The sequence below is a fragment of the Lolium perenne genome, chromosome 5 (assembly GCF_019359855.2).
Source record: "Lolium perenne isolate Kyuss_39 chromosome 5, Kyuss_2.0, whole genome shotgun sequence".
Taxonomy (NCBI): Eukaryota; Viridiplantae; Streptophyta; class Magnoliopsida; order Poales; family Poaceae; genus Lolium; species Lolium perenne.
The window spans coordinates 153804282-153876370 of NC_067248.2; the positions used below are offsets into that span (position 1 = coordinate 153804282).

Genomic DNA, 72089 nt, shown 5'->3' on the forward strand with positions numbered 1-72089 from the left:
ATTGTCAGAAATGAAACTAGGAAACAACCAAATTTGGTCGGCGGAAAAATTAAAAGCACCGGATTCGTGGGATTTTGCAGGAACTCGTGAATTAAATGCGCGATATTAACGAGGGAACTAAATCCGCGGGATTAAAATGATTGGAAATAGAATTAACGGCGAACAAATTAAATGCACAATTATAAACAGAAGGAAACTAAATGCGCGGGATTAACGCGACCAGAAGTACTAACCGCGTGGAATAAAGGATGGAATTAAATGCGCAGAATTTACGCACGGAATTAAATTCGCGGATTTTATGGGAAAACAACAAAAAATGCGGAAAGGGAAGCGGGCGCTCTAGCCGTGCATGGTCGAACACGGTAAGGCCTTGTTCGGCAGAGAGGGTTTGAAGAGTTTCGCTGTGTCTAATCCCGGCCCGATTTAAATCCACTCAAAGCCACGATCGGCCCATTCGGCAGGATGGTTTTGGACGGGATCAACCCAGCGAACCCTCCCGATACACGACCGGGTAGACCTGGAACTGAAACGCTTGTCCCCCCTCGCGTTTCTGGCCGTTGGCCTGCGAAGTGGATTGGGTGAAGGGGGTGATTTCACCAAAAATCGGTGGATTAATACACAGAAAAACTCATTAAACCTCTTGTGCCGAACAAGCCCTAAAGGGATCTGGATATACAACGTGCTTATGAAAATCTTAGGACCGAAGCCCAAAAAGGCTTTAGAGGAGCAAATGTCCGCCGCCTAATGGCCAGAACCGACGCTAGCCGAAACCCTAATGGCTATAGAGGAGCAAAAAATTCGCTGATCGGTCTCCGTGGCCGCTCGTCTAAAAGTTTGCTCATCCACCTTCGCCTCTGCCCGTCCCATGGCAGCGCCGCCGCGGGCTGTTCCTTGACCAGTCCTGCGACAATAGCTAGCCGGCGCCGACTCCACGTAGGCTCCCTGGCCCTCCTACCATCTCCGCGTAGCCGCCAACATCCTATATGGACTGAATCTGGCGGCGCAACATCGACGAGAAACTAGATTCACGTGGTCGCTCACCTCCGGTATGGCTTCTTCGTCCTCGCGCCGCTGCAAGTCGTTGAATTTAGGGTTAAATGACCTTGTGCGGCGTCGGCAGCAGCAACCGCACCAACACCGGCTCTGGCAGCGCCATCACCTCCGGTGCTGGCTGTAGCCCTTGCCCCTTCCCCAGCTCCAGCACCAACACCGGACATGAAGAAGATGATCCTTGGATCCCAGATCCACGAAGGTATGCTTTTCAACCCCTTGTTGTTTGGGAAATTTGGTGAATTTCTGCAGATGAACAAGATGTTTGTTCGTTTAAATTCATAGCAAGAAGAAGAGACAAGGAAAATGGACTGAGGATGAGGACAACGATTTATACTTCACATGGCATGATCAAACACGCATTGGAGATAACCAACTGTTCAAGCAATTTTGTGAAGTGATCCACGTCAACTTCAATCAAAGAACAAGTGGAAATGGTCGATCCTTGCCATCGATAACGAGTAGCTGGTCGGCTGTAGTCATACGCTACAATACGAGGAGGTTTGAGGATGATGATGACTAGTGATGTCAATTTGTGCGAATTTAAATGCATTATGAATCATCTGATGTTATGTTGTCATGTATGAATGTGCTCAAATTTGCAAATTATGTTGAAAAAAAAGTTTGATCCTGTAAGTTTTTGGGGTTCAGTTCTACGGCGCAAAATTTAGAGGAGAAAATATAGGAAGTTAAGTTTTAGGGAGGCTTTTACTCCTCTAAGTTTTTTACTTCGGTTAGGGATGCTCTTACAATCGTGCAACACAAAGCCAACTGAAGACAAAACAAGAAAGAACAACTTCAGACGGCCTAGTCTACAACCCGTTGACAAGAGCAAAACCAGAAGACAACAAGGTCTTCTCCATCTGGACACATGCCTAGAACCAAACTCCACCATCTTCGCCTCCTAAAGGGACCGCATGTACCTTTCCTTGGCTTGGAGGACGCCGTACTATCGGGAGGCAAAGGAGTTCCCCCTAGAACACGGGGTAGTACAGAGTACGAGGCTGCCAGGGAAAAGTCTAACCGAAATGCCCAGGGAGCTTCACAAACAACCAACACCACGAAAGGTTCAATCACAACAACGAACCAAAGCTACATGAAGAAGATGCACCGAAGGGAAATGACGGAGTTGCCATGAACACCTCCAGACTGCCAAATGCCGGACCACCACCCATGTAGTCCCCCAAGATGTGGCCTACACGAAGGGCAACAACGTCGCACCGCCATCACCATCCGAAAGGAGGGATAGTGAGGAGAGGTACCTAGATGAGGCCTTAAAGAAGAAGTTCGGTGCTCACGAAATCATCATCATCGTGGCCAACACCGCTGACCAAGAGTTTCCCCAGTACCAACACCCACACCATACCAGCCTAACCAGCGCCAAGAGACAAGCTCTAGACATGGCAGAAGAGGAAAAAGGGCAAGGAGGAGCTTAAACTTCAGATTTGGCACCAGGACCGGCGGCTCGGCCCCGCACCAAGACCTCTGACCTCCATCTCCACGTCCGTTTTCCTACTTTGGCTTCTAATTATTGGAATCAATATGCCATTCAAATGAGTTACCATATATAAGTAATCAGCAAACTAAAGATAAGAGTATATCGACATTCGACATTGAAGTTTGAATGAAGTCTAGCTTAAGATGGGATTAAATGTGAAATATTCTAGCTTAGAAGGAATTCCCAATAACGCTAGATACCGAGTGAATCTACTTTTTTTTATTTTAACAAATGCAAAAGCTTAGCCCTATCTATTAACTAAGAAGAATGCGCCGACTTAATTCGAGAGAAAACGGGCTAAACTGATACAAACAGGGCCAAACCCACCGAGACACCAAAACTGTTAGGAATAGTGTTAGCGTTACATCTAGGCTAAATAGGAAGTTAGCTTTCTTATCAGCTATTAGCAGTTAGATTGACTGCGTTGTGCAAACGCTATTTCTCTTGAAGAGGCGTCTTGCCTGTTCTAACATGCATGTTATAACCGACCTATGTTTATATCTGTTGGGGACATATAAATATCCAACTCCTTGATCAATACAATGACTTGATTCTCTCAATTTTTAGTTGTAAACAACGTTATCAACACTTTTCTCTGCCAAGAGCATGATAGCCACACACAAAAATTCTACTTTGGAGAACAAGGATCAGAGTAGAAGAACTCGGAGATGGAGTATGATTTTTCGCTCACCGTCGAAGAAAGATAAGAGCATCTCCAACAGGCGCACTAAATTTCGGCACGCTAAACGTCGCTTCCACCGCGCTGTAAACATATAGTGCGCGCTGCGCTAAAATTTGCCCCGTCGGATGCACTATTTTGCAGCGCGTGCTCGGGCGCTATAAACGTCGCTTCCACGGACGTTGTATTATGCAGCGTGCAGCGCGGCGCAAACTATTATTTTGATCATTTTTTCTTCCAAATAGATCAAACAAAACACGAATAATTAACTGGAAATACGAAATATATTTAGAAACTTCGACAGTACAACAACATTTATTTAGAAACTAGCCTAAACTACTCGGAGTCCCAGTCGAAATCCGACGAGCGGGTGGTGTCGGACACCGGAGTGGATGTCCACTCGAAGGAGGAGGAGGAGGAGGAGAGGACGATCGTCGATGTGCAGACGCCATTTTTCTTCTCCTCCGCCTTCCTCGCGGCCTTCTCCGCCCTATCCGCTTTCCTCGCCGCCAACTTCGCCCGACGCTCGTCGCGGTCCGCCTTCTTGTTCTTCGCTGCCACCGCCTTCTGCTCCTCCTTCTGCGCGTAGAAGGCCTCCATCGCGGCGACGTCCTCCGGAAACTGCCGCGCCCACTCGAGGCGGAGGCGCTCGTCGTGACGGCCGGAGACGGCGGCGCGAGCGCTTCCGCCTGCTCCCACATCCACACGTCGTGGAAGTTCATGGTGGGGCGGGAGGGGCCGAGGCGCCAGGCGACCGCGTCGTAGGCGCGCGCTGCCTCGTGCGCCGTCTCGAACGTGCCGAGCATTGCCGGAGCGGATCTCCGAGTAGAAGGTGTCGTTGGGCCGCGCGCAGACGCCGCTGTAGCCAGAGGAGGAGCGATGGCGGGGCGGCATCGCGTCGGCAGAGGCGGAGCGGCGGCGCGGGCGCGACGTGGGAGGTGGAGCGATGTGGAGGCGGTGGAGCGACACGCGGGGCGAAGTGAATGTTCCGGGCGGTTGGCGTGCACGCGCGTGGCAGTCGACGCGGCAACTTTCGCGCGCGGGATGGCGCAAAAGTGCGGGCGCCGCAAACTTTTTAGCGCGCGCTGGCTGGAGGTTCGCGCGGGCTCCCTCGCGCGCCAATTCGGCGATTTATTTAGCGCGCGCCTTTTTCCGCGCCTGTTGGAGATGCTCTAAGGAAAAGATGCTTTACCGCATCAAATTCAGTTTGCAATCGGCAACATCGCTGGTGGCCTCGCCGTCCCCACCGCGACGTTCTTGTCAGCCCGTCGTCGGCACTCGGTAGGGCACCAGGACGAGCGACGGCGGCCAATACGGACCGCATCCTCTTGGTGCGGCGCTGCGCACAACCGGCCTCCGCTTCTCTTCCCAGCGCTGCACCTCTCGAGCCCGTCACGGAGACCAGTGCTCCTTCGCCGTAAAGTGACGACGGCGGGCACTTCGCTCCCGCGGAAAGACCGCTTCAGGTGGACACGACGCAGGGGCAGCACGCCCAGCGGTGCTCCTCCTAGCGTGGCTGCCAAGTTACGCCGGCACTCGAGCCCGCGGCTCCCGACAAAACGGCCACGCGAACTAGTTTATATATTTCGATAAGAAAACCTAAATTACTTAGTACACCGGCGGTCGCTAACTAGTTTGAACAAAAATGCGGCCAAATTGGCCTCTGCGCCGTGATACGTCTCAAACGTATCTATATGTTTTGATGCTCCATGCTTGTTTTACATCAATTCATATATATTTTGTTTACATTTTGTTGCACTTTTACATGATTTCCGGCACTAACCTATTAACAAGATGCCACAGTGTCAGTTCCTGTTTTCTGCTGTTTTTATATTCTAGAAAAGTTGTACAAGAAATATTCTCGAAATTAGACGAAACAAAAGCTGAAGTCAATATTTTACCGAAACGAAGACGAAGTACGAAGGGGGGTCGAAGAGGTGCAGCAGGTCCGCCAGACCCACCCTAGGCGTGGCCTGGACCTGGCCCGCGCCTAGGAGTGGTCTGGGCCCACCAGGCGCCCCACCGACCTAAATCCTCTGCCTATTTATACATCTTCTCGGGAAAATCCTGGAGACCCGAGCCTCCATTCACGAAAAGTTCCATCGTGACCGCCATCGCAGAACCCATTTCGGGGGTCCTGAAGCTCTTCCCGGCACCCTGCTAGAGGGGAAAATCATCGTCGGAGGCATCTACATTGTAACACCCCAATTTTCAAAATAAAGAAAAAAATGAATTCCCTTTTTTCCAAAAATGAGAACCAACAAAAACTTTTCTTAAATAGAGTGCTACGCTTAGTGCTCATACATATTACTTGTGCTTTTGACCTGATGAGTGTTGCTACGCTTATGTGATAAACCCTAAAACCCTAAACCCTCTCAGAAATCTTTTGGATCTTCTCTTTTTGAGAAACCTAAAACAAAGGAAAAGTCATATGTGGGCTTCTAGCCATAATATATAACTCTTGAACCCTACCTCTTCTGTTTTTGCTAAATGGTGGTGAACCATTGCAAAACTTATTAAACCCTAAACCACATCCCTCTTGTCATCAATCCTTGAGAAATAAAATAAGAAGGAAACTTCTTATTTAAGAAAGAGGCATATATGCCTATGGCTATTTTGGGTAAAACCTTACCCTAGGCCTTTCTACTTTCTCTAGAGGTTTGGAAAACCTTCTTAAACCTTATCTAGTACTTTTCCAACACAATCCAAAGTGGAACAAAAGAGTTTGAAAAGAAAGTAATAATGCCATAGAGGCATATGAGAGCAAAATATCAAATTTGTGAAATTGAGGATCTTGACCCTAAGACTTCTAGTAAATGGTTGGATCACTCCTATATACCTTTTCAACTCTCCACAACCTCAATTGGGTCAAGCCTAGTCAAATTAAAAATCAAATGCCACATATGCATAGAAGCATATGTGACACATAGCCATTCTCACAAATTCTTGTCCTATGCACTCCTACCCTAACCAAATGGTATGAGACCCTCTCTGAACCCCATCTAAACCTAACTTGACCCTCAACCTTGCCCAAGCAAAGCAAGGGGAGCACTTGACAAGAATAAGAAAAATTGACATGTCCCCTCTCATGTGTTTTGGCCAATTTTACAAATCTTTGAGCTAGACCCTTTGGAATGGTTTCAATGGTTTGAAGATGTTTCTAAACTAATAAGAATCACATTAGAGTCAAGACAAGCCCAATCGAATGGAGAGAAATCCAATAGTGGGATAATTCCATTTTTTCCTCACATACACATAGGGCCACTTTATCAAACCTTGACCTAGGCACCAACCTTGTCTCAAAATGGTTGGAACCTTTCACCTAACTCAATCTAACACCAAACAAACCTCACTCGTGTCAAATTGAAGCAAAAAGGAATAAAAGAATAAAAGCTAGAATTTCACAAAAACCTCACATAGGGCTTATGCCATTTTTATAAATTTTGACCTTAGACCATTTTGGCCTTCACCATTAGTTGTATAATGTTACTAAACATTTATCACAACTATTGGAATCCAAGAAAACACAATTCAAATGTTTTTCAAACTCAATTGGGGATCACATGTGATAATGGTCAAATCTGCCATTTATATTCTGGTCCCTACTTTGAGCCTCTCTATTTCAAGTTTTTCAAACTAAACTTTCCCAACTCTTTGCATGTCATCCAAGAGCACATCAAGGTGAACTCTTTTTGTAAAGACCCCCTGGCCAAAATCATCTTTGATCAATAACTAGGTTCATCCAAAGTTGAGACTTTTTATTATGGGGAACAATCTCACTTTGTCACTTTTTGCCATTCTTTGAATTTCTAAATTCCACCACCACCTCTCTTTGCCTCTGGTCATGTAGAACCAAACCAAACCCATCCTTTTCAAAGTTGTCAACCTTTTGAGCTAAATCAAATTTGGGCAAAATTGTGAAATTTCAAATATGGAACAATACCCCACTATTTGAAATAGTGTTCTCCCCAACCCTAACCTGCTCCTAACTACTCTACCCTGTCCCCTTGTCCCCTCTTTGCCTCACCACCTACAGGAACCCTAAGGAGACAAGCCACTAGCATGCTTGTGCATGGCCATGCCAATGGCATGCCGGCCATGCCGAGCACCCCCTCTCCTCCTTCCTCCATTCATCTGGCCCTGGCATCCCTTAGCACCACCTCACCCCTCTACAACGCCTAGCACCGGCCACGTCGACGGAGACGCCGTGAACTCGCCGGAAGACGCGCGCCCAAAACCTCCCTGGATGCCGCTCGCGTCGCGCGTGCATGCCCGTGGACACGCTCTGGACACGCGCCGCCTCGCTAGCTCAAGCCTCCCCCGGACCCCCTGGCTACGCGTTGAGCATCACCGCCGCACCCTGAACCCGCCTGACACGGTCCCGTGTCCTCGCGCCGCCTGTCGCCGTCGACACTCTCGCCAATCTCCCGTGGACGCCGCCACAGACCTGGACGCAATGAGCGCCAACCAGACCGTCCCCCACCTAGCTAGCAAGCGCCCTAGCACCGCCTCGACCTCACCTGGCGACCGCCTACCTCGCCGACCCGATTCCCTCGCCGGAGACGCCGCGATGATGTCGCCCTGCCGCACACCCCACGGCCACCTCGAGCCCTATAAATACACCGTATCCCGCGCCTCCGTCTCCACACCAACCTTGCTCCTCTCCATCCTCTCGATCCCCTCGCATCCTCTCCACTTCGAATTAGCAACCACCGCCGCCCAATTGCACGCCGGAGACCCGCAAGCCGACGCAGAAGCCGCCGTCGATTGACGCCTCCCCGAGCAACGCCACCGGTACCAGCGCACTCCTCGTCATCGACAACGCCGTCCTGCATCATCGCCGACCGTCGCCGGAGCCCCAGCTCGCCGTCGACCCCCTACCACCGCCGTGCCAGCGCCGCCCTCGCGTCGACGACGATGACGATCCACCGCCGCACGATCTCCCTCTAATCCTACGGCCCGTACCATCCCGTACCGATTCGGGTGAGTAAACCCACTGACGAGTGGGGCCTGTTGTCAGCTGGCCCGCTGCGCGCTGGACGCACTGCTGGGCTGGCCCAACTCTGCCCCCTGGCGTTTTCAAATCTTTGGGCCCGTTTAATTTCCCGCCGGCCCTGTTATCCAAATCCAGTTTAATTTGCAAATAAATATGAATACTGCCTCCACTTTGAAATTCCATAGTTTCAAATTAGCTAAACCAAATTTAGTGAATTTTATACCGTTAGAAAGCTAGTGAAATTATCTATCAAATGCCACTGGGCCCATCTCAAATTTGTTTGTAGAATTAATGTAGTAAAATAAACAAGGCAGGGACTTTTCTGCCTTAGAATAATTCTTAAAAATCAACCAAAATAGATATTGAGTCAATTTCAACTCCTTTAGCTCATTTTGGACTTGCACTAATTGTTCATGCAAGAAAATGGTGTGGTCACTTTGCATGATCATGCCCTAGTTTAAGTAGTGGATAATATGGCTAGTTTAACTAGTTGATATTGTCCAAAACTATTAAGTAAGTCTTAGGAAGTTCTATACTTCATTTAAATCTTGTCTCAAATGAATTCATGTGATGTTTGGATCCCTGGCCAAACTCACCTATATGAATTTCTTAGAGATTTAAATCCTATGTAGTATTATTAAATGGTATGAGGTACTCTACCTCATTTAACCCTATTTCTCAAATAATGATAATGAATGGTTGACTTGAGTCAACATGATTTCAGGTATAATTGTTTGAGAAATTAAACCTTAAGAAGTTTTCAATGAGAGAAAAGTATTTCTCAAGAACCATATGGACTTTATCTTTTACACATGTAAGGAGAGGAAATTACTTTTCCTCAAGCAACCCAACCAATGCACCCTAATTAGAGCTTTGGTGTGAATAGAATAATTGGTGTAAATACAAGAATAACCAATGAATTGTTGAGGATGTGAAACCATCTCAATGGTAGTTGTTAACCTAGTTACAACTATGTGTTAAATCATATGAGAGGTTTTCCTCTCATTTAAATCTTGTTCTCAAGTATTTCAATATGAGGTATGGACCATGGTCTATATAATCTCATGTTGAGTAGTTGGTGACATTAAATCACCACTTGGTTAGTATTGAATTGTATGAGGTATGGAACCTCATTTAAATCTTTTTCCTAAATGATGAGTATGACGAGGTTGGCTTTTGTCAACCTAGGTCATATTCTGTTCATGAGAGGAAATTATTTTTCTTAAATAAGAGGAACACATCCACCCACTTAATAGTAGTTTGTGATGCTAGTTAAGTTGTGTGAAGCTTGTGTGTGCTTAGTTTAATATGTAAATTTGGTATGATGATTGTATACTCCGTATTCGTATTTTAGACGCTAGTACCAAGGAATATCCAGAAGAGGAGGACTTCTACAAAGAGAAAGGAGAAGAGAACTTGGACCCTCACTTCAACCAAGGCAAGCCCAAAATACTATGCAAGCTAGACTATTGCAAGTTATAATGTTGCAAGCTAACACTGATAGGAACTATCCTTTTGCAAGCTAATATTCTTGCAAAGTGCAAAGCCCCTTGGGGCAAGGCACCATGAATCTTACCTTTTCTTACATAAGCCGATCCCAATTTTATACATTACAAGTTTTTACTTGTTTTCGAAATGAGTTGCTTTTATAGTTAACTTTGGTCAAAGTACAAGTTGGTTACTAGAGTAGTAAGGTTAGTCTCCCCCAAACATAGCAAGATAATACTCGTGCAAAATGCAAAGCTCACTATGAGCAAGGCTTTACCTTATTTATTTTATGCGTATGATCCTAACTTCCAGCTTTACCTTAATAGCTTTATTTACTTTTGTTTTATCCAAGTACCTTTTGATTTATGGTTCACTTGGTTAGTATTGGATTAGTACCAGAGTATCAAAGTTAGCCTAGAAGCAAAACAAAATATTTAGCACCCCTCAGGCATAGGTGCTAGTGCTGATCTTAAAAAGGGACTACTCCATTTGCGGAATAGTGGGATTTGAAATGACTTGAAAAACCTTGGAATGATGAGTCATTCTATTGAGAGATTTTTGAAGGTGAATATGACTGGTGAAGGACTTGGTGAATTTTATCAAAGAAAAAAAACACTGATGGTTGGGTTCGGATGCGATACCATTCCAATTTTACCTGTACCCCCACAATACCTGAATCTGGGTAGGGCTTAACTGGAAGTTTGTGTGTCTTAGTATGGGTTCCCTCTAAACAAGCGTCATCGGGGTTATGCCGAAAGCTGCCTCTACCACAAAAGAAACGATACGATATGATGCGAAATGAGGTGAATGTCCGGCCCAAGCCCTGTGCAGTTCCCAGGCTGACTGTCTGTCTTCACTGGGAGGCCAAGCTCATGGGGAGAGATGCCTATACTAGGGTATGTAAATGAAAGGTTATGATTGGTAGTTCGCGTACTGCGTACGATAAATCAGGGCCAGTTACCCCTGACGAGCTATTGCAATTGTTGTGGCACAAGTGTACCACCTCTGCAGAGTTAAACCTATTCGAATAGCCGCGTCCTCGGTTATGGACAGTTGGAAAGGCCATACTGTTCCGTCATCAGAACTTTTCGCAAAAACTATAGATGGTGAATGGTGACTTGTGAATTTGAATTTGAAAAGTGATTCTGACTTGGAATCACAACAGAGTTGTGGGAATGACACTAATGTTCCCACTTGAGCTATTTAGCACCAGAAGAGTTGTTTACAAAAATGTTTGTAAAACAAAATTAGCTTTACGCAAAATAGACTAGAGCTTAGCAGCCCTTACTAGAAATGTTAGCCCTTACATTAGTATTAGTTTGCGAGTACTTTAAAGTACTCACGGCTGTGTCCCTGGCTATTCAAATGGCCAGATTATGAAGCAGAACAGCAGTATGAAGCGGACGACCAGCAGGACGCCCACGACAACTAGGGAATCTTCTGACGTCAGACGTTGGCCTGTGGACTAACGAGTCCCTTCTACGTTACGCTTCCGCTATGAACCATGAACTGTGTGTGTGTTGATCAATAGATCAACTCTTGGTGTAATATTGGATCATGTGATCTCTACTTGTAAGACGACTATGGTATGTAATGGATGATGACTTATGATATTCAACTGTTATGTCTCGCAACAACAATATTTCTGGGATTGCGATGTATGACATGACAGGCACCTGGACTTAAAAATCCGGGTGTTTACATACATCGTCATGCCCGACTCCGAAGTGATGCGTGAGTAGTTCATCCCTAGACTATGGGTCCATAGCAGTAGCTAGATGATTGTCTTCTCCACTTTATGCTTCATGTATCGATCTTGTGAGCTACCCTACATAATCAAGATCATCTTTATGTAATCCTATATGTTTGGTTTGCTGGGATCCAATGAATATTGAATACTATGTTGAGATTGATTATATATTCATGTCATATGTTATTTGTGATCTTGCATGCTCTTTGTTGCTAGTAGAAACTCTGGCCAAGTGGATACTTGTGACTCCAAGAGGGGATATTTATGCTCGATAGTAGGTTCATGCCTCTAGTTTTCTCGGAGAATGAATTTATAACTTCTAAGATTGTAGATGTGCTGTTGCTATTTGGGAGAAAATAATAATGTTTTATTCAACGGTAATTCTATTGTTTACTTTGCACACATTACTTAATGCGATAGTCTGTTGCTTGCAACTTTATACTGGAAGGGGTGTGGACGCTAACCTGAAGGTGAATTATTATTCATAGACGCAGTTGGATTACGTCTATATATATTATGTTGTAATGCCCAATACCAAATCTTATAGTAATCATCTTGTCATGTATGGTCCATATTCTGTCAATTCTCCAACAGTAATTTGTTCACCCAACATGATATTTCTTTATGGAGAGACACCTCTATTGAACTGTGGACCCCGGTCCTATTTCCTTTACTGACAAATTCAACCGCAATCATGTTCTGTTTACTTTCTGCAAACATCTCCTTCCATTTGATACGTCTAATTCTTTGCGTTCAGCAAACCGGTCAGATTGACAACCTCATTGTAAGTTGGGGCAAAGTACTTTGGTTGTGTTGTGTGCAGGTTCCACGTTGTTGCTGACGCCGGTAGTGCGCCCTCCCACTAGTCAGCCATCATCACCTTTAGAAGTCACTCATTTCTCCTACTGGTCGATTAAACCTTGGTTTTGTACTGAGGAAAAACTTGTTGCTGTGCTCATCACACCTTCCTCTTGGGGTTCCCCAACAGCGTGTCTGCGTACGACGAGCACACACCATAACGCGGCGGTGCCGGTGGTGACGGAGCGTCGAGGCAGACGACGTCATCGACGCGGGTGAGGAGGTTCACTCCTCGTTGTCAAGCTCGACCATCTCAAGCTTGACGCGGCGGACGCGCTCCTCGTGACGAGCCGCCTCGTACTCGTGAACTTGGCGGACGGTGTCCGCCTCCTCCCGGCGCCAGCGAGCTCGTGCCTCCGCCTCCGTGATGGCGGCCACCTGCGCGATGACAGCGTCCTCCTCGTCGGAGCCGTGGATGTAGTCGCCCGTGGAGAATGTCGGCTCCCGCGCGGGGACGAGCTCCTCCTCATCGGAGCTGTCATAGACGGGGGGCCGCGGTGGGCGACTCGAGCCGCCTAACGACGATCCCTCGCCAGCTTTCCCTAGGGGCGTGAGCCCCCAGTTCGTCCACCGGCGGGCCGTGCGCCCTCCGACCGATTCCACATTCGGTGTTCCGCGTTGGTGCGGAACACAGGGGGCCGCAGTGGATAGTCCCCGCCGCCTAAACCCTAATCCGGCGCCGCGGCCTGCAGAGCCACCACAGAAGGTCATCGCGCCGCGGAGCAGGGGGGAGTGGTGGCTGCTGCGAGCTGGATTGCTCGCCGAAGCAGAAGCAGGCGGCGACGGAGGGAGTGGAAGCGGCGGAGTGGAGCAGGGTTTGGAAACCGAACTCCCCTCCGCGGCCCCTTTTAATACGGAGCGACCGCCGAGTTTCTCGGACCCCCGAACTTGTTTTACGGGCCATGACGCGAATTCGGGCTCCGTTCTCGCCCAGTTTCGGTCTCAACCCGTATTTACGCTTGAATTTTTCGGTTTCGGCCAGTTTTACTGTTACTGTTAGAGATGCTCTTAAGTGCGTACGAATTTAGTTCTTAGCTAGGTGCTAGCTATTAAATCTTTTTTAATTATATATTCTTCCGATGTGAACAGCACAAACCACCCCCACCTAACCTAATCAAGTGTATTATGATACCTCATCCCACAGGGCTAGCCGCCCTTTGTCCCATCATCAACTACTGACTAATAGCAACGGACATTTTCAACCGTATGAGATGAAGTGTTGTGCTCCTACCAGTCAACCTTTGTCATCAGAAGAACGAGGGAATCCAACAACATGGAAAGACATCGGCGATGTTTTGATCCCATATTTTGGCACCTTCTTCTAAAAAAAAGACGCCTATCAGGATATACAATTAGTAACACTAATAATACTTGATTAGTAGCTAACCACGCTCATCAGTATGTATGATCAGTAGCTGGCCGGCCCTGTCGTTCTTGTATAAATACTGATCATACATTGGTGCTTATTTAGCAGCTAACCACAAATACATCGATCTTCAGTTAAGGAAAGAAAAAAGAGGGACAAGCCGCGTGCGATGCAGGCTTCGCTCGCCCATGTTTCCCTGCTCCGGCCGGCAGCGGAGCAATGGCGACAACCTACCATGTGCCTACAGCATGCTGGAGCTGGAGGTCGACGACATGGTAATTCTCCTAACTCATAAGACGTCTGTTACGAAATTTTCATCTTAATGTAATGAGTAAACTGGAAAATAGTTGAGCACGAGCTACCGGCCTGTCATGCATGAGATAAAAATTGGCAAACATTATATGTGCAAATCTATGTAGAATTGGGGTATCTTTACAAATTACAACAAGGCACAATAGTTGGTGTTTTCGTTAAAAAGTCTAAAAAAGGGGATATTTGTAACTCCAGCCCTAATAGGCGTGTGTGCGTTTGTGCAATTTACTCTATATGACACATAGGAAAAGACCCGCTGCTACCCGCATGGGTAGCTAAGCACCCATGTGTCATATGGCCATATGTTATACATAGCTACCCATGAGTTATATGGTCATATGTTATACGGCGATTCAAGGGGTATGAACCTATCTTAGCTTGTTTTTCTAGTAGAATATGTGTTTCTGGTGTAAAATAGTGGTTTCACAATTTTAATTTGAACTGTGAGTTGACTTTGACAAAAAAAATTATGAAACCACTTACTAGAATCTGTGTTCTAATGATAACGCAAGATGCAATTGGTTCATATGCCTATGCTTCAATTGAGTGGTAACAATATCATGCGACAAGTATTTCTTGTCTTTGTCTTCTGTTTGTGCCAAAAAAAAAATTCTTTATTCTCTGTTGCGACACATAGCCCGTCACCAGCTTTTGTTCCTTTTTAATTGCCGTAGTGATTGCGGAATCGTTGACCTATATATAGAGCATGCATATAAAGGAAGACATTTCTTTGTTTAATCAAAGACCACATCCACATGTTACATCACTCAATGTTTCTGGACTTATATAGGGTGTATCATGAGGGTATCAAACGTAGAGGCACCGGAAGCATCACTCAAACAACTAGGGGAGATACAAGTTCAGAAGGTGCGTATAAAACAACCTCTGTCAAGTTTGCCTGCGGTTGTGTAGAAATTTTACTTTAATTTTTTTATTATGGTCTTTTTAGCAAGTTGCACGAGAAATAATGGTTACAAGTACTAATGTATCTATGAACATCGATAATATAAATATTCAGCACAACATCTACCAAAATGATGAGAATAAGGAGACGCCACAAATCAATGACATCCGAGCCATGCTCAGATCAATAGGGGATGGTGAGATCAACATTTCAGCATATGATACTGCATGGGTCGCTCTTGTAAAGAAGATGGACGGAGACCACGGCCCGCAGTTTCCCTCGAGCATCAACTGGATCATTCAAAATCAACTACCTGATGGTTCATGGGGCGACCAAGCCTTCTTTTTAGTCCACGACCGTATGATCAACACCTTGGCTTGTGTTATCGCACTTAAGTCATGGAACATCCACAAGGACAAGTGGGAAAAAGGTACATGCCACTGTATATACTTGTTTTTTTTCTGGTTTTCGATTAATATTTTTGAAGTTTATCCTAAGGGAATCAACTTTATTAATTGTAGGTTTGTCTTTTATTCGAGAAAATTTGTGGAGGCTAGAGGACAATGAGTTAGATGATTGGATGTTAGGTGGCTTTGAGATAACCTTCCCCCAACTGCTAGACATGGCGATTGACTTAGGCCTCGATGTGCCTTGTGATGACCCTGCACTTCAAGCTATATTTGCCAAGAGAGACCTAAAGCTCGCCAGGTGTATAAACATACAACTATAATTAATAGGACCAATTTGATGCTACAATTAACTTTATCTAGAAACAAATGGCTTACTAGTCCACTTCCAAGAATTATATCAAGTTTGTGCATCCTTCGATCAATGTAGAGTTGCAGACACACTGAGACATACAAAATATAACTCTGACTAACTTACATATTTGCAGGTTCCCTAAAGATCTATTGCACGATGAACCCACAACTTTGCTTTTCAGCATCGAGGGAATGAAAGGCCTAGACTGGAAGAGGCTACTTAAGCTACAGTGTCCCGATGGATCAATTATGTCATGTCCTGCACCCACTGCTTATGCTCTTATGAAAACTGGTGACAAGAAATGCCTCGAGTTTCTTGACGGAGTCATTAACAAGTTCAAAGGGGGAGGTAAAGGAGTGTTGACCTGGTTTTGTTTGTTTGTATCAAGTTGGAGGCAAGATCTTGGATCTTTGCCGGGAGTTTAGGCCTTTTTTTTGTTGAGGGTGCGTTGTAGCCTTTGGGATTAAGACCACTCTAACCTTCTTATTAACTGAATTAAGGAAAATATTTTGCCTTCCTTTCAAAAAATACATAATATTATGAAGCCGTTAACTATATCCAGCAGAACATATTGCATTTCAATATATCTAATGGAGTTCTCAATTAGTCTCCAACAGAAGCCAGTACCCACAGCGACAAAGTTTCTCTGGCATCCTACTTATGTTGATTCATCATTGCTCTTTCAGTACCTTGTATCTATCCCGTTGATTTGTACGAGCACTTATGGGTAGTGGATCGGTTGATGCGGCTGGGAATATCAAGGTACTTTACAAGTGAAATCACTGAATGCTTGGAATATGTATTCAGGTATGTTAATGACAATTTTGTAACTGTAGTCAAACAAAATATTTCAACATCATTGTCATATTTTTTGTACTCTCAAGCTTTTAACAGACACTGGAGCGACGAAGGATTGTGTTTTACGAGGGATAATTCAGTTAGTGATATTGACGACACTGCCATGGGGTTCCGTCTTCTCCGGCTACACGGTTACCATGTCTCTTCACGTGAGTTTTTCTGACAGCAAGTGTTTTTTCTCCTTTAGCTAAGAAGCAGAAATTCAAAGTTTCACCCGGTGCAAAAGTGCTGTTATAATTATCAAACAAATTTGGAAACATTTAAACATATTTATGTCCACATTTGCAGTCACATAGATGCTAAAACATAAACTATGTAAAATAATTCTCTGATTTTTAAGACAGTACTCTAGTGATTGTCCGGGGTGCAAATTCACCATGGAGCAAAACACCATCCCTGCCTTTTGTGACGGCAACATGCATATGCAGGCGTGTTCAAGCATTTCGAGAAGGATGGAAAGTTCTACTGCTTTGCAGGGGAGGCGAACCAGTCTGTGACGGCTATGTTCAGCCTTTACCGTGCTTCCCAAGTTGCCTTCCCAGGCGAGAATGATCTCCAATGGTCGGAGACCTATAGCCGTGAATTCCTTGTCAACAGGCGAGCCTCCAACAACTTAAAAGACAAATGGCTGATTCCCAAAGACTTGCCGGGCGAGGTATTAAATCTTCTTGTGCATGGAGAGGGCACATACATACATAGCCCAAATTGATGTGTATTAATATTTGGGGATCCCACTGAAAATGGGTGTAAAAGTAGTGTGGCCCGTTATACTTAGTTCAACTTTGAGCTAAATACTAGTGGCGGGCCGCTATCCATTCAAAGCAGCACCTTAATATTTGTGTGTTAACACAAGCAGATTGGGTATGTACTGGACTTGCCCTGGAGAGCTAGTTTGCCACGTATCGAGACAAGGATGTATCTGGAGCAATATGGCGGCAGCGGTGATGTGTGGATCGCAAAGGTCCTCTACAGGCAAGTGTTCCAATTAAAGCTACCATGGTATTTTTAGAGCATGGTATTCAACTACTAAATTTTGCCCTAATCGACAATCAAGACTTCCATACTAGTAGCATAAATATAGCACCCCAATAGTCTAGGAAAACTAATTGATTCACATGATAATTAAAAACACACATAAATAATTTGATGATTACAATGGCAGATTCTCTTTAATCTTAAGGAATTATAAATTATAAAATTGAAACAAAAGTTTGTACACCATAATTTTAGTACACATAATACCTTGTCACTTTTGTGCTATAGGCAAGGATATGCAGTTAGTTTTCTTAACGGACCAGCTAGAGTCCTATCTATGTACATTATATGCCAAAAATCTAGATTTGACTGGGCAAATTTTTATTTACAAAACATGTTTTTTTTTTACTTTTATAGTGCGGACATGCTCATATATGATGTGTATGTCCGTGACAGGTTTGTAGGTGACAATTTTAACGTTTTAAATCTCAACCAGTAAAATTAAGAAGGATGAAGCATATATTTTAAGCGTATGTGGATAAACGTGATGGCTCTTTTTTATATCCGTACATTGCTTTTAGTATATAATAGATAGATAGATATATTTTCTTACCGGAAAAAAATGGTGCAGGATGTTTCTGATCAGTAACGACCTGTTACTTGAGGCAGCTAAAGCTGATTTCGGCAGTTTCCAGAGACTCTGCCGACTTGAGTTGCATGGCCTACAAGAGTGATAATCTCCTCCCCTCTGGCTTATTCTTGTCATCGTTAACTTGACTCCAAATTTCCTAACATACAAGTGCATGAATACAGGTGGTGCAATCAGAAAAACCTTGCTGTTTCTCCGAAGAGTGTGCTCCAAGCTTACTTCCTTGCTGCAGCCAGCATCTTCGAGCCGGATCGAGCAACAGAGCGCCTAGGATGGGCTCGCACGGCCGTGCTCGCTGATGCCGTCTCCTCTCACTTGCGAGGTAGCGCCTCCGCCGACAGCACCAGGGAAGGCTTCATTGCTAAACTAACTGGTGACCGTCGCAACAACACACAAAGGTTCGTCGTTTGCCGCATCCCTAATTTTTATGCAGGTTTCCCTACAAGCGCACATTTATTTATATTTAATTAGAGAAAAGAATTGAAAATATTTATGCAGGGGAGCCAAGGATGCAACAAAGAGCAGCCTACTGAATGCCCTTCATGAGCACATCAGCCTCCTTGCGTTTGACGATGCTTCTGCCAACAACCTTTGTGAAACAGTACGTTTTTCGATCAAAGGAATTTTATTATACTAACTTAATAGTATGCATCAAATCGATACGCCAAACAGGGTTATACCCTGTCCCTGCATAGTAAAGAGGTACACAGCCTCAGTAAAAAAATATAAATGTTTGGACAAGCAGAGTGACATCTAAGATATAGATTGGAACTGCATCTGGGTACATCTGACACTGGATAATGTGTTTCTTCCCTGCTGAAGTGGAGGCAGTGGCTCATGGCGTGGACTAGCAAGGACTGTGAAGGGAATGCAGCGCTACTGATTGTTCGCACAGTCGAGATGTGCTCCGGAAGGTATCCTTATCTGGAAGAACCAGACCTTTCTCGGCTTGAGCATCTCACATCTTCAATCTGCCGGAAAATTGGCAAACATAGCGCTCAGGTACATTGTGTACATACATATTGTCCCTGTGATCGATCTAGCTAGCTATATATTTACCAGAAGAGAATATTCAGTAATTAATCAATCAGCAGGATGGAGAGAGTATATTGGAGGATTCCAGCCATCAGGTAGATCTGGAGATGAGAGAACTGGTCCAATGCGTTCTTCAGAGCGGCGGCGGCACTGTCAGCCAACTCGTTAGGCAGACGTTTCTCCATGTGGTAAAGAGCTTCTACTACGTCGCCCATTGCTCTCCTGAAACAATTGATAGCCACATCTCCAGGGTCATATTCGAAGATGTCATTTAGGAACCAAATGTCCCGCTACAGTTCTTTTCTTGTGAATCAAACACATGTATCTGGGGTGTTTCCTGAAGAAAAAGCCGTCAAAGATAAGAGAAACAAAGGTGGATCAAGTAAGTGTAGGAACAAGAAGAGTGGTGCTACAAGGAAGGCATCCACGGTTGCTTGAGGGATGACTTTCAATGTCTTTGATGGCCATCTTGGTCGTGCTTGTGTCGTTGCCTTTGCCCATGTGTTTTCTCCCATTTCCACCGATCTATGGGGGCACGTGTGATACGAGCTTTGTGTTGAAAGTGTGTGTTGTGTCTGTGGCCCGTGTGTCCTCATGTGTTGGGTAGCCCTCTTGTCTCATGAGGTTGGACTTGGCTGCCTTTCGTAGTCAAGTTTGTAATGGTTTTTGTCAAGATTTTAGTAAAAAAACTATGAAGGTGTATTTACATATTATAGAACAAAGACCAAGCGGCCAAGTTTACAACATCTTTCAAAATTGTTTCGTTGCCACAAGGGGGGCAACTCCCCAAGAACGCACCCGGACTACTCGCCTACGCCCACCACTCCAGTATCGGCGGAGGAAAGACGAACACCTCATGCTTGATGACAACTTGCGGCGAGGGTGGGGCGTTCAAGACCACGTTATTCTGATGCCAGCAAAGGCACCGCAAGACCAGTGTGACTCCTATCTAGTTTTCCGTAAATTAAATGAACACTCTTTTCTTAGTTAATGGATGAGGCAAAAAAGTCTCTGTTTAAAGAAAACACATGGATCATGCTCTGCTATAATCCTTGACTTCTTGTGCAGCCACAACTAGGCCACATGAGCTGCCGCGCGGTACTGGGGGATGGCCGGTGTATCAAAACTGAAAACTCACAACAAACCCTAGTAATCTTTTATGAGTGTCTACTTGTCATCTTTTTATTAACATCATTTCATTAGTTTGAGATGAACTACATTGTATGTGACATGCATGACACCCAGGCGGATGCAGGAGGGGGGCGAACGGTACGGTGGCCATCCCCCCTCCCCCTAAACAGCTGGGACTAATAGAAGTATTAGTATAGACTCCGTCCATATATATTAGCAGAATAAAGCGGCGTAATCCTGCCATAGGTAGCTGACCTCTCACGGGCCAAGCTCAAACTATTAACCAAGAACCAAGGCCGAAGTGGCGCGTATGTATTGAAGCATAGGCTTGACAGAAGATCCATCCATCCATCCACGTGAGCATCATGCATAAGCCACTTCAGACTTGCTGTTTGACTAGGTTTCTCCGCACGATCTCATCTAATCTTATTTTCCGCGTGCCGTAGGCCAAGAGCTCTAAGCCCTTCAGCCCGCGGTCGACCTCCACCGAGGAGAGGCATCGGGGCGACCACCACCCGAGCCTCTGGCTCTGGCGTCCCGTGCAGATAGAGTGCCGCCCTTCCTCTACCATGTCTTACCGCCCTGTGGGTCTTCCCCTCTCCAAGTTCCCCTCTCTCTGCTCTTTTTTTTTTTGCGAGGAAATTAAAGGCTTTATTCACCCATCACCAGCACAATCAGCCTGGATACTGGTAACCAGAAAACTAGGCGGAGAGTACATCCAGCAACTCGTCACCTCCAAAGTGCAAGCATGCTTAGCACAAAGGTGGGCAGGAGTATTCGCTGACCTCATTACATGTGATACATCAAAAGATAAAAACGAAGAAACTAGACCTTCAATCTCTTGTATAATAGGCGCTATGACAGCGCGAGAACCCGTACGCGATTCCCAGAAGTCGACGACCTCCTTGCAGTCCGTCTCCATCAGCACTCGCGTAAAACCTCGGAGCTTTGCGAAGATGACACCATCCCTCAATGCCAATGCCTCGGCGATCAAGGGGTTAGTTACACCCGGATACGGTTTACTCCATGCTCCGATGATGCTCTTTTCTCCTCCCTCTTTGTCTCACCTCTCTCAGTATTGGTGTTCTTTTGTGTATTTGGTAAGGTGGGGACGCGTGTACGTCCACGTGGTTGACGATTTTTTTCTGTGGGGGTTTGAGGAGGTTTAGGAAAAGATTTGGGGAAGGATTTGCGGCTGCGTGTGGAACTGTGGATTCGCCGTGTTCTTCAGGGTTGCGCCACCGCGGGTGTTTTTTTTTTTTTTTTTGCTCTTCTTCCTCTACTGGATGTGATTTGTTTGGATTCCTTTGGTTGATGGGCGTGATCTACTGTATTTTGCTGTTCGTTGTCGGGTGTTTGTGCTGCTGCTGACGTCTGCTGTTATCGGTGGATTTCCTTGGTTATGTGCTTGTATTTGTTCGATTTCAACATCTTCTGGAGTTGGAACTGCAGCGCCGCGCTCTCAACCTGGATCGATTTGGCAGTAGGTTCTTCCAGATCAGGTCGTGACTCGTGAGCCTCTCCAAGGCTTCTTGTTCATGGCGTTACCTGCTGCAGCCGCCCACATTGTAACCTTGGACAATAAAAGTTCATGCATTCTATTGTCCAGTGAATTATTTGCACACCACAAAACTAAGCTTCGTCTAATCTCATTTTGGTGGCATGTGTATGATTGTCAGCATTTTATTCTGTGTAAGATTTTGTAGGGAACTGAACGATTTAAGTTTTGTGATTCATGTGTAAAAGCTTTAGGTTTTATTACATTCTAATTCAGATACACTTGGCATATATCTAAGTAACCTGATTTGCGCATCTCAAAAACGATATCTTATTTGCATAATACTTCGGCAATAAAAATGACTGATCTGGTATGTTATATTCAGCAATACCGAAGTATCCTTATCTAAGTATTAGAAAAATGGCATGATAAATTTCAGAAATAAAATGACTCATGTGGTATGGTATATTCAGCAATAGAAATGTATTGATATCGCAGTTTCAAAGGAAACAAATCTTTACTTGCACTTGTAGGTATGCCATTCGAAGAGGATGAAATAAACAAATACCAGTTCAAGCTCCAATTTAGTCAGTTATGGTCAGCTTTTGATGTTCCCACCAGAAAGATCTCTTCGCTGTGTGGTATCCCGGCATCACTCCGTGCGCAATCCTGTGCATAGCTCCGACAAGTGAGTACTCATTCAGTTTCTCCTGAAAAATATCATTTGCTGTCAACCGGATTATGCTACATGTTTGACACTGAATCTGGCCAAATCTTTTGGTTGCCACCACAGTTTGTAGGGCAGGAAGTTATAAGGTCTGCATTTACAGTTAGATGAGGAATGGGTAATTATTTGAGTAGATTGTGGGGCAAATGATAGGTTCTGAAATGAAGTGACGAGAACTAAATCTAAGTGTGGCTTTAGGAATTAACAAGTCTTTAATCTTAGTAACCTTATATGGAACACCATAATAGGTGCCCCAATTCAAGGACCGTAGCATTATTAATACATAATTAATCGAGGATTAGCAAAGGAAGTCGTGCTCAAATCTGTCATTTATGAAGACATTAGTTTCTTGTGGTTCAGTATAAACTAGATAAGAGCACACACTTAATCGAGGATTTAGAACCACTGAAAAGCTATATGAACACCGAGAATCTGTCATTTATGAAGACATAAGTTTGATTTGGTTCCCACTTTGTTGGATGCTTTTTCTAATTAACCTGAAAGCAGTTATCCAAGAGAAAACTGCAGACTTAAATATTTCATGTTCATCATTCCATTCATCTCAGCAGCCTCGCGAACTCCTTCCATGTTAATTAGTATTCAGGCAATCACTTATCATGCGTTGCCTCCAACCGATGTTGAACCACAAGGAGTTCTCTTAGCAATCAAGTCTTGATGCAACCCAGATCAAGACTTTCTATGATTCTCTCTGATAATATTTCTGTTGTACAAGGTATCAACTCTGAAGATATGATGATTCTGTCAATTGGGTGGCATATCAGACCCGCAATATTTTTGCTCATAAAAGGTTACATCATCGTAGTTACCTTGAAGTATATTAGTAGAGAACAAAACCAACAAGCTGATTACCTAGCTGGATAAGCTTTAAAGAAAAATACCCCATTTATTGTGATGCTTATTATCCCTCTTTTTATGTGCTTTGCAGTAGGCTATTTGACATCTCAATACAAGAGGTAAGTATGTTTGCCTGCACTAATACTCTTGTTTATTTAATAGTCAAACGCAACCCTCTAATTTCTAAACTTGGATTAGGTGCATTATTTGGCACTAATGCATCTTGATGATCTTGCGTACTCATTAAGTATGAAGAATGTCCTGAAAACCCCTCATAGCTTTACTAGGTTTGTATTATACAAAATTAAAACTCGGTCGAAGTGTTCTAAACTAAATCTTAAAAGCTTAAAAGTTTCATTGAATCCACTTATTACTACTGAAAATAGATCCATGCTTTCAGTCAAATGAACCTGAAAGCATGGATCTATTTTCAGTGGTAATAAGTGGATTCAATGAAAGCATGGATCTATTTTCAGTGGTAGTTTAGTTCATGTATGTACTGCAAGGAATCAATATTAAATCAGAAACTCTAAAACAATGTTACTGATTAGTATTTATTTATGTAGACTCGCTGGAAGAAACAACCGGACAATCATTTGAAGTTTACATTCGCGAGTGGTGCTTTTCGCCATGGCCGTTCTATAAATGAAGTTGTCTCAAGATCCTTGGTTGTTTCTACTATTACCTTGAGTTTTTATTTTGATGGTATCTCTGTACGTATTGATAAGTCACAATTTCTTTTCCATATAAGTTTAGCAAAGTCGTGAAGTATTAGTTATCTTTTGTCATGCCTTATAACAGGGCATGATAGCTGAATAACAGAGGTAGCTGTATCAGCCAAATTCACAGGTCTTGAAATCGGGAAGTAATTAAACTACGGTATGAAATTTAGAAGGTCTTGAAATTTGAGAGTATAAATTATGGTAGCAAGAACGGCGCGGCAGGACGCGCGAGGTCCATCTAGTATGTATTCATGATCGAGCATCACCGTCGTCTCCCCCGCCAGGACACGCGACTTGATCGTCGGCGATTAGCGAAGCTGTGAAGGCATGCCTCTCGCGTCGTCTATGTGCCACCCAATTCCTAAACTGACCGCTCAAAGGTATTATAGTATATATACGTATTGCAGCTGCTACTTGCTAGTTTTTATTATCGAATCTAATAGTTGCTACTTGCTAGTTTGATTCGATAGTAGCATGTATTAGATTGGTGTACTGGTTATAATTATGTAATAGTAGAATTTTTACGAATTAGTAATTATTTTAAGCCCTTTGGTCCATCCCCCAATTTTACGGCTAGAAATACAAATTTAACCGAGGAGGCAGAGGTTTTATGGAAACCCAAGGTACATAATGAATTCACTCCCAATATGAAACTTTGAACAAAAGACCGAGTCATCCGTCAAAATTCCAGGCCAAGGTAGAGTCGAAAACAAGGCATATATTTTAAATTGTATCTCTTCTATGTGTTGGATAATTAGGCATAATTTTCATGATTAATTACAGAATATTAAACATGACGACAGCAACTACTAACATGCGAAACTCGAACATATTTCAACACTATGGTCAACATCTTCTTCGTTCTCCTATGCTCAAATCCTGGATCCTCCCCTGAACACACCTGTGCAGGGTGCATAACTGCATACCAAGTGAGATTCGGTTTCGAGTTACTGCAGGGTGAAGAAAAATAAAAATCCAAGGCATGCGTGGTGTTAATGATGAATTTAATGGATGTCCGCCATATACGGATCAAGTGACGGGAGGGCAGTGACAAAGAAAACTTTCTTAGTTATGAGATGATCATTCTCCAAACCAAATGAAGATGATCAACAGACATCACACATGCCTCTTGGAAACAAGTGACAGGCAATCGCACCCAGCAAGATTTGTACTAGCTACAGCTCTTGCAGAAAAGGATATGCTTCTATTCCTTTGCTTTGCAGAAATGGATCGTGCCTAAAAGCTACACTCACTTCTATCTTGCGTTCCATTGCATGCATAATTTGCGTATGCATGTGCCTTTATCGCGACCGTGCCATGTCTCACGGAAGATGGCACCAAACAGCTAACTATATATCCAACTGTTTAGTTCCTGGTGTGAGTGTTGCAAGCTAGCACAAAACTGCGTCCTCATCCAACAATCCAACAGGATCCTTCCAGGAGCATCGATCCTGTTTTAGATCAAAAGGATCCCGCCATGTTCCATTCATTCTCACAATGAAGCAATAAAGTTGAGGTTCTTATGTTCCTGCCAGCAGGCTAACTAGCCAAACTGACCAAGTTAAACTCATATCAAGAGGAACGTTTTGGAACTTCCATCACCAGAAAGACACTGAACCTTCGGGTGTCCACGGAGCTGTCACCAGCAGGATCCTTCTCTTTTTCAGCGCCAACTGAGCCGGGAAGTTCTTGTCGCGTTTTCTGCTAAGAGTTTCAGGTATTTGTCCATCATCTTGATGTTCTTCTTGGGATATAAGATCCTCAACTTTTTTTTAACACATCAAACATTTGCCGCCACATAACCCGCAACCAGTCTCATTTTTTTTTTGTTATAAAAATATCCTAATCACCTTTTACTTACTTGAATTCTTTAGTTATAGCCAGTTCATGAAAAAATTTATACTATTTCTTTTTATCAAGGTGCCCGACCAAAATGTAAGGTCCCGTTTGGTAGGCTAGCTGGGCGGATTTCTTGCATGACTGCACCAGCGAGATGGGAGTGTCTGCTCGTTGAGAACGGACCATGGGCCAGAAAACGTCACTCGTTTGGCTGCCTGTGCCAGCAGAAACGAATGGCTCAGTCTATTTGATTTCATACGAGCCCAGCTTTAGCCTCACCACTTATCTCTATGATGACCTTACCTCTCACCTCCTCACCTATCATAAAGCTTGACGCCGCTGTCACGAAGCCTGGCACCACGCCGGTGCGCGGGCAGACCACCATGCCACTCTCGCCGACGATGGCCACGGCGGCGTGCCTAAGACTGGGCTGAATATGATAGGAAGAAGCTTTCGGTGTAGCACAACAAGAACGTCGCCACCATGACACCGCCACTTCCTACACCTACACGGTTACCATCATGGATTACTGCCTATCACATACCATAACCATCACCACCATGACACCGCCGGTCACGCCCGTCACAGGCATCACCACGTCGACGAACAACATCATGACACCGCCGGTAACGCCCGTCAGAAGCATTACAATGTCGCCGACGATGTCACCGAACACCACCATGACACCGCCTGTCACGCCGGTCACAGGCATCACCACGTCACCGAACACGAAGACGAACACCACCATGACACCGCCGTTCATGCCCGTCACAAGCATCACTATGTCGCCGAGCACGAAGCTGAATACTACCATAACAACGTCGGTCACGCCGGTCATAAGCATCACCACGTCGCCGACCACGAAGACGAACATCACCATGCCGCCACCACCATGGATAATCACCTCTCACTTCTCACATATCATCACCACATCGCCGTCCGTGAAAACGGAAAGCGAGAAGTTGAGCAAAAGTACACCAAACCTTACTCACACATACGTACAGATTACAGTATACTTGTGAGTCTTTTATCATGTACACCGAAACAAAAATCTGTCAACATTAAAATTATGCGGAATGGTGAGGTGAACCTACTCCTGAAAGGAAATCATAAACGGTTGAGCGTGTGCGACGAATTTGAAAAAAATCGCTTAAAAATTTATACATGAAATTCACGATTTGCGACTGACGAAACTCGAAACCGATTGTGGGAATTGATTCATATCATCGGCACGCATCTTTTTTTATGTACAACTTATTTTGATTCGGAGTGTGATTGCGTTGATTTGAGAAGAGTGTATGTGGAGTAGTGAGTAACCGAGTCCACATTCACAAGTTGCATCGATCTAACGCAGGAGGAAAAAGAACGGGCCTGTTCCTGGAGAAACTGCTGATTCGGGCGTTTCTTCGGATGCAGGCAAAACACTGCTTTAAGAACCGTGCAATGCAACAACACGACGGCCTGCGGACAACCAGCCTATGCAAAAAAGGCCCTCACAGCCTACCAAACGCGGCCTAAGTCATTAACTTAATACCCAGTTTCCAAGTCAACCACATCAAAACTGTTGTGAACATATTCTTAACATAAATCTTCCCATTGCTAACCCAATACTTGGCAATCGGTTCATAGTCATGGAGATCAGTACAGCCAACAATTATATTATCTTAATCACATCACACTAAAGAAAGTAAATGCTTGCAATATTCATTTTCGCTACACAGCAGACAAGATGTGTAAGATATACCTTGTTTTTTAAAAATGTATCAGCAATATGTTGCCTTTTATACAGATTATCCCTTGTCAAGATTTTATTTTGTGAGACTAGCCATAAAAATACTTCGGTCCTAGATAGTATTTTGAGTTTCCAAACCGAAGATACATAAACAAAGGCATAACCAAATCTTAAACTGCATATAAGGATTAAGTGCTATCAAGGTTGGAAAAAGCTCTACAACGTACATGGCAGTCTCTACAGCATGTGGAGCACCCCGAGCTGTTTACGGAGGTGTGTACACAATTAGAGGTTAGGACGAAGGAAACCCAACATGGATGACATCGTAATCTAAGGATTGGCCCCACATCACCAGTGGCGTGTAGTTATCTTTGTTGCATCTTGCCAATCCTTCGTAGTTTGAGATTTATGTGGCTATGTGCATCGTTATTATGCAGAGGCCGGGTGTAAGACTTAAATCTTTTAGGTAATAAAACATCAATACTGAAAAAAGTTTGAAAAAAAAACTCTAGGCGTAAGCGAGATTGGTGGCGCTCGCCTAGTCTCTAGGCGACACTTAAGCGCTCTAAGCGTGTTTAGGCGGGCATATAGTTTTTAGCATAAATGGTGTATATGATTTATTACATGTGAATACATATTAATTTCGGGAATGTAAATGACTAAATTACTAGCAACTACCATTAGAATATGCTCCACTTGGCTCGTCAGTGAAATATGACATTAGTTTTTATTGGGGAAAATAATTTCTTGGTTGTTCTGCCTAGAGTTCCGATTATGTCTTAGGCGATGCGTTTGTCCGTCCTGCAATACCTAAGCATTCTTAAGCGTCGCCTAGCCCTCGTGTTTTTATCACTGAGTGCTATACAACCCAGAACAATGCAACTTCCACACCATTGTTCCAGACTTTCCCATTGAAGCATTAATCTACTCTCCATACCCGTTTATAGGGGTATTGCACATTTCGAGAAAAAACTTTGACTACTAATTTATTTAACAACATATAAGATATATATCATATAAATTATACTATTGGAAACTTCTTTGGAATACGAATTCAATGGTATAATTTTTGTGAGATATATATATATATAGGTCTGCTATTCTCGAACCGGTTCGAGAATAACTATTCTCGAACCCTTTCTGAACTTCCCGGTGTTTTCCTAGTGAACTTCTCGACGGAATACAAGAATTGCATGTTCGTGCGGACAGTATTTGCATGATGATTTTCAAACCGCTTATCGGATTGATGCGTATAATATACCGTTGGATTCGCACGGAAATTTCACAACTTTTTCGTGTTCATTGTTTTCCCAAATTCTATATTGATTAAAACTAATTTGAAATATACAAAATAACGTTTTCACGGATTTCCCTATTTTTGTACAGTTTTGGGGTTCCAGTTTTCAAACCGTTTATCGGAATGATGCGTATGATATACCGTTGGAAAGGTACTGACTAGGCGCACCTTTTTTATGAAGAACACTTTTCTAAATTCTTTATAGTTTAAGAGCAGATTTGAAAATACGTGATTACGTTTTTCGAACTTCTCGGTTTTTCGAACTGTCTTTTGGGGCTTATTTCCGAACCACTTATCGGAATATTTCAAATGATATTGCGTTGAAAAGATATTGATTATGCGAATCTTTTTCATGTTGAATGTTTTTCCAAATTCTAAATAGTTTTAGTTTAATTTCAGAAATACATAAAAGTAAAGATAACGCCGACACAAGAACATTTCGAAATTGGCTCATCTAGATTGATTAGTTGTGGCATTGCGATATGTTGGAGTATTAGTATAATTATATTAGTGCTAATTGTACATTGAGTTGGTCGATTTGCGCAATCGGTAGTTGTACGGACGATTTCTATGTGTATGATTTCCGTCCAGAAAAACAGAGTGCATGAGGTGCTCGAATATAGAAGTGAACTTCCTTTATATCTGTTAGTGAACTTCCAATCGCGGTATAAAAGTTTCTGTCATGTAATAAAATTATACTTCACAGGGACGATGTATGTCTGCATGTACAATTTCCACGTCCTACGCATGCGCTGCCTTCCAAATACACGCGAGCGAACTTTGCCTGGACCAAAAGTGAACTTCGTGATGACACCATTTTTCTCTATTTTTTCAAGTATAACGTGAACTTCCAAAAAACAAATTCCAAAAATTATGAACTTCCTAGTACATATGAGTGAATTTCGCTACATTAGCAAGTGAACTTTCAATGAACAAACAATGGACACAAGTTTCTCAACTATTCCGGTCATTGCATGGGTTTCATCCGGGCTTGTTTGATTGGCTCGGTGGGGGCACTTAGTCCTGTTAGTTGCATTGAAGTATTGTAACCCACATGTACCAAATTTAACCTGGCTCATACATTAACTTCTACTCGGTAAAACTAGAATCGTAGCTAGTACATGGCTTTGGCAGTAGAGCGCCCCCAAGTGAAGAGATCATACAACTACCAAAGTGAACTTTTATACCGAAATAAAAATACTAAACCCACGATGGACAAATAAAGTCGAACTTCACATTTTCATTTTCATGTGCATTTTTTATCTTCTAATTTAACTCAAACAGTATAATAAACATAGCGAACTGCTCCAAAATTAAAACTGAACTTTCTCTGTTTAAAAATTCAACATATAAATGAAGAATGAACTCCTGGGTTAGAAAAAAATAAATTTCCATTTTTGTTATCTATACAGAGCAAAAAAGGAAAATATAAATGAAAGGGAAAAACTTGCCAAACAACCCACACCAGTTCTCCTGAACCGCAATTTCATGCCCCATGTCTACTAGATACAATACTCATTCAATATCCACTTGCATATATGATCAAACAATGATGCATGTGCCTACGCCCTGCATATGCATATGATTTCTTGTCTTGTTGACCTGGACTGATCATGCCTCCCTCCCTGCATTGACCATTTGACCTGATCAACCGACCTCTCTGTCGACTCTACATTGTATCACCTGGGAATCAATCTGGCAATAGTATTACTTCAGAGATTAGCATGGTTAATAATAGCAGTAAGAAGCTACAGCATCTCCGCCACATGCACAGCAAGTATAGGAAAAATGAAAGAAGTTATTGGAGGCCGCTTACCAGATTGTACTCATGTCCTATCGGTCCTGTAGCATACTTCAACATGATAAAAGCATACCACTCAAAATGAAGTTCAAAATTTCTTGGACTTCATATGTATGCGTGAACCTCCTAATTGCTGCAGAGTACTAATGTGAACTTTGAACTCTTAGTGAACTTCACGTTAGATGGGGAAATTTTACATTCCCCGAACATAGAAAATCTCTACAATGTCCAAGTTTTAAAATCAGCAAATCCAAAGTACATGTTTCATTCCCTGAACACTACAGGGAATACATTTTTTCCTGGGTTTCGATGGAAAAAATACAAAAAAGGAACAAGCACAGTATGGTTCAATGACTTCAGCTAAAGAAACTAAAATTTCAAAAACCATCTGTCTATGAACTTCACATAAGATGGGCTATCTGAACTTCAATGCTACCTTAACTGAACTTCACATCACGTTTTCTCTCTGAACCTCTCAGCTCTCTGTTGGACATGGGAAAGGGGTGTCACAAGTTCACAGAAAAAGAGTTTCAGCTTTCACGAGCAGTTGTTCAACACGTAACGCGAAAAAACGTGCCCCTGCTACTGAGATGGTGAGCGCTTGCAACATATTTGAAAACGCAGCTACATCGGTGGCAGGCAAGTACTTGTGTCTCCAAGGCTGCGGCACATGCCTCCGTCAACAGGCAATGGCTGGAGCTCACGCCTTATAGAAGGCGCACGTGCGCACGTCCTGAAGGTGGTTCATAGGGTGTACGGTCCTGTCTGGGGCACAGTAGCTAAGAGCATCTCAAGGGCGTCAGCAGCAGAGCGAAGCAGCGCACAACTACTCGCTAGAACCTGAGAAAAAGAAAAAGATCAGATCAACGCACCATGTTTGGATTAAGAAAAAATCACTTGACCAACTTAGTTAAGTACGAAGTAAAAGAAGAATTCTTACACTACCAAAGCGCTAGAATAATTGAGGGGGGAAATAGCAATTGTGTAACATCATCTTGCGGAAATTCCGCCAGCAAGATTGTTTTAGCTCATGTTGCTTATTAGAATTTTGTTCCAAATGGTTGTCAGCTAAACTTCCACATAAAACAAGGTTGAGAATAAGAAATGATGAACTCTTAGATAGAAAAAGGGAAGAACTGAACTTCCTGCACTAACGGAGTGAACTTCTGTTTTATTATACAATAACCTACAGAAATATGATAATTGCAGTGCCTGCAATGACAAGCATGTACTCCTAAATGATAATACCTTGCCTCTATCTACGATCTAGTCTTTATTAATTATAGAACTAGCACTCCTAGATGCACCTCGTGTAGTTCATAGTCCACACAAACAGCAGCGCAAGAGTTACATACTCACCAAATTTAAATGAACTTCTACGTATAAAGCTGAATTCCTGGCGTGTTTTAAGTGAACTCCTGACCATGGGCGGAGCCAGCCAGCTGCCGAAGCCCGGGCAAAGCTAGTAGGAGCGACGGAGGCCAGCGTTTTGCCAGTGTAAAAGAAATGAAAACTGGTGAGAAATTACACCGCCAAAATCAAGCGAATCAACTGCCAAAAATAAATAAGCGTCTGCCAGTATTTTTACTCTATTTTTTTTACAGGAATGTGAACTCTTCCTGGGACTAATCAAACTGCTAAAAAATCACAAGTGAACTCACTTCTCTCCATGTCTATTAAATAGAAGTTCACTGGTGATCAAACCGTTTTTCAATCAAAACTGAATTTACTATATAGAATGAAATCCCCGTGAATACCAAACAAACTACCAAACAAATGCTACAGGAAATTAGCTAATGCATCATCCGTTTCCTGATATTTCAAACTTTCTTTTTTGTCAGGAATCATGACATGTCAACTGCCACTCTACTTAAAAAAAAATATCCAGAATTAGCGTTTACTGTCTTTTAAAAATTGTAGGTTGCAACAGTTTGGTTTAAAAATTGTGCTAGCCAAATACTGCAAGTGTGATGTTTAAAAATTTTGTTAGTGAATGACCAGATGTTCATCAAGTGAACTTCAGATGTTCATCATCTAAACTTCACTATGTATCGATGTTTCCACAATATATGTCTAACACCGTGTGATTCTGATATTTGAACAGTGTTCTGCCCGTTTATACGCACCTGCACTTCCAGGAAGGGGGTAGGACTCGGGCGTACGCAGGGGCGGCGCGCGAGCTCTGAGCATGGTGGACTCCCGATGGGGGTGCTGTGAACTTCCCGGATGAAATCACCTGAGGTAAAACAGGAATAATTTGAGTGCTCAACTGCTCATGCCCTGTGAAAGTGATTTTTTCATACATAAGTAATAATAGATGAATTGGCACACACACATGACATCCTATAGCTTGTGAATACTGAATATCAGGACAGCTAGTAGAATAAAGATAGTTCATCCATGCACACTACCAGATGACAAATTGCAGCGAGACAACCGCATTTTTCATCATACATAAAAGAATTTCGTGCAAATACCAAGTGAGCTTCTGAAAGAAGTTGAGGTGAACTTCCAAACTATTTTGTGCCAAAAAAAAGGACTTCAGATATTTACAAATAGAACTTCCCCAGTCTGCTACAACTGCACGCATAAAACCAACTCCCGCAAAATAAAAAAGTGAACATGCCATTTTACACAAAGTGAACTGGGGGCCTATGTTGACACTCCTAATTTACAAAGCCAACTTTTTGTAAATTAGGAGTGTCGCCATAGATAGGTATATTCCTATGGAAATTATTCTAGAAATTTATGAAGTGGACTTTGGCTTTTCAGTAAACAAGCCGATTAGCTTTATTCGCAGTAAATCGAACTTCTTTTGCAATTTGAATCGGATTGTTTCGACCAAAATACGTGTACTAAAAAGAACTAGTATCCTAGCTGCAGCTTGCAGTTCACAATCGACATAAACAGCAGTCGGCAGTTTCAGACTCAAGAAAATGAAATGAACTTCTAGAATGACGAATCAAACGCCTGGCATGTTCGGAGTGAAGTCGAAGCGAACAAACATTTTAACACCCCGGATGCACGAAGCGAACTTCCCTGACACAGAGTAATGTACTGCTAGCAAATACTGATAAATGTGCACTTCCCTAGGCGCACGTTTTCCATTCTATGTATTTTTATAATACAACTCCTAACAAAAATACACGCAATCTGTAAGAAAAGAACTTGTGGACATGGACACTACTGGACTCATTGACGCGCTTCCGTAAAAGAAAAATCGAACTTACATGAATGAATAATGTGAACTCCCTGTCCATGTCCATCGGTCGCCTCGATGCCACAACATCGGTGAAGTTCAGACCCCGCGTCGAAGAGGTTAAGCGCAGGGGCTGTGCCGCGTGAAAATGTGAACTTCCACACAAAAAAGACACGGCGAACTTCTGGAAAAAAAGGAAGCAAACTTCACAAATAGATCAAATGACCTTCTTGACTTAAACATATAGATCAAGTATATTTTACACATCTGTTTGGCTTCTAATGTCGCCTGAAGGTTGCTCTCAAGCTCTATCTCCACCTGATCAATGTTAGATAGGTGCATGTACAGCTTGCACTGAACCAGCATCAACACTTCAGTCAAGCGGCACTTGAACACTAACCCAGGAGGAAACGCATGACTGATTTTTTCAATAAAAGGTGAACTACGATGCTTTGAAGTTTTGAACCATGCAATCTTTTCTATTTTTCTTAATGATTTTTTTTGTTGTGTGTTTTGAACTCTCTGATAAATCAAAGTGAACTTTCACGAATTGGAGAAGTGAGCTACACGTATTCGCAAAAGTGAACTCCACAGATTAAAAATGTGAATTAACATCGGGCTATCTAATGAATCTAACTTCGAGCAAATATAGAAGTGAACCTTCCTCCCTGACAAAGTAAATTCTGTTCTTTTCTAGCAACATGCATCTACACATACATACATGACATAAACATTCTTTCATACAAAGTAACTACTGGAGCTTTTAAGAGTGAACTACTAGAGCTAGCCATGTATGCATCATCCATACAGATGCATTTTTCCTTACTAGTACATCCATATCGACATGCAAAAAAGGGCAGGCAAACCAATATTCAAGCCAATAGGTCCATGAGCACCCGACGGTTGTATTGCTTACCAGTTCAGATTAACAACATTTCAGCAAGAGCACCCGGCGGCTGTACTGCTTTGCATCCCGTCAAATGAATATGCACTAATAATACTCAGATGGTTGGGCAGTTCAGTTCCGAGCAGTCCCGGCTGGCACCACAAACTCCCACCACCATTGACACCTTGGACAAAAACTAGCAGGCCAACGCACGTGAACTGCCCGGCACTGCACGGCGGACTACCACACCCTGAATATTTTATCAGTTATGGAACTAAAAGATACCAAGGACATTGTCTAAAACAGCAAGAAAAACAACGACATACCATGATAAACTAATTTCACGGTAAAGTCACATCAAATATTTATGATCATTGGTGTATAAAAACATATCGTGTTACCAATGGAATGCATACATAGTTGTACAAATAAAGATTACCATAAAATTACCTAGTGTTGCACACTATGGTGGAGGGAGTCAACTCTGGCGGCGCCCGGAAGTCCACGCCGGTGAGCGCTGGAGCCCAGAACGGGAGGCGTTGCTGCCATCTGCCGCCTGAATAGGACAAGGCTATGTTAACTGAACTAAATAGGGTCAAGATACGTGACAAGAATACTACAGCTACACTTCTCTGTAATTAGTATTTAGCACTGTAGTGACAAGAGTAGATCAGAAAATGTGTAGGTTTTAACTACCTCTTCCAGAAATCGAAATGCGCTATTTGCTTCTTCTAGTATTCAACCGGACGAGCACCATCTATTCAATGTTAAGAATTAATGAACTTCTAGATGGGGAAAAGTGAACGTTCCTAACTATAATGTATAATCCCTGTTGTAACACACTGAACTTTTTGTTGAAAAAAAAGCATACCCGTTATTTATTGTACTGAACTTCTTGGATAATAATATTGATTCACAAGCAGCACACTTTGTATTAAAAATAGTGAACTGATAATATTAATAGAAGTGAACTTTTTTATCGCATACAAAGTTAACCGCCCAAAGAACTCTAGCGATCTTGCAAGAGTACATTTTTCTACCAAGAAAATAGTGAACTTAGCACTAGTACAAACTGAACTTTAATAACAATAAATTTGGAAACTTCATATGTTGAATGACAAGCAATAAAGTGAATCACGGAACTGGTATTTGGTCCACTAGCCAAAATCATCTACGACTACGAGCATCACCGTCCGGAGTTAGGAGAAGCAATGAGGTAAGGGCCTGGTTGCGAGGTCATTGACGTGGCCAAGTACCAAGAGCAATGGTTGCATCTTTGCGCCTATATCTGACCTTCACATTTTCCAATTTGTGAACTTCAAAATTCAGTTAACAAAGAAAATCAAAATTTGTGAACCTAGAAAGAATATCTAAACTGAATTAGCATGAGATGTGAACTTCACCAATTAGTAAGCGGGGCCGTATTTAAAGGCGCGAGGGGGGCCAAGCTACTGGAGTCCGGAGCAGCGATGAGGAACATCACTGGGGCGAGGAGTCCCAGGGCGGGCTCTGGTGGACTCCCGTGATGGCCATGGCATCCTGCCGCTCAACGGTCCTGGGGCGACTCCGGTCGAGATGAAGTGGAGGAGCAGGGTGACATCGTGCGAGTTGCACGGCAGGGAAAGGGAGGGCGGTGCGGCAGCTGCATGGGATGGGATTTTGAGGCTCAATCTGGCGGTCTGGCGGTCTACCCTCACGACCGCGTCAAAATCGACGGGCGAAACACCGGCGAGATCGCACTGCTGAGCGTATAATCCTGAGATACCAGAAGAGGATCTCGTACCTGGCTCGATCCGGCGACGAATTCCGACGGGGAGCTCGCTGGATTTGGGGGAAGAGCCGCGAGAGAGGAAGAGGAGACTTGGCTCGGCTGTCTTGGCTCCCACTTCGCTCCGCCCAGGAGATGGCCGGCGCGCGAGCTGGGAGGAGGGGCGCCGCCGGGCTGGTAGTTTCACGGGAGGCGGCGCCTGGGTGGTGTGGAGCTCCCGGCGCCGGTGGAGGTGGGATTCGAGCGCGGGGATGGGCGCCTCGGTTTTGCCGGGTGCGGGTGGTGGGGATCTACGGCCGGGGAAGGAGGCTGGCGGTGGGATGAGGCTGCCGTCGAGGAAGAAGGTGGGCGGGATTTGGGCCGGCCACCGGGGAAGAAGGTGGGGCGGGATTTGGGCCGGTGGCCGGGAAGAAGGAGGGCCGGATTTGGGGCCGGGCGGCGCGATGGAACTAGGGGAGGTTCACGGGAAGTGCACATTGGGTTGGTTCTCTCGGGCCGAACAATACGTTACAGTCGGTTCGGGTCGGTTAGGAAAAAGGGTTCGAGAATAGCTATTCTAGAACCCCTCTTAAGAGGGGTTCGAGAATAGTTGGGCTCTCTCTCTCTCTCTCTCTCTATATATATATATATATATATATATATATATATATATATATATATCTATATATATATCATATTTTGCTGATCAAATTTATAGTAAAACATATTTCTCAAAATGCATAATACCACCAGTAGTTCACCATACATATGCACGCATTAACTTCAGAAACAAGATGATAACAGCAGAGCCGTTGCATGGAGCCACACAACTAAATTTGGTGTTGTTACCGTGACGATCAACTCGAGTGTGGCATTTTGGAGGCCGAGCTATATGTAGCTCTTTATTTTTTAGGACAAAAAATTTGTATTTCAAAGTTTCAAAAAATTCTAAAACAAAACCTTAGAGGTATAGGAATTCCGGTCTATTGCCAATATTTATTGCTACAACTATGTTTCGTTGCAATAGATCGCAATATTACCACGAATATTTCGTTTTTGGCGATGGCCTCCGCATATTTCCACAATTGAGTTTTGTCGCGGTAATTAGGCGTTTTGTTGCAATAGAGGGCTCTTATTGCAACGAAACGCGATGTCGTTGCCATAAGTTGGCGCTATTGCAACCATTACGGGTTGCTATGGGACCTCGTCATTTTGTTGCAATAGAGACTAGGCAACGCCACGAAAACAGAATTCGTGGAAATATACAAGAATATTGCAACATTTTCCCCTTGTTGCGTTAGGCATTCATATTGTTGCAAAATATTTGTCTCCTATTGCAACAAAATACGTATTTGACGTAAAAGCGATCATCTTTTTTTTGCCTCAAACCCATTGTGTTGCAATAGTTTTGCATATTGCGAAAAATTATGGAGCCATGGTAATATCTAGAAGATATTGTATCAATCATGTTTTTTTCATTTTTACTATATTTTTTCTAATTAAATAGGGTGGCCTAGTTTTAAAAATCAGACGGGTTATATTTTACAGAAACAATAAGTTGACTGATTCCTTACATTATGAGCGCCAAAATTTACATGTCAACTTGAAGATTCAAACCTTGCAGCTAGCACTTTAGCATCATGCACGGACAATGTACTGTAAGAGGAAAGATTAGAGACCAGGCCTTCGTCATTCCGCAGCGGCGACGGTGACTTGGTGCTTGGTCGATCCGCCATCGGCGACGGCCAGTTCGCGATTCCTCGGTCTGCTTGCGGGCGTTGCGTGGTGGCGCTTGCTCGATCTGCCAGGGGAGGAGGCATGTCGGCGCTTCCTCGACCCGCCAGCGGCGATGTCTTCGCGCTTCCTCGATCCGCTTACGGAGGCGGCGTGGTGGTGCTTGCTCGATCCTCCGTGAAGCCGACAGTGGCGACGGCGTCTTGGCGGGTCTTCGATCTGCCAGCGGAGCCGGCAATACAACCATTCCCGGACCAACGAGCGGCCACGGTGTGCTTGGCAACCTTCTTCTTCTTCTCTGATTTCTTCCAAAATGCGGCAGCGGCGAGGTGTTATTGCATACAAGCTACTAGCTAGAAGGACCTGTCACCCTCTGTTGCGTCCTTTTTTTGTTAGCCTTTTCTTTCATTTGGTCATCAACTAAATAAGTTGTAGAAAAAAAGCATAGAGCAAGGACAGAGAAAATAGCTACACCACCAGCTATTTGAGGAGCTCATCGACGTGCAAATGGCGCATCAAAAACCACATGGAAACCATCCACCGATGATGCTGCTACCACGGACACAACAAAATAGAAACCCCGTCAAACATCAAGAGGTGCACACACCAAGCAAACCAGTTATGAAGAACCCATGAAATAGCTAAACCACGGCAACATAGATATCCCTAAGAAGTATCCATCTAGGCAAACAAACAGCTCACTTGAGCAGACACGCATCAAACAGGATAAAATCAGGTTGGACACTGCAACTCAGCACAAACACAGCCCGACAAAAATACCGAAGACTACCAATTAATAACAACATTACCATGATGCTACAATGGTGTAAAATCTCAATACATGATTTGTATTCTAGGCTACACGAAATTGACAAAATATGACAAATTTAATAGTCTTGAATGTTCACTATTTACTATAAATTTATTAAGATTTATAATTTTTGTGTAGCCTAGAATATGTAGTAGTTTGTATTGATATTTTACACCATTGTAGTATACATTTTTGGCTATCCCCAGAATTTCGATTTGATTTTTTAAAATTTAAAATATGAATTCTGAGTGTTTGCAAATAAAGAGCTACGTCTAGCTTGGCCTCCATTTTATGTTTTCCCGATCAGGTACACTTCCTCAGCCGTCACCTCTGCTTTTACCTTCGACAGGGTTTAATTAGCCATCACCTTCGCTCGCTCGCTCTGGCTCTGCTTGCGAAGTACTCCAACTATTGCATTTTGCAAGTGCAACCTCCATGCCGACTCGATCTTGCTCAACTGTCTTGAGCTCCAAACGGATTTTCACACCTATAAAAAGGCAAGCTATCAATTATTACTGACAAGAAAAGAGTGGCATAATGGATTCTTATATAAATAAAATTTTCCGCCTGCTTCACATATAGCACTATGATTATTTCACTTTACCTTCCACCAAATACATAATGTAGACCGATGTCGCATTTTGTTTGCACATTCCGAAGAGCTGGTGAGAAGTCATTGGTCAAATCTAGCTAGACTACATGCATGATTAGTTTCCTGGCCTACTGGTTTGTTATAGAAATCAACCGAGGAGTTGCAGAGTCTACCTCTTGTGCTTTTTGTTCCTTTTCAGGTATGGTTCTTAGAAAATATTTGCTGACCTAAGAAGGCTACATATTGTGTGATAAATTAACTAGCTAGGAAATGGAGACAGCTCAACTGAAACTAAAAGTATACTATATTGCTCTCGTGATGCAGCAACTAGGAAGATCAATGCACCATTTCTCTGAGGAGACATGATCCACGTACGTAGTGCGCTTTGCATCTTGCCAAATGTGATTCACTTTCTCATGTCCTAGATAGTTAATTAACCTGCATTGTACGCCAAAAGGAGTACTTTGTAAGCAAACTAATTGATCACTCGTATATGAGGACTTTTCTTCAGGCATATGCAGAAACAGCGGTGTCTCCATCGACTAAGAATCTACTCCAACGACGACCCGACTGCATTCACAAGCCACATGCGCACCGACTCGATCTTGCTCCAGCCGTCATCGGCTCAAAATAGATTTCCCATAGCTCCTATTTTTTGAGGAAAACAACAGGACGCCTATAGTTGCGCATTTGTCATATTACTCCATTTAGTGCAATTTTTACAAAAATATCCTATCTAGGATTCTTTAAACACAGTTTTACCCCAGTTTAGCATTTTGTTTGTTTTTGTTAGATAGGACCGGCGTGTTTCATCGATGTGGTGCGACAAAATGCGTAAATCTCGGAGGCCATCATCTACGACAATGTCTAGACTTCTCTTATTCAATTGTTCCATTCCTCGTCCCCGTACTGATATTTTTGAAAGTTCGGAATCACCTCACACCTTGCAAAATGAATAGCACCTGAAATCGAGGGTCCAAACATTCTAAAATAGGGGGCAATTAGTGTCAGAAATGCATAACTACAGGGTGAAATTAAGGTGAAATTCACTCTGTATTGATTGCAAACAATGGTTACATCGTTTATAAGTTTACCAAGAATAAAATCAGAGGATTCATCGACCCAATTACAGAAAACTTTACTAATAAAACAAGCCCTGGCTAATTCATGAGCAGCCTCATTCGCTTCTCTCGGAAAATATTGCAATTTCCCATAGCTCCTAATTGAAATTTTACATGTCCCCGATACGTACAAACTAGTACCGAGGACAAAATGAAAAGAGTGACATAATAAATACCATAAATAAAATTCTCTCAGGTGCATTGCACACATAACCATTCACTTTACCTACCAACAAATGCCAGATTTTATTTCTGAAACAGCGGCGAAAATTTTGGCTCTTTCCATTAATTAAGTATGTTAACGGTCACCCAAGAAGGTGAAACTCCTCAAAAGAAAACCTATCAGGAAATAATACAAACCGGCCGAAACCCTTTGGATCCTGCAATTACCCAAAGACAGATCTCCTCGTTGATTTTGGCAACAATGGTGTTGAGCATGGCGGAAGTGTTCTAGAACACTCCATTTCTTTCATTCCATCCAAACCGTGAGCATGCCGAGAGACATCACCGCTTTCTTCCTACGACACCTCATCCCAGGATTCCATATTCTGTCGATGCTTGGCGCATTCTCCACATGGAGCTTGGATAGCTCAATCCAAGTCTTCATCTCATTCCAAATCTATATATGGACTAACGGCACATGAACAAGTTGTGGCATCCCAAACCATTGGCTTCATATAGTGGTTGTGGTAGATCCCTCAAATTGAAACTTGTAGGCCGAGGAGGAGGATTACTCATGATATGCCGTGTCATTCCAAGAGATGGTGGCAGGCAGGTTGTTATCGAGATGAATGTGCGGAATTTTGGACCATATAGAAAAAATCCAAGAGAGAAAATTGCATCTGGGTAGATCTCAGTTATTCCAAGAGTGGTTTAAATTTTGGATATCCAAAGGTTTTCATGCATGGCTTTCGACACAATGATCCTTTTCGACCTTGAGAGGGCATAGATAATCGGTGCAATCTCCTTGGACTTGAGACCTTCCACTACGGGAAAACAAGACTTTGCCGTACAACTATTTGCACGTCAAATGATCCTATATGCACGGCAAAGACTTTGCCGTGCGATGCCGCACGACAATGCCATAGACGGCTAAGGCTTCTTTGCCGTGCGTCTCGCCAACGTTGCACGGCAAAGGACGCTTCTTTACCGTGTGCCAAACATATTTTATCTAAAAAAAAGGCTCCAAACTGCCGGTCTGGGATTCGAACCTAGGACGCAGATTAGGGAAAGCATGCAACCTTGCCCACTGGGCTAAGTGTTCGTTTGTTGATAACTATACCAAGCCACCCTTTTGAGCCGAGAAAATCCAGTTTTTACATCTTTGTCGTGCGCTTACACTAGGCAAAAGCTTGCTTTGCCGTGCGTTTGTTAAAAAAACTAGGCAAAAGCGTCTTTGCCGTGTTGCCTTAATTGCCGTGCGCTGTCTTAATTCTTTGCCGTGCAAGTTTTCTTTGCCGTGCGCTCATGCCTATTTTTGCCGTACCTTTGTTCTTTGCCGTGCGTTTTTTCCAGTGCGCACGGCAAATATTTCTTTGCCGTGCGGTGGCGCACGGCAAAGATTAGCTGCACGGTAGCACATGTTTTTCCCCGTAGTGTTCTAGCCATGGAGTGTACAAGAAAATCTGCTCCGTGGGGTTGCAAAACTGCACCTGATCCGTCCTGCATCGTAGTTAAAATCGGTCAAGTTAGTCATAATTTATTTTTTAGCAAATTAGATTAGTTTAAACTAAATAGTGCTTTCGGGCGCCTATGCGGGACGCTGCTTGTAATCTTACTGCCAAAGCATGTGATTAATTTCTCTTGCCTAAGCTCCTAGCTAGTTAATCAACTTGAACATGTGGCCGAAATGAGTAGCTTGTAAGCAAACGAATTATGCATTTGTATTCTAAAAACACGGTTTACTCCATCGACCGTGTTGATTGCTTCTGAATGACCTATACACACGCAGATGTCCTCTCTGAAGACTTGTCCAGCTTTCAAGCATAATAAGCATGTACTGCTCCCTCGGTTGCTGGTGTTAGCTTCGAGTTTGATTAACTAAATTTATTACCAGTGGAGTGGGAGGTAAGGCGCCGCCGCCAGTAGACGCCATGGTCTCCATCACCCCCGCCCGCCTCCCTTTGGCTGGCGTACGCCACGGATTCCGCCCCGCCGATGGCCGCCTCCATCCCCGTCGCTGGACGTCACGGTCTTCATCCCTTCCGCCCCGCCGGCCTCCCTTTCGCTGGTGGACGCCGCGACGTACGCGCCGTCGGTGGCCGCCTCCATCCCCGTCGCTAGACGTCGCGGCCTCCATCCCTTCCACCCCTTCTCCCACTATCCGACGGCTCAGCCTCCATCGAGTATTCGAGTCTTGCAGAAAAGCCCAGATGTGAGGAGAGGACGGGGAGGATCAGCAGCCGCGCCCACGATTCCCAGCCGCCGTGCCGTGGTGGCCTCCAGCTTCCCCTCCACGTCTTCCCCGTGGCGAGCCTGCCTCTGTACACCCCGCTCCAGACCGTCTCAAGAATCAGGACCTCCTCCGTCTGGAGAGCGGGGATGAGGCTCCTTGTGGCGGCGCACGCGGTGGTGGGGACGGCACCGTCACCGTGGGCAGCGACTGAGGAGCCGGCGAGGAGGTCAACACGGATGGAAGCTTGTGACTGCTACAGCGGGGTCGTGACGCGTCGGGGATGGGAGAGGACAGAGCCAGTACAGGGCAGAGGGCAGGCGACAGAGATGGGGAGCTGATTGAGATGGGGAAACTTCCTTTCCATTTGCTAAGTTTTATTTTGGAGTTTAAAGCGGTGGAGCTTCCAGATATTTCTGTACCGCTTTGACCATCCACCGCTGTAAACAGCAAGATCATAATCACTGGGAGAGATAAGGCAAGAATCTATAACCGGTAACCGGTAACCTCTAGCGTGAAAAAAAACCCAAAGAAAAGAGAACAGATGGGCTGAATCAAAGAGGAGTAAAAATATTTATCCACGCGTCGCAGCAAGAGTGGTAATAAATAGCCCATCTACAGTTACCAAAACACTGAGAGATGCTCTAAATTGATTAACTTTTATATAGGGTATAATTAATGTGACACACATCATGCAATGGCAGACAGTACTAAGCTAGCTGGCTGTACGTGAGAGGGAGAGGGGGAGAGAGCGAGAGCCGAGAGCACAAGAAATATATACCAGTCTTAGTCTGACTGCCGGAAGAAGATGCAACTTATGTATCCATATATTAACTCAATTAAAAACAATATTAATGATTAGGGCCCATGAGTCAGTGATTACATGGAAAATTGCATGCCCTGCGGGTCATCCAAACCTCGAATGTTTGAGTCGAACGGTTAATCTCAGTCTTGCGATTTTTTTAGAAGTTCAAATTTTTTACCAACTTCTTACCAAATCTACAAAAAAAAGACATCGAACTCTTAAAACGTTCGTAAAATTTCCGATATATATTATTATTATTATTATTATTATTATTATTATTTCTTTTCCATTGTTAATATTATTAAATTTTCATTTTATATAAGTAAAAATTTGACTAAATTATAACCGAACCTAAAAAAAGATGACCAAACTTTTACAAGGACAGGGAAAGAAATGACCCAAATATGAGCTTGGTGACATGAGATGGTCGACAAGTATATGCAATGTAATCGCTAACTAGTGAGGCACAATCGCCAAGATTGCTATTAATTGAATTAATTGGACATGTTTCCTATGTCCAATGAATTACAAGAAAAAATTGTGGTTTGTGCAAGAACATCTAAAATAATTAGTATATCCAACATCCTCTTCAACAGAGTTGCGGTTTGTGTAATCTTCTGAGCTAACCTTCATACTGGACCTCTTCGAATTGAATTACTCCAATATAGTTTTATGTTCTTTGTCCTGAAATACTTTGTATGGAATGAACCGTATAGCTGAAAGTTCTGAGATTGCATTTGTTTATATATAGATTCCAATTGCACATGTTTTCCAGCATATGCTTACACTATGTGAAACTTTTGTATGTATCTTGCATATATCTTATGTTATTGCTGCAAAATTTACGGGCTTTTTTCGAAATGGGGAGCTTCCTGGCCTCTGCATCAAATGATACATACAACCATTTCAAAATTCATAGAATTATGTCGGAGGAGACTGGAAGCCATATAGAATTATGTCGGATATATTGGCAATACATCAGCAAAGCATCGTATCTTTGTGCAGCCAATGCTTGTGTACAATCATGTACTCTAAGGTGGCAGTAGATGCAGGCTATTAATTAGCAATGCCTTGGTAGATATTCGATCAGAGAATAGTACACTAGAGTACTACAACTTTATGTTAAATTTAATGTGAAAGACATCCACCTATCAAAGGGAAAAAGAATAAGTTACTAACGTTTATATACACTGCATCAGCTCTTCCCCTCCCAGGAGGTAGACATATAGGAAAATGCTTTAGCTTTTTTCGATAAAGGGAAAATGCTTTAGCTGGGAACTGGGAACTGGGAAGTAATCTTTTACTTGCCGTACATGCAGGCATCCACATTTGTTTCGATCCGTAGTGTAGTAGATTTAGGCATGGAGGGCATTGGGATTTGGGATGGAAGCAACTGCGGTACAACGTGCATGTCCTGGTCGAAGTAGCGTGCATCCTTGGCAGGAGAGCCGTGATGAACTCCCGCGTAGAGGAATAACCAAATCATCCGTCATATGATGGATATACTCTGAGTCTGCATGGGCAGCTATACGGGTAACTGCACACCGCATGTCAGTTATGTGGTGTTTCTTCAAATTGTGGCAAGTCGTCCCATATCGCTGGTTGTTAACCGGCGCGACCAAACCGTGCAAGCTCGATTGGAGCACCATGGTAGAATAGGAGAGCTGCATCGGAGAAAGCGGCGTTAAATTCCCGTGCAGACTCACCAGACCACCAGCTCCATCTGAAGACCCTAGTCCTGACGGACCGACTGTTCTTGACATGGGAACTTCTTCCTCATCATATCGACTATTATGTCTGGCCGCCGGAAGCTAACGAAAACAAGGAAAAAGCTGATAGCTAGCTGATCCCTGACACATTAGCTGATCCCTGAGTCCCTGACACATTAGTTTAGAACTAGATGTACAAAGTGCCCTTCCTCATGCCGGTGGGTTCCTAGACATTGTTGTGGTAAAGAAGAGTGTGTGTCGTGATATCATTCCTTTGCTTAGTTAGATTGATCGTGCGTGTGGGCACATTTGAACACACGGGTTAAAATCTTTTTGAAAACCCGTGTCCGCGGTTATGCACGACTTGGAGCTGTATGACACGACCATAAAAAACTTACACCTGTTATCTCATTGCCTTTAATATGCTAATAACTTGCGTAGTAAGTTAGCGCAATGTTAATAACAACTGGTTAAAATTTGTTAACCGTAGAGTGTAGTTTCTAGTTGGTTTCTTTATGCGCTCTCCTACCTTATCTGAGTAGATGATGTTGTAGTGTGTCTCTATTGGTTCTAGTGCAAGTTTGCTGCCGCTAAACCCACCATATAGCCCCCCCCCCCCCCCCCCCGGTGAGCACATCCATTTCTAGTCTCGCTTGGTATGTGCATTGGTACTTAGGCTCTGCTTTCTCCCTCTTCTGTCTGTGCCCCTTTTGTCGGCAACCAATGAACCGACTTTTCACAGTTATGAGATGACGACGTTAGCAAGGTTACCCTTCTGACTTGGCCTAGGCAGGTTTATGGTCGCCATCGTTTATCCATTTATATTTTTGTCCGTACTCGGACGTATTTGGCTTTTCGTATGATTCAGATCTTTGTATTGTAAATTTGTTTCTTGACTCGTTGAAGTCGTTTCTGTAATATATGTTTCTTGTGGGCTCTGTTGTAATATAACTACTTGTGGTAATTTCTCTTGCATCACGTGTGTGCTTCGTCGCGCACGTCGTGTAGGAGGGCGTCTCAAAGTCGACATCGCGCGGATTTTAGCGGGATCGCGCGGATTTTAGCGGGATCGCTGGAATCCTCAAGGTACTGGCTGGTTTTGGGGCGTCACATCGTACTCTTCACCATGTGAGCGCTCAGCGCTACCCTTCTTCACCGCCATGGAGTTCATGTGCACTATCATTCATGAGGCTTCTGCCTTGCGCTGTTCTTCAGCATCAACGCTCCTTTGCCTGAAGAAGGAGTGTTAGGTAGTGAAAAAGGAGCCACCGTCACCGCCGCGCAGGCGCCTTTTCCTCTGGTGCCCTAAGAAGAAGGAGAAACCCGTCGTCCCCCCCTCGCCCCCCACCTCAATGAAGAAGGAGAAGTCGTGGCTGGAGTTGGAGCTGCATGTGGTGCTATGCGTGCGAGAGGACCCCAAAGATGTGTCGGGCTAGGCGGAGCTCCAGGGCTGATCCTACAATGACATCCAACCGGCCGGCGACTGTTTCGTGAAATGGTGGTCGATGACGGACAGTGGGAACGTCGTCGACCTCATTGAGGACGCGCATGGTGTATGTTGACCCATCATAATTCAGAATCTTGTAAATCTTGGACACGATTTACCTATATTTATGTATTCCCTCTCTTCGAAAATAATCTTAACTTTTTCTAAATTTCGGATGTATCTGCACACGAAAAATATATCTAGATACAACCGTATCTAGAAAAATTTGAACAATTTATTTTAAAATGAAGGGAGTACTATATATATTGTACATCTCAACTTGGAACGTATCTATCAGACCAAAAAACGAGTACAAACCATAGTAGCTGGAAACGAGATACGGTGTGTCATCCCCTGAGCCCTAATCCTGGATCGTCAACTGGATGGAGGGTCGCGGACGATATGCGGGACAAAGCGATTCGATCTGAGAACGAGACCCCTGAAACCAATGAAGGATGTGCAATCACGATAGTTTTGTACGGGGCGGCAACATCAAGGGGGTCGTCTTGATGGAGTATATGGCAGGTGTATTTTCTTCTGGGCTTCGATAGACCGTCGACACCCGTACAGGTCCAACTAAAAGTCCAGAACTAAGAGATATAGCCTAGTATGAGTAATATCATCCCAGTTTAATTGGTATCCCTTGGTCTGATCTCGCCATCGTCCCTGAGGCCCGAGTCATCGTTCCCAAACTATCGGGGTCGCGTCCCATCAATGAACCGAACGTACAAGAGATGCATACCCATCTCGTTTCCTAGTTTTTGCAACCAACGACTCTTGAATCTCGTTCCCGTCCCTCGACCCTTCTGGAAACATGGCTACTATGGTACCAACCACCTGGCCGTAACCATATTGGTGCTCACCATTTTGTTTTTGATTGGGTGGAAAAATTATACTCCAACGCTGCTGAATTTGTTATTTGGGTGGACCAACGTCCATATATCCGCTTTTTCTTTTTCGATTTTATTGTTTGTCTGATCTATTTTCTGGCTATTTTTGTGACTGACTTTTAATAGTAGATTATACTATCAGTACAATCCAGCAACCGTAAACTAAAGCGCAACATAACTAGGCTAGATAATATGGAAAGCTGGAAAAATAAACCATGGACTGTAGTATATCATCCTTGTCTTCTGGATGCCCTTATCACAGTCTAAAGATGCCAGGTCCCGTTTCTTAATGGGTACGGAGTACTTCATTTCACCATCAAGGCATCATGTATCACTACTTACTACCTATACACCAACCAAGTATAAGTTAGCAAAGTACTGATGTTCTATCCCCTGTTCTATTAGCTTTGTTCAGGCTCTGCCATGCATGCACGTATATATGATTTCTACTAGATGTGCAGCTAGCTAGGCCAAGTATAAATAACATCATTAGATTTTCTATGAAATACATTTATATTTTCTTTTGTTTAGAATACTTCACATTTTAACCCTAAAAACGTAACATGTCTATATACAATGTATTGCTTGAAAATACATAGATATTACAATCATTTTGACACAATTTATTCGTGCAAAGAAAATCATCGTTGAATTGCGAACCAATGCAAGAGAGCAAGTATGAAGCCAAACTAATCTAATTGAGCGGCAAACACCCAGTACGGAAATGCACAGCAAAAAGTTTAGTCCTGCGGACCAATATTCAAAGGTTCATTTAAAGCTAGATCCGTGTCCTTGTTAGACATTGATTCTCACCTGCATATTGTTCTCACCTGCCGTGAGAAATGAGCATACGTATATACCATATACGTAGTACTAGAAAAATTGCCCGTGCGTTGCAGCGGGAGAGAAAAAAGAATCGGCTTATAAAAGAAAAACAACGGCGCAGCCAAAAGATGCTCCAAAATTGATCGGCCCACATGACCCTAGCCCGGCGCAGCCAAAAGATGCCCCCAAAGTCGATCGACCCGCATGACCCTAGCCTTAGTTCGAAATTTCTCTCTTTTTGGAAAAGAAATGATCTACATGTACTTGCGACACCGAGGCAAATAACCTTCACATGCGCCACCCCTAAAAAATCACCTTGAATTTAAGACATGCGTAATGCTGATGAACAGCTCTAGTTGGGCATTCAGCTTGCTCCTGTCGGTCACTTGAACCTGATCTTGTCCAACAGCAGCCCATCAAATCACCTAAATACCCAATTTAGTGAAATTCTCATGGATACAACCCAATATTGCAAAAATAAATAAATCAAATTGTGGAGGATAATGCATTACAACAATTACCACATTCAGTCATAATATCTAGTACATAATCAATGTACAATATCTCTTATTTGTATAGTGTAAATTATTGAACACACTGGTGGAAAAACAGGCTTCGGGTGAGCCCCATAAGTCGCGATGCTGCAGGAACCGCGACTAATGGTACCTTTAGTCGCGGTTCGGGAGGAGAACCGCGACCAAAGGCCTGGGCCCAGGCGCTCGGTGGCCAGCCGGTGCACGTGGGGGGTCTTTAGTCGCGGTTGGCCAGGCCAACCGCGACTAAAGGTGCCCGGAGGCCTTTAGTCGCGGTTGGCCAGGCCAACCGGGACTAAAGCCCCTCCCCTATATATACCCATCCAGCAGCCAACACTTAGCCATTTGGTGCCATTCTCTTCACAAGCTTCACAAGTGGGTGTTAGGTTTGCTTTTGGTTCCTCTTATGCACATAAGGTGTTTGATGAAATGCCCCAAGAGCATGAAACAAACATGATATGAAGTGTTGGAGCCACACTTGAGCTTTCTCATTTATTTTTTCCTCCTCGATCGCGGTTAGCAACTTGAACCTTTGATGTGTCGTTGATAAAATGTGCATGTGTGTGTAGTTCATTGTTTAATTTATATTGTTTGTAGCTAGTTAGTTTAACAAATGCATGATGGTTAATTATATATTTTATATTATAATAATGCAGATGAATCGACAATGGATGTACGGTAACCGACTCTCCGGCGAGTTCAGTGCGGGTTTGAAAGATTTCCTCGTAGTGGCTAATGCGAACAAGCAGGGGGTTTTGTTATCTGTCCATGTGTTAAATGTAAGAATCAGAAGGGTTACTCTTCCTCAAGAGATGTTCACATGCACCTGCTTCGGCACGGTTTCATGCCAAGCTATAATTGTTGGACCAAGCATGGAGAAAGAGGGGTTATAATGGAAGAAGATGAAGAAGGGGATGATTTTATCGATGAAAGCTATCTTGCTCATTTCGGTGATACTTTCATGGAGGATGCTGAAGGTGAAGGGGAAGGTGAAGGGGAAGGTGAAGAAGAGGCACGTGATGATCCCGTTGATGATCTTGGTCGGACCATTGCTGATGCGCGGAGACGCTGCGAAACTGAAAAAGAGAGGGAGAATTTGGATCGCATGTTAGAGGATCACAGGAAGGCGCTGTACCCCGGATGCGATGATGGTCTGAAAAAGCTGGGCTGCACACTGGATTTGCTGAGATGGAAGGCACAGGCAGGTGTAGCTGACTCGGCATTTGAAAACTTGCTGAAAATGTTGAAGAATATGTTTCCAAAGAATAACGAGTTGCCCGCCACTACGTACGAAGCAAAGAAGGTTGTCTGCCCTCTAGGTTTAGAGGTTCTGAAGATACATGCATGCATCAACGACTGCGTCCTCTACCGCGGTGAATACGAGAATTTGAATGAATGCCCGGTATGCACTGCATTGCGTTATAAGATCAGAGGCGATGACCCTGGTGACGATGTTGAGGGCCAGAAACCCAGGAAGTGGGTTCCCGCCAAGGTGATGTGGTATGCTCCTATAATACCACGGTTGAAACGTCTGTTCAGGAACAAAGAGCATGCCAAGTTGTTGCGATGGCACAAAGAGGACCGTAAGTCGGACGGGGAGTTGAGACACCCCGCAGATGGAACGCAATGGAGAAAGATCGACAGAGAGTTCAAAGATTTTGCATCTGACGCAAGGAACATAAGATTTGGTCTAAGTACGGATGGCATGAATCCTTTTGGCGAGCAGAGCTCCAGCCATAGCACCTGGCCCGTGACTCTATGCATCTACAACCTTCCTCCTTGGTTGTGCATGAAGCGGAAGTTCATTATGATGCCAGTGCTCATCCAAGGTCCGAAGCAACCCGGCAACGATATCGATGTGTACCTAAGGCCATTAGTTGATAAACTTTTACAGCTGTGGGGCAGACCTGGTGTCCGTGTGTGGGATGAGCACAAAGAAGAGGAATTTGACCTACGAGCGTTGCTTTTCGTAACCATCAACGATTGGCCTGCTCTTAGTAACCTTTCGGGACTGTCAAATAAGGGATACAATGCATGCACGCACCGCTTACATGAGACCGAAAGTGTACATTTGCCAAATTGTAAGAAGAACGTGTACCTTGGGCATCGTCGATTTCTTCCGAAAGGTCATCCAGTAAGAAAGAAAGGCAAGCATTACAACGGCAAGGCAGATCACCGGCCGAAGCCTGCAGAACACACTGGTGCTGAGGTATTTGATATGGTCAAGGGTTTGAAAGTCATCTTTGGAAAGGGTCCTGGCGGACAATCGATTCCGAAGGGAGCTGACGGGCACGTAGCCATGTGGAAGAAGAAATCTATATTACGGGAGCTAGAAGATTGGAAAGTCCTAGAATTCCGATCTGCAATCGACGTGATTCACATGACGAACAATATTTGCGTGAACATCCTAAGCTTCTTGGGCGTGTATGGGAAGTCAAATGATACAAAGGAAGCACGGCGGGACCAGCAAAGTTTGAAAGACCACGATGACCTGCATCCGGAACGGTTTCAAGGTCGTGCCAGCTACGCTCGACCAAAGAAGAGAAGGTCATCTTTTTTGAATGCCCGAGCGGTATGAAGGTCCCGTCAGGATTCTCGTCCAATATAAAGGGAATAATAAACATGGCGGAGAAAAAGTTCCAAAACCTGAAGTCTCACGACCGCCACGTGATTATGACGCAATTGCTTCCGATTGCTTTGAGGGGCTCCTGCCGGAAAATGTTCGAGTAGCCATTGTGAAGCTATGTGCATTCCTCAATGCAATCTCTCGAAGGTAATCAATCCAGAAGTTCTACCACGGTTACGTAACGATGTGATCCAATGTCTTGTCGCTTTCGAGTTGGTGTTCCCGCCATCCTTCTTCAATATTATGACGCACCTCCTGGTTCACCTAGTCGATGAGATTTCCATTCTCGGTCTGTATTTCTACACAATATGTTCCCCTTCGAGAGGTTCATGGGAGTATTAAAGAAATATGTTCGTAACCGTGCTAGGCCAGAAGGAAGCATCGCCAAGGGCTATGGAAATGAGGAGGTAATTGAGTTTTGTGTTGACTTTGTTCCTGACCTTAAGCCGATTGGTCTTCCTCAATCGCGGCACGAGGGGAGACTAAGTGGAAAAGGCACGATCGGAAGGAAATCAATGATATGTATGGACGGCCATTCTCTCGATGAAGCACACCACACGCTTCGACCAATTCCAGCTTGGTGGCTCCGTACTTTGAGAAACACAAGAATATTTTACGCTCGGACAACCACAGGAAGCCTGAATCCTGGATTAGGAAGGCCCACATGGAGACTTTCGCAGCTTGGTTGAGAAAACATTTAATGAGTGACAATAAGGTTGTAGATCAGCTGTACATGTTGGCCAAGACACCATCTTCGACTATAACGACTTTCCAAGGGTACGAGATAAATGGGAATACATTTTACACGATCGCCCAAGATAAAAAGAGCACCAACCAAAACAGTGGTGTCCGCTTTGATGCAGCAACCGAGAATGGGCAAAAGGTCACATATTATGGTTACATAGAGGAGATATGGGAACTTGACTATGGACCCTCCTTTAGGGTCCCTTTGTTCCGGTGCAAATGGTTCAAGCTAACGGGAGGTGGGGTAAAGGTGGACCAGCAATACGGAATGACAATGGTGGATTTCAACAATCTTGGTTATCTTGACGAACCATTCGTCCTAGCGAAAGATGTCGCTCAGGTTTTCTATGTGAAGGACATGAGTAGCAAACCGAGGAAACGGAAAGATAAGAAAACGATTAGTACATCATGCGATGATCCAAAGCGCCACATTGTTCTTTCAGTGGAAAAGAAACATCGTGGGAGTGGAGGACAAGACAGACATGTCGAGAAGATTATAATATGTTTGCTGAAATTCCGCCCTTCAAAGTGAACACCGACCCAAGCATTAAGTTAAATGATGAGGATGCTCCATGGATACGGCACAATCGTAAGCAAGCAGGGACACAAGGGAAGAAATGATGTGTAATAATTTATTAATTGTACCAAACTTTGTTGAATGAATCATGTGAATTATATTACCCGTGATGTGTTTGGTGTCCATTTTCGAATGATTCAATTGACTCGAGATAGCACTGATGATACATGAAATTTGGAGTGACTAAGTCATACTCCTGCATACATGAAATTTGGAGTGACTAAGTCATACTCCTGCATACATGAAATTTGGAGTGACTAAGTCATACTCCTGCATATAGGAAATTTGGAGTGACTAAGTCATACTCCCGCATACATGAAATTTGGAGTGATTTAGTCATACTCCTGCCTAGGCGTATAATATGCATACTCGTAGTCTTCATAGCCGCCGCCGTTGTACCGGTAGTCGTCGCCTTCTAAGTTGCCGGCGTCGTAAATCCCCATTCTTGTCATCGGCTGTCGTCGGGCGGCGCTCGTGGCTCGGGCGAGGGTAGCGCAGCGGGGATATCGCCGGCCGTGATGTAGTCCATGACGCTCTGCAGAGTCCGGCCGTACCACCATAGCCGACGGCCGGCCTCGTGGAAGTTTCAGTGAGGCGCACCGTCCTCCTCATACAGCGAGCGCCTCTCACGCCGATTGATGAAGAAGGCGTCCCAAGTATGCTGGTTATCGGGATGCCGGCGGGATTCATCCGCTGCTCCGGCGTGAGGTCGAGGTAGTAGTGGTTCGTGATGGCCGCCGGCGCGCACCACGAGGGACGGGAGGGACCGGCACGCCGCCGGCGCTTAGGCTCCAGCCGGCAGGGACGCGGTAGCCCGGAGGGCAAGGGTAGTTCGAGGCGCAAAGCTCCTCCACCTGCTGGTAGGTTAGAGTGGGTGCGGCGGAAGCCATGAGAGAGTGATGAGAGATTGTAGAGATGTGATGCTGGCCAAGCCGGGCTACCTATATGTAGTGACAAATGGCGGGAAAAATGGGAGCGGGAAGACATGAGGCGGGAAGAAAGAGGCGGGGAGAAAGTGGCGGGAAGAAATTGGCGGGAAGAAAGAGGCCGGAAGAAATTGGCGGGAAACAATTGGCGGGAAGAAAGAGGCGGGAAGACAGGGAAGAAATGGCGGGAAGACGAGGAGGGAAGAGGGGGTCGGCGGAAAGAGGCGGGAAGAGGGGGCCAACGAACTTTTGAATTGAATTAATTTTATTTTTATGAATTTTTGATAATTTGTATTTTTAAGATTTTGAATTGAATTAGTTTTATTTTTCTGAATTTTTTGATATATTATATGTATTTTTAAGATTTTGAATTGAATTAGTTTTATTTTTCTGAATTTTTTGATATATTATTTGTATTTTTAAGATTTTTAAATGAATTAGTTTTATTTTTCTAAATTTTTTGATATATTATTTGTAATTTTAAGATTTTTAAATGAATTAGTTTTAATTTTCTGAATTTATTGATATATTATATGTATTTTTCAGATTTTGAATTCATTTAGTTATATTTTTCTGAATTTATTGATATATTATATGTATTTCCAACATTTTGAAAATGAAAATAAATTTTGAAAAGGACCTTTAGTCGCGGTTGGCCTGGCCAATCGCGACTAAAGGTTAATTCCGCGGGAACGCTGGAATTCGGGCGAAAACGCCTTTGGTCGCGGTTGGTGTGGCCAACCGCGACTAAAGGGTCCTTTAGTCGCGGTTGGTCCTTTAGTCGCGGTTGGCCACACCACCCGCGACCAAAGGTCGCTCCCTATATATAGCGCCCGAACCGCCGCCGCCCATCTTCTTCTCCGCGCGGTTTTCGCCGAATCTCTCCCGGCGTCTTGTCGCCACCGCCAACGTCGCCGCGCCAACGCTGACGCCCAAGCCGCCGACCGCCGACGACGACCGCCGCCGACGACGCCCGCTCGCTTCGACGCTGACGCGCGGCGTGTGTACGTCTCCTCGCGCGCCGCCGGCGTCGCTCTCGTCCCGCATGCATGCGCGCGCTGCCGCCGCTCGGCCCGCACGCAGCGCCGCCGCGACACGCGCCGCTGCCACGCGCTGCACGCGCCGCCGTGCCCGCGCCGCCGCCGCACTCGCCGCACGCGCCGCCCCGGCCGGCCACACACGCGCACGTTACAGAGAGGGAGAGAAAGAGAGATCGAGAGGGCGCCGCCGAATTTTTTTTCTTTTTTTTATGTTTTGTTTGTTATTTTTAATTTTAACTATGCTTAACAAAACTTTGTAATTAACTTCACAAAAACTTAAACTTAAAACTTTGTAATTAACAAACTTAAAACTTAATAAAATTAACTTAACTAAAAAAATTACTTAACAAAAAATTAACTTAACTAAATTTTGACTTTAAAATTAAAACTTAACAATTTTGTCTACAAATTTTTGACTTAATAAATATGACTTAAATTTTACAAGAACTCAAAATAACTTAACATATTATTTGTATTTTTTCACTTTTAAAAGAACTCAAAATTTGACTTAAAAATTTGTCTTAAATTTTTTGACTTAACTAAAATTTGACTTAACCACCGCGCGAATACGGAGGGGGCCGGCAGCGCTCGTCGCCCCCTCCGTATACGCGTGGTGTTTTTTTGGGATCGAGAGGGGGCGGCGAGGGTTATGTGTCCTCGTCACCGCCACCGCCCTTTCGCCACCGGCCTTTCGCCACCACCACCGTTCTCTCGGTCACGCGATCACTGCGTCCCCCCTCTCGCCTCCCTCGTCGCCCTCTCTCTTTATATGTAGAAGAGATGTGATAATGCTGGCATATACACAATTAATTTGTTTTGACTACATGTTTTCAGGACTGACATATGGCGGACGATAGAGCTGACCCGATTCTGGACAACTATGATCCGGACGCTGAAGACCATATGTTCGGCATCATAAATGGCGATATTCCATTTGTGCCGACCGGAGAAGAAGAAGATGATATCTCTTCTTATCTGAACCTTGAGGGTGAAGATGAAGGGCGCCGTCAGCAAGATGATGCCGAAGAAACGTCGATAAACGACGATCTTCAATTGGAAGTAGCAACCACCTCCGGCGCCGAGGTATATATATATACATATTGAGCGTCTGGTGATACAACTAACTGATTTGAATAAATGTGTGTGTACTAACGCGCGCGACTCTCTTTCTTATTTTAGCCCTCGGCCGGATCGTCGAAAAAATCGAGTACGTCGTCAAAGCGTGGCGCAACCAAGACGATGAAAGCAGGAGAAACATGCACCATCGATGTTGTCGACGAAGCAACCGGCAGGCCGCTGGAGCCCAGCAAGAACGCCACCAAGTTTGTCAGCCAATGCGGAGCCGTTGTTAGAGACAACGTCTCGATCACCCGCCAGGAGTGGAATGAGCCAAAGAAGGCACGTGTTGGTTTCACTTTTGTCGATAAGAGAGAAAAAAAAGATTGCTTCAACAAGCTTATGGAACATTTCGTTCTACCTCCGGAATACCGCAAATACGATGAGGAGGGTAACAAGATTGCGGAAAACAAGAAGAGGCGCAAGCTAGTCAAACAGTTCGCTCTTTCTAGGATGGCCAACGCATTCCGGAAATACAAGCAAAATCTAGCCCATGACTTTGTCAACCAGGGCAAGACTCCGGATTTCAAAGGACAATATGAGAAACTGCAACATGATTGGCCAGAATTTGTGAAGCAAAAGAAATCGGAGCAGTTCCTTGAACTATCGAAAAAAAATAAGGAAAATGCGGCCAAGAAGGAGTACAATCATAAAATGGGGCCAGGAGGGTATCGCTTTTGGCAGCCTAAGTGGGAGAAGATGGAGAACGAGCTGAGGGCGCGAGGAATCCGTCCAGGTACGGAGGGATGGGACCCAAGGGCCAAAAGCTGGTGGTACGGGCATGGGGGATCGTCGAACCCGGAGACAGGGGAGTGTGTTTATCAGGGCAAAATAATTACACCCACCCAATAGCTTATTGAGGCAATGCGGGAGGCTCAAGAGGGGAGGATCAGGTTCAACAGAGAGAACGACGCCCTGACAAAAGCCCTCGGGAATCCTGAACACGGAGGACGTATACGAGGCATGGGGCCCAGTCCGTGGAAAATAGGGTTCCCCCGAACGATGACCCGTACGGTTACGAAGCCGTAAGAGAAAGATGGATCGGGATGCAGTTGTTGTGGCGAAGTTGGTAACGAAACTGGATGTGATGAAGAAAACCGTGAGTGTACGAGGCGCCGGGGGAGATGCAGCTCGGGCGCAAGATGCTGAAGATCATCCAATGGATCTCGGAAGCCAGCAGCGGAGAAGAAGCAGCGTGGCTTCCACGGAGGCCTCACCGGCTGGTGCACCGACGATAGAAATTACTGCACCGGAGCCTCGGTGGTCGAAATTACTGCACCGGAGCCTCCTCGCTACCCCGTGGACGATATAAAGGAGATGAAAGCATGTCATCTGTATTATCCTATCGGGAACATGTCCATGAAGGTAGCCATCGGCAGTGCTTTACCACCTGGAGCACTCCACCACAACAACCCCATTCAAGATGGCTATGCTCGTGTCACGGTGGAGGAGATAGTCCAAGGGTTTGAGGACCTGGACATTGATATTGCTACACTTGAAGGGGTGAAAAGACTTGGAGATGTCAAGCGCCAGTTCATTCTATGGCAGAAGAAATTTATCAAGTTTCTGTGCGAGGCGCCAACAAGTCCACCCCGTACGGTGGTGGTGGTGGCGGTGGCGGTGACGGTGGCGGTGGCGGTGGCGGTGGCGGTGGCGGTGACGGTGGCGGTGGTGCTTCACCTAATACACCTCATTCACGTCAGCCGACGCCGCCCCCCAGTCCTCGTCCGGCGGGTGATCAGACACCGGTACCGCCCCCCAATCCACCTCCGGCGAAGAAGCAGAAGCAGTCCTGGGTTATTAACCCGGACCCTTACGTACCTAAGAAAACAAAGGTACCGGAGGTATCACTGAAGCCTCTCCCCAGGAGGTCTTGGGAAAGTAGTGCCGAGGAAGTCGAGGCGGGCGCGGCTGCTGATTTAGAGAAATGGAAGGCGAGCGTCAAGAAGAAAATAGAGGGCGAGCCCAAGCCAGTATATTCTGACAAGGAAAAGCAGTGGGCTAAGTCATTTTTGAACACACCGCCCCAAGCCGCGAAGAATCTGCCTGACGACTATTTACGTGAACTTCGTAGGCAAGCACTCGCGTTCAAGAACAGGAAAGAGTTGGCGGAGAAGAAAGCCTTGAAGGACGAGGCCGAGTCAAAATTAGAAAGGGGGAAAGAAGTTGCCCAGCTCGGGGAACAAAGTAAACAATCGATCGCCCCGCTCATAGTGCAAGCCGCCGATCCGGATGCCCCGATATCATAGCAGCTGCGGCAGCACATGGATTGACCGTAACGAGTGCCGTAGAACAAGCGGCCGAGTTTGGTATCACGCTTCTTGCACAGCTAGGCCTTGATGAGGCGCCAATGAAGGACGTAGTATTTACATATGTGAAGAATGGCCCTCTCGTCGAGCCTGCGCAGGAAGAGGATCTACCTCGACAAATGCTAGGTCTGCTAAATTGGTACAAGGGTTACATAAAACATAAAAACGCCAAAGAGTATATCTATGCGGAAGTTAGATATGAGCATCACTTCAAACATTACTGGGTACAAATTCCTCTGAGTGAATTGTTCCAGCTGTTCAATCTGCGCGACCTCGACAAATCTATCATCGGTTGCTACGTTATGTAAGTGATTTATTAATTTCTACCCCATCTCGTTCATTGCCGGCCTGCACTATATATATATATATATATTGTCCTAACTATCTTGTTGTGTACGCTATATATTATGCAGAATGAAGAAGCGGGAAATGCGAATAAGGAACATCCATGATGTTGGGTTCATTGATCCACACATCGTTAATTTATATGTGTTAGAACACCACCCCGCCGACGTGGAGGATGACCTGTGGCGGTTTATTAGAAAACAGCAACAGAAAAGTGATATTCTATTTCCTTACCATTTTGGGTGAGTGTTTCTGTCTTGAGCACATTCTCTTTTGTTTATGGTATGTGGCTAATCGATGAGTTATGCATGACTGTGCATGTATCGTGTCCGCAGGTTCCACTGGATTCTTATGGTAATTAAAGTTCAGACCTCCTCAGTTCTCGTCCACGACTCTCTGAATATGGATCCGGCGCTTTGGGGCGACATGAGAAAAATGATGCAAAAGTAATTATTTTCATTCATTTGCGCTCTATATCGATCGGCCTATTTCGTTCATCATTTCCTAATATCAAGTAACTAATTAATAACTCTCTTGTTTATTTAATTTTCTTTGCCTCGTAGGGTTTGGAGACGGTTCGTAGATACCAAGGTCGGTGAATTCAAAAAGGAGCTACATTTTAAAATGGCAGTGCGGACGACTGGGGATATTCAGCCACCGGGGACCAATCTATGTGGATACTATGTTTGTGAGAGGATCCGGAGATACTGCAATGAGCGGGACCAGACGTGTGAGAACAACATCCTGAGGAATAACCTCCGGAAGACGCTTAGTCCAGAAGCTCGCTTCCGACCACTTCAAGAGGAACTAACTGGATGGTTGGCGAGGGAAGTCATCGATCCTAGAGGAGAACACTATTACGATGACGTAGAACTTTATATGCACCAGAATTTGTAACTAACTTGTTCAAAATTGTATATGGTCATCCGATATTGAATATATATTGTATATGGTCATCCGATATTGAATATATATTGTATATTCCTCTTGAATTCTTTTTGGTTCTAATTTCAAATTTGTTTGAAATTGTACATTCATATGCATGTATGTATACAGTACCGTAGAATATGTGAAACTCCTTCAAAATTAAAACCCAAAAGAAATAAAACAATACAAATTAAAAAGAAACCAGATTTAGGGGGAGGGGGGCTAAAACCCTAAACCCTGCGGAGGCCTTTAGTCGCGGTTGGCCAGAAGAACCGCGACTAAAGGTCCTCCGCCCTGGCGCTCCCCTGCGGCCCACGTGGACGGGCCTTTAGTCGCGGTTCGTAAGGAACCGCGACTAAAGGGGGGGGGCCTTTAGTCGCGCTGCTTTGGTCGCGGTTGGGCCACCGCGACTAATGGCAGTTGCCAACCGCGACCAAAGCCCTTTTTTTCACCAGTGACATGTGTTGACCTATAAGAAAATGTGTCGGCTATGCTGCAAGAAATTGTTGATGAAACCCCAATAGGTAGCAAGAAAGTAAAGCAATCCCTTAGCCACACATACCTCTGAACAACAGATATTGAAATAGTGTTGCCAATAACCCAATCAATCCTCAAGAGTAGAAAAAGCACCAATCGGACAGCAGTCATCCGCGTTGGTGCCTTAAAGATTGATGAAGAGGTCACATGCTATCAAAAGTTACTTGGTTCATCTTAACCAAAATTCAGTCGAAAAGCACTGAGCTAAATGTCTGACAAAATCATAAGCAGAGCAACCTAATGAGCAGAAAGTAGGACTGTCTCGTACACTGTAATCTGTATCACTACCAGCGTACCATCATAGGTTGAACCCTGTAGTTTAGCCATACCAGCTCACGGTACAACCTCTGGTCTTTTAAACCTGCTCACAAAATCTCGCTTGAACATCTCTCCCCATCCTCTCTTTAAGTATACTCCTTTCACGAGGCCGAGACGTTGGTTGCCTGCTTCTGCTTCCCTACATCACCAGCCTAGAAACGTCTGCCACACCCAATCTCTGTATGTATCACGTTTGGCGGTGGCTGCAACCCAAGGCCCCAGATCCTCATCGTTCACGACCGGTTTTTCAGTTGTGTCGTCCGAGGTCACAGCGACCGCCATGGCCTCGCCGACAAGATTGTGTTGGCTGGATTTCGGACGCCATGACCCGGCGCCCTCCCCGCCTCCCTCATGGCCGCTATGGGGGTGGAGGAGCTCGAGGCCAGTGGTGCCCGGTGCAGGCGGCCGACCTCTACCGCTCCACATCCGTGTAGGTGTGTGTTATCCCACGGCCCTAAAATCCATCAATCTGCTTCGAAATCTCACGGCGCGGATTTGTGCCATCTCCATGGCTGACGCCTCCAATCTTTCCATCGGAAGCACGTACATACACAACGGATGTTGCTTGGTATGGTGGTACCGATTACTTTCCGGCTTGCTTCTACCGATTACTTTCCAGGTAGTTATGTTGGAGAGTGCCATGGATCTATGCCGGAGTCGACATGAGCTCATTCACCGCCGGCTGCTGGTCCGGGACCGCTGCTGCCGGCGGCGGCTGGTTGAGGAGGCTGATTTCTGGGATTGCTTGTGCCATCGTTTTTTGTTTCGTCTTGATTACGCACAGATCGGGACATATCCGCAGGTTTTGCTTGCACGGTCATGTGGTTTACTCTTTATAAAATACTAGATGATTCCCCGCGCGTTGCTGCGGGAATTGCTTGAAATATATTTGGATGATATTTTTTTATAAATTAGTTGGGAAAATCGGATATAAATGTAGAAGGAACTGGATGTGTCAATATGAAGAACTGAAGAAGAAAATAATATTTATTCTGTCAAACAATCAGATCATGACGATTCTCTTATTGAATATAAATAGCATGGTACATGACAAAGTTTATTTGGAGATGTTCGGGTGGGCGCCTTCTTCTTCGATGATAATTTGGACATGGGGGGTTCCTTTCATCATGTATTGAGCGATGTATTTGGCAGCCTTGATTCTATGATCCTGCGAATATTAAACATAGTTGGGCAGTGTAAAGATATTGATCAGCTCACCGTCGAATAATGTGCAAGGCAAACCTCTGTTTCTGTTTTTAGCCATGTTATGTGTATACGCCTGCGACGACTATTAGCAGCAGCACATGGGGTAGGTCGAGGATCAGAATTACTTGGTAAGGAGGAACGATGTGGTCAGCCACACCGACGTGGAAGCCCTTGTGTATTATGTGAAGAACTTTCTGCGCTATCCATTTCTGTATAACGTAACAAATCAAGCGATAGAAACCTGGGAATGGCATATCATGAAGTGCCACTATTTATATAAATCATAAGTTACATGCTTCATGGAGAGGGGCTCTACATTCTTGGTGTTTTTCTTTTGTGCTAACCCATAGCGAGGAGACATGTATATGGACCGGCTTCAATAATTGTAAAATTTTAAATGGATGGGTTTTGTTGACCATAGCACAAATAGAACTCCCTTTTTAACTTCAAAGTTAACCTGAGAAGATTGAGGAGACATGTATATGCACCGGCGTCAGTAATGGTAAAAAATCTAAATGTATGGGTTTTGTTGAACCGAGCACAAATAGAACTCCCTTTTTTCATTTGAAAGCTAACATGAGATTTCAGTCAGAAGTTTTGTGTGCTGATCTTTAACTCTTTTTGAGATTTCAGGTAGCACGGTGGCAGTCTGGCAGATAGCTATGTGAGCACCAAAAATAAATCACAAGGCGCTGTTGACAAATAATGGAATAATAAAATGGAAAAGCGTTGAGAAACTGAACTCCTTCATACCATTTAGTATCCAGGTTGACAGCAAGTAGTAGCAATTTCAGTATGAAAAGTGTCTATACTGATAGTAGGAAAGGTGAACTGAAATTTCTTCACCATTTAACTGAACTTGATCGGTAGATTACTGTGGAGTTTGTTTCAGTTTTTAAAAGAAATATTAACCAATAGCAGGAAACATGAACTGAGATTTGTGTAAAGCAAAATTTAGAAACACATGGGAAAAGGACGTCCAGTAGTAGCGGTGAACCTAGGACCTTCTGTCACCACACAGCAAGAAGCAGCAAATAAGAGTAAGGACTGAGGGATTAGTAAAATCACGCCATCAGCGTCCAAGTCGCCACGTCCAAATCTTCAAAGCCTGGTGTGCCAGCCAAGTCTGCAGAACCAAAGGAAAGTGAAATTGTGAGGAAGTGAACAGAAGGAGATTATAGGAAAAGGGAAGAAGAGAGTAAGGAGGGGCTCACCACGGTGGGAGTTTCAGATATGTCACAGATGCGAACAGATGATGGGGTGATGCGAGTAATATATAGGCTGAGACGTAGCACTGAGGACTTTTCGTGTTCCTCCATCAGTTACCTAAGCAATTATTTCTTGAGAGAATGGCGGGGAGAGGAAGAGAGTGGATAACTCGATCGTTGCTGCGAGAAGATGGAAAGGTGCTATATAACCTGCATTATATAGTCTTGCTTGGAGAAGATGAAGAGAAAAGAGGAAATCAATTGGTGCCTTTTGATCTGTTCCATGAGTTGAAACCAAAGGAGATGGTGGGTAATTAATGGAGGATGTGAGGCTTGGAGTCGGAGGAGAGGAACAATTCGTGGAGAAGACCAAGGTGATTCCTCTCAAAGCGGACGAAGCTATTTCAAACATCTCTGCAATTAAAAGATTGATGGCTTGAGGAGAGCCAAGTAATAAGTGCCAATTCAACTCACACATAAATTACATGCGGAGAGCAATGGCCAATTACTAATCCGTTATAAATATGGGGAGCAAACGTGGCTGATGCCTAGTCTATTAGAGGGGACGTTCTGTAGTGATAATCAAAAGAAAAAGTGAAGAATGACATGGCAAACTGCTGACATGGCAGCCTATGATTGCTTTAAGATGTTTGATGAGGTGGATACCTTGCATGTTAAGAGAATTCACCTTAGTGGGTTGCTCTTATTTAGATATTATAGATTGGATCGATCTGCCTGCTGTATACGTACTCTATTTAAACACGAACACCTGATTACCTATAGGACGCGACACCCAGGGATGGGTCGCGTGATCGCGATCAGCTAGGACACTGCAAGGGATCGGTCAGAGGAAGGAAATCACGGACGAAACAAGCGCGGCAATCACAACGGACGAACGGACGAAACGGATAGGACGGACGAAACCACGGAAACGCTTTTCCCTTTATTATTAGGTATTAGGTATAGATATAGACTTGAAAACCACAGTTTAAATTTCTCATTTGACTGCTTTTGCCAAAGAGAAAGAGCGAAACAAGTTTACCAAGCAGACCACTTCGAGGAGGAACTACTTTACGACGCAGACCATTCTTTTTGCCGCATGGTGTATTTACGCAGAAACAATTTTACGATGCAGACCATTCTATTTGGCACATGGCGTATTCATGAACTTTGGTCTGCATCGTAAACTAGTCATTGCTTGACTGTTGCAACTTGCAAGTTTGCAACGTGTACTCGTCCTATATCTGAAAAATAGTATTTCTGATATTTACTAAGTTACGACAAACCGTATTTCCGAGGTTGCTCAAAAAGTAATTAGATCTACACAGACGGCTTTTATCCCTGGAAGACACATTCTAGAAGGTGTGGTAGTTCTACATGAGACAATACATGAAATGCATAGAAGAAAACTAGATGGGGTGATTTTTAAAATTGATTTTGAAAAGGCGTATGATAAGGTTAAATGGCCTTTTCTGCAACAAGTTTTACGTATGAAGAGATTTGATCCTATTTGGTGTGATATAATAAAGCAATTTGTGCAAGGTGGGAGTGTCGGTATAAGAGTTAATGATGTTATTGGGCATAATTTTCAAACTAGGAAAGAACTATGTCAGGGAGATCCTTTATCCCCAATACTTTTTAATATTATCGCTGATATGTTAGCGATTCTTATTGCTAGGGCTAAGGATGAAGGTAAAGTGGGGAGTTTTCTGCCACATCTGATTGATGGTGGAATCCATTTTACAGTATGCGGATGATACAATTTTGTTTTTGGAATATGATATTGCTAAGGCTGTTAATATGAAACTAGTCCTATGCATTTTTGAACAATTATCGGGTTTAAAAACTAACTTCGATAAGAGTGAAATTTTTGCTTTTGGTAAGGCAAAGGATATGGAGGAACAACATAGGCACATTTTTGGGTGTGAGTCTGGAACCTACCTTTGAGGTACTTGGGGATTCCGGTACATTATAGGACTTTGCGGAATGCGGAGTGGAACCCTATTGAAACTCGGTTTGCTTCCAAATTGGGGTGCTGGCGTGGTAAACTATTGTCTTATGGTGATAGGTTGGTACTGATTAATTCGGTTCTTACAAGTCTTCCTATGTTTATGCTCTCCTTCTTGGAAATCCCAATTAGGATGAGGAAGAGGTTAGATTACTATAGATCAAATTTTTTCTGGCAATCTGATGAACACAAGAAGAAATATAGATTATCTAAATGGAATATTTTGTGTAGATCAAAGGATCAAGGTGGGTTGGGTATTGAGGTATTGGAATTAAAGAACAAATGCTTATTAAGCAAATGGTTGTTTAAACTTCTTTCAGAGGAGGGTATGTGGCAGCAGCTCTTAAGTAACAAATACCTTAAAAATAAAACATTATCGTAAGTAGAGGTCAAATAAACTGATTCACCTGTTTGGAAGGGTCTCATGCATGCTAAAAGAGGATTTCTTCTAGAGAGGTTATTTCAGAGTGGGGGATGGAACATCTTTTATGTTTCGGGAGAATGTGTGGCTGGGAGACAGGCCATTATCTCATCAATATCCGGCACCGTATAATATCATTCAACATATAAATGTGTTAGTATCGACTGTGTTTTCTACTGAACCTATCAATATTTCTTTTAGAAGAGGGTTGAATGATAATAAGTGGATGCAATGGTTAAATCTATGCCAACGATTAATTACAGTTGATTTAACATCTGAACCTGATAAGTTTATTTGGAAGCTTACGGATTCTGGCATTTTTCCAGTTAAGTCTATGTACCTTGATTGGATGAATGGCCATACTATTTATCTTCACATGTATCTATGGAAGTTAAAGATTTACTTGAAAATTAAAAAAATTATGCGGTTCCTTAGTAATAAGGTGCTTCTAACTAAGGATAATTTAGCTAAACGGAAGTGGAAGGGATGTCAAAATTGTTGTTTTTGTGATTCCATGGAAACCGTTAATCATTTGTTTATTGAATGTGCTTTTGCGAAGATAGTTTGGCGTATGATGTACCTTACTTATAACATTCCTCCGCCAGCTAATATTACTAATATGTTTAGTAGATGGCTGAAAGGGGTGAGGAAATAGGATAAACATAAAATTTGAATTGGTGTTTCCGTCCTTTGTTGGGCTATTTGGAGAACTAGAAATGATATTATCTTTAACAAACAAAATAAAACTAATTTTTTGCAGATTATCCAGCGAGCTGCTCATTCAATTCACCAATGGATTTTACTCCTGCCGGTGGAACATCGGGAGGCTATGGTTATTGGATGCAACCGGATGCTAGCGGTTGCTCAGAACTTCTTTTTCCAGGCTACTGGGTGGCGTCATCTTAACAAAATAGCAAATACACAGCTTCTCTATTTGCCATATATTGTGACTTGATACTTCGTTTTTAATAAAGCAAGCCGTGTGCATCTATTGATGCAGAGGCTGCGGCTATGCTCTTTTATCGAAAAAAAAATCTGAAAAATAATACTCTGCATGCATGCTCTTAATTTGTAATTTAAAGATTCCAATAATTGGGGTGCGAAATCCCGTAAAAGACTTTTTGTACAGCCAAAGCCCCAGGCCACGTGAGATGAGCGATATTGTGTGTGACAGTCATGAGATGATCATTTTCCAAGCAAAATAACGATGAGCCATGTATGATCATGAGACATCACACATGCCCGTTGGGGCAGGCAATCGCACCCAAAGAGATCGATACTAGCTACCCAACTAGCTCGTGCAGAAAAGGATGCTCCGGGAACGTGCCTAAAAGCTACTCTCACTGCTCTCTTGAGTTCCACTCCATGCATGTGCGTCTCTCACGACCGTGCCATGTCTCACTGAAACAGACATCATAGAGCAAGCATATATCCAACTGTCTAGTTCTTGGTGTGAGTGTGACAAGCTAGCACAAAAAAACGTCCTCATCCAACAGGGAATAGAATCCGTTAATCGTACAAATGGAAGCAATACAAGTACTCCCCAAATCTTGTGAGGGAATAGTGACATCATATCTTGCGAGTTATGTAATAGAAACAAAACTGGTGCTTCAAAAATGACCTTTTACAATATTGCACTACGGGAACTAGTCAAGGTGCCGACGGTCAGAAACCGTCAGCACAGGCCAATTTGGCCGTCGGCAAAGGCTATGCCGACGGCTACCATCGGCACCTTACCGTCGACATAATATATTCTCGGCACATATCTATTTGTCGTTGGCACAGGGTCGACACAACAACTCTTGTGCCGACGGCTTGACTGTGTTGGCATAGAACTAACAACCGTTTGGAAATTTAATTTTTTTTCAAATTTTCTTAATCTCTCACATAGATAATTTTTAACACTAACTACACTTACCTTTAAGTCCAATTACACTAATGGTCTAACTTCCCAGTTGGTCACCCATCCTCACACTACTCCAAACCTAGCACGCTTTAACTTCTTCATTCCTTCCTGTTGAGCTTCTAAGAAAGAAATGACACCTTGTTGATAAAACTACCATATTAATCATATTAACCCTTACACCATGATATCACAACTCTTTATATTTTTGAATTTTAAAAAATTATTTTAATTAACATCAATGATTAACTAATAGGGATTTCTATTTTCGTGCCCTCGGTTTCTTAGTTGTGCTCAGTTTTCCCAGCCCCTTAGTTTTTCCTCAGTTTTCCCCAAGCCTTTGTCTGAAACCCGCAGAAAGAGCTCAGACGGAAGGAATCCGTTTATTTGAACGTTCCGTGCTGACGTGTGGGGCCGCGTCGTCTGTGGGGCCGCGTCGTGTGGGGTTGGTAGGAAGGGACCGTGTGGGACAGCACGAGACCGTGTTTGGTTGTACGTGAGAGCTGGGTTTTGTCTCTCTCGGTCCAAATTGGCATTTTTAACAACATCTTTTTCCCTCTTTCTCTCTCTGTCTTTTTCACCAAATTAGTATCAAATCTAGAGAAGCTTCTATTTCTGTCTTTCTTCAATTATTTATGCCTTTTGGCCCTCGTTTTTTGCCCAATATGGCAGCAAATCTAGTAGCAAATCTAGAAGCTATTATATGATAAATTTACAGCAGCATAATCAGAAAACTAAGTATAATACATAGGTAAACTGCATACAACAGCCAAAAGCAGCCAATAACATTGTTAATGTTTACGACAAACTAAGCTGAAAAAAATACAAGACGCACACAATGTATGGCCAACAAGAAGATTAGGATACCCCAGGATGAATGAATTTGTTATTCAATCCTCATATATTTCTGCGTCGCTCCATTCGTGCATTATCCCAAGGAAATATTCATTGAACTCCCGCCGTCTGCAGTGTACGGTCAATACATCCTCCAAACGATATGGCCTGTGTTCATTTCTCAGACCGTAGCTTCCTAATCTATGCACATATTGTGGCGACTCTGAAAGGACACGGATGTCGCCTAGAGGGGGGGTGAATAGGCGATTTAAAACTTTTACGAGATGGGCTTAACAAATGCGGAATAAAACTAGCGTTTACTTTGTCAAGCCCAAAGCCTATATACTATTATTCAACTCTGTGCACCAACAACTTATTCTAAGCAATGGTTCACCTATGTGCACCAACAACTTATGCTAAGCAATACAAGCAAGTATGTGATAGCAAGATATATATAACTTCAAGCACGATGGCTATCACAAGGTAAAGTGCATAAGTAAAGAGCTCGGGTATAGAGATAACCGAGGCACGCGGGAGACGATGATTTATCCCGGAGTTCACACTCTTGCGAGTGCTAATCTCCGGTGGAGAGGTGCGGTTGCTTAGTGCTCCCGAACGCCACAAGAGGCTCACCTTGAGGTGTGGTTGCTCGATGCACACCAACGCCACAAAGGCCTCACCCCAAGATGCGGTACTCACACCACACACCGAACGCCACGAAGGCGCCTCACCTAAATCTCAGGTGACCCTCGCCACAAAGGCCTAGGTCACGGTTCCACTAAGGGATTTCCTTCGAGGCGGAAACCGGGCCTTACACAAAGATTGGGGCACACATCCACAACTTAATTGGAGGCTCCCAACAAATCGCCACAAAGGCGTAGAATCCGTCTAGGGTTCCAAGAACCCAAGAGTAACAACCTTCTTGCTTTCACCACCACGAATCACCGTGGAGAACTCAAACCGATGCACCAAATGCAATGGCAAGAACACCACAAAGATGCTCAAGTCCTTCTCTCTCAAATTCCAACAAAGCTACAAAAGCTATTGGGGGAATAAGAGAGGAAGAACAAAGGAATTCACAAATAACATCAAGATCAAGATCTAGAGAGTTCCACTCACAAAGAGATGAATTTGATTGGTAGAAGTGTAGATCTAGATCTCCTCTCTCTTTTCCCTCAAATGGGGGCAAGAATTATGGAGGGATTGAGAGATAGTGCAAGCTTCTCTAGTTCAACAATGGAGGAGAGAGAGAGTGAGAGAAGCAACAGCCCAAGGAGGAAGCAGGGGGGTATTTATACCCCCAAGAAAATCGAGCCGTTGGGCAAAACCAGGGCCGGATAATCCGGCCTAAGTAAGGGTCGGATAATCCGCCCTCCCGGATAATCCGCCCCCCCCGGATAATCCGGCCTCAGGGACAAAACCTGGTAAAAATCCGGCCAAAAGTTCGGCCCCTGTCCAGAGCTGCTTTTCTTCTGGTCCTTAGCCGATTTCGAGGGCCCCGGATATTTCCGAAATATCCGGCCCGGATAATCCGGCCTGGCAAGCTGCAGAAACACCAAAACTAAAACGGGCATAACTTTAGCATCCGGACTCCGATTTTGATGATCTTGGGCTTGTTTTGAAGCTAGGAACAAGCTCTACAAGATCATGCAGGAAACCATCATAGTACAACAAGGGAGGATAGAAACAAATGATGAAAGGTTTGACCTATCTAAAAAAGACATACCGGTAAACCTCCAATCTTGAAAATGCAACAAGTTGCCCGTGCAAAAACCATTCTTGATGAACTAGAGCTTGTCATGAGAATAAGCACAAGCTCTAAATCATCACATGGATAAGATCCAAATAACAACCAAGAAAGATGATGAATCAAACTCGAAAACGCAACAAGTGATCTATGCGAAATCCGTTTTCGATGAACTAGAACTTGTCATGAGAATAAGCACAAGCTCTAAAACATCACATGGATAAGGTCCAAATAACAACCAAGAAAGATGATGCAAGGATGCAAAGGTTTAAGCTCACTCCGAACGATACGATCGAGTTACTCACTCGAGAGCCCTCTTGATAGTACGGCAACTAAACTATAAACCGGTCTCCAACTACACTATGAGACCGGTGAGAAAGAAACCCTATCAAGAGCAAACCTTATACTTGCGCATTCCACTTGAGCTCGATGACGACGATCTTGACCTCACAAGATGGAACGCCTTTCTTGCTTGTGCTTGCTTGACGAAGTCTTGTGGATTGCTCCCCCATAATCCACCATGGGAGAGCTTCTTCTTCGGCGCATCTTCACATAACCATGACCACCATGTGGATTGCTCCCCCATAATCCACCATGGGAGAGCTTCTTCTTCGGTGCATCTTCACATATCCATGATCACCATATGGATGGCAAGACTCAAGCAAAGGATCTCTTCGAGATGGCTCATCTTGAACTTGCACTTCATTTCTCCGTGGCAAGCTTCAAGCTTATGAACTCTTCGAGTTGGCTCATCTTGAACTTGCACTTCATTCTTCATTCTTCATCATATTGATGTCTTGAAGTAACTTGAGGGCTCACTTCATCTTCATCTTCAAGACATACTTGACACTTGATATCCTTCATCAATTTCTTCTTATTGCAACCTTGAAGCCAACAAATGGTTCAAGAATTGCCTATGGACAACTCCTACAAATATAACTCAATGCAAACATTAGTCCATAGGGATTGTCATTAATTACAAAAACCACACATGGGGGCTCCATGCACTTTCAATCTCCCCCATTTTGGTAATTGATGACAATCTCTTTGAGAGGGTTTATATAAGGAATTTAAGTAACAAATAAGTTGAATATATAGAGCAAACTCCCCCATAATATATGCATGTGTGAATGATCTTGACTTTCATTGCATATATTGGCATTCAAAGCCTAGTGGAGTTTCCTCTAAATATTCAACTATACAAAGCAACAAGATGCAATGCAATAAAGGCACATGCTTAAGCACAAAGCAAAGACATAACCAAATTCCCTTAAACCCTCCAAACTTCTCCCCCATTGGCACCAATTGCCGAAATGGGTGAAAAATTTAGAAGGCCAATATAGTGAGAGTTCCTCCATAGCGTGTGCATTTCTCATAATTTGAGTGGAATCAAATGCACATATCCAATGATGAATATTCGGAAGGAATCACACTATAGATAGGATCAAAGATTGCAAAAAGATAACAAAGTCAAGAAGCTTCAATAAATGAAGTAAGCAACCAAATGAACCACAAGGAAGATACCGAAAGAAAGATAGATATTATGATAAGATCAAGAAGATTGCTCTAAATAATATGAGGAAGCTCCCCAAGGTTTGTGCACAAAACTAGACAATTTGCATTGGAGTATAAAGTGCACAAACATGGAATCATCACTCCCATAATATCATTCAAAAACAAAAGATACCAAGTGAATCAAACTCTAATGATCACCACAAGATAGTGTTCTAAATCAAATGAGGAAGCTCCCCAAGGTACATGCATAAAATAAAATGTTGCATTTGA

At 43.9% G+C, this 72089-nt stretch overlaps 1 protein-coding gene and 1 long non-coding RNA gene across 2 annotated transcripts; one reads left to right on the forward strand and one right to left on the reverse strand.

The window, feature by feature from the left end:
• The first annotated feature begins 13221 nt into the window (after positions 1-13221).
• LOC127303671 (syn-copalyl diphosphate synthase, chloroplastic-like) lies at positions 13222-19455 on the forward strand. The gene is made up of 14 exons (XM_051334380.1): positions 13222-13335; positions 13820-13960; positions 14947-15331; positions 15423-15609; positions 15797-16011; positions 16350-16470; positions 16558-16670; positions 16950-17176; positions 17378-17493; positions 18128-18226; positions 18310-18543; positions 18644-18746; positions 18968-19147; positions 19237-19455. The coding sequence occupies exons 1-14, from the start codon at positions 13222-13224 to the stop codon at positions 19453-19455; spliced, it is 2454 nt and encodes an 817-aa protein (XP_051190340.1).
• A 10858-nt stretch (positions 19456-30313) lies between these two features.
• Positions 30314-32627, reverse strand: LOC127304870 (uncharacterized). The gene is made up of 3 exons (XR_007853564.2): positions 32142-32627; positions 30798-31622; positions 30314-30676 (listed from the first exon to the last, which is right to left on the reverse strand). It is a non-coding gene; the product is annotated as an uncharacterized lncRNA (long non-coding RNA).
• Between the last annotated feature and the right edge of the window lie 39462 nt (positions 32628-72089).

Coding starts and splice junctions, on each gene's coding strand:
- LOC127303671 (XM_051334380.1), top strand. CDS start 13,222: ATGACGCGAATTCGGGCTCCGTTCTCGCCCAGTTTCGGTCTCAACCCG. Junction 16,671..16,949: donor CGGTTACCATGTCTCTTCAC/GTGAGTTTTTCT, acceptor ATGCATATGCAG/GCGTGTTCAAGCATTTCGAG. Junction 18,747..18,967: donor CCAACAACCTTTGTGAAACA/GTACGTTTTTCG, acceptor TCCCTGCTGAAG/TGGAGGCAGTGGCTCATGGC.